The following is a 72,089-nucleotide window of genomic DNA, read 5'->3' on the forward strand; positions in this document are numbered from 1 at the left end:
CACCAACCCTTGGAGTGAAAGACAACACAGTTATTTTGACTCCAGTTGCTCTCAGTGTATCATACAATAGAGAGGGAGACACATTCATATCCAGAGTGCAGAGGCCTGCCCACCGTCTCTTGCTCCCACCCTCTCTCACCCCTGTCTAATCATGGCCCATCTTGTCTCTCCTCTCGTCCAGATTACTGAAATCAACCAGGGGGCTTGTTCAAGAGATCTCCTCTCTGGACTCATACCACTATCACCACCACCACCACACAGATGGGTCTCACTTTTTCTATATTACCTTACTGTGTATCTCTATATGAACCATCCCACAGATACATGTTGCTGTTCAAGTCAATAAATACATGTTCAAGTGTGGTAATTCATAACTGTGTAATACTTTTTGACACTTTTATAGTGGCATATTTGTTATGAGAGATGTCATCCTACGTACATCAACAGAACTTCTGATAAACTCTCGAGTTGTGACGTCTTGAGTGTATCTCCCATCAATCTCTCTCCCCGCACAATACATTAAGTAATTGAAAGCTTCATAGAAAGTAGTCAACAGGCTTCAGCTGTAAACTCCAGATAAAGATCTGTGCTCAGCTCCCCCACTCTACACCTACGGTGTCTATCTAATTGGAAAGAGGAGGCGACAGAGGCAGCATGCTTTTAATATCGCCTAAAACGTTGTTTCTTATCGAACGCTGCTCTGTTCTGTTTCTATACATCCCTCTCTTAGAGACATATAGTTGTGATTAAAGACCATCCTCAGTTCCCACGACAACCCTCCATTGTGCTTCTGAATACAGTTAAGAAATACAGCAGCATGGGAAATACAATCACTTACAGTGCTGTCTGGGTCTGAAGCATGGGGCTGCATAGGCGGCTGGTCTGGTTACATTCGGCTGTTTATTAAATAAAGAGAGACGGAGTAGAGGCCTGTTCATGATGGTTATATAAGGCCTTGGATCTCCAGAGCTCTTGTTTAAGTGCCCAGAGCTCTGGGCTGTAAAGGGCTGAGGAGCGTCTCCCTCTAATGTGTTTGTGACGTTGTCACAAACTCTCTCTCTGTCTCTGTCTCTGTCTCTGTCTCTGTCTCTCTCTCTGTCTCTCTCTCTCGGGGTGGGGGCGTTAGATTGGAGGAGCTGGAAGAAGGGCCATTGGTGAGCAGAGAGAGGATGAGAAAAAGAAGTGGCTGTCAGAGCAGAGCACTGAACCAGCCAAACCATTCCTCAGCGCTGGAAAGGAGATGGCTATTAGAGTGAATAAGTGCCAGGTCACTGCTGAACTGTGACAGGCGTGCGGGAGGGCTGAAGTGTTTACTGGCCTTTATAGTCAGGCCCACTCACAGGACGCTCCGGGGTCCTCACAGGGATGACTGTTCAAATTATAAGAGACAGATTTACTACGTGTTTACACTGGGCAAAGTTCTCACCTGGATTTTTCGGTTGGAAATATATCAAATGTGTAATTCTAAAATGATATATTAAGGCTAAGAGAAGGATTGAGACCTCAAATGGAGGTAAGACTAAAGAATGGTTTGGCTTTGTTTTTTCATTATTTTTCATCTCTGAAAACAAACTTTGGACTGGTGCAAAAGCTTAATGTTCCTATTGGTAGTTTGGAAGAGAGAGGATTTTGGACAGAGAGTGTTCTGAGAGTACTTTGAGTCTTCTTAAACTTGGCTTTCAAAGGTCTTCCGCTCAGAACGATCATTCATGGCTGAAGTAAACACATCTATTTTCTTACAGTTCTTGTCAGGGAGCTTCAGTTGGGTGCAAATTATTTTTGGGTACCAAAGATTGACAGGCAGGCTTTTATAAAGAAACACAGCGGATATATCTAGCCCTCAGAAAGGGATAGGATATTGTGCCAAAACATTGCATAAGAGACAAGGAAAGGAAAACATGTTTATTGATGTTGAAATGTTTGGGACTGATTGATATTGGTGGAATATCAAAATTGTATGTATAAGCTGGTAGTAGAATTCTAAGTGTTGTTTTCCATTAGTTTACTCCAATTAGGGGAGGGGTGGTAGGGTTAGGGGGAAATATATATATATATATATGGGGGATAGGAAATGATGCAGATAATTACATTGATGGAAGCCACAATCTATCTGTAATATTAAAGCTGATCTATCCCCTAAATATTTGTCCACCATGAAAGAACAACGGGCCTCCCACACTCATGGTTTCATATCCGAACACTGAACTGAGGTCTCTATTCATACTCCTTTAATTTGCTGCACATCACTGTTTTAATCTCTCTCTTCCCCCCCATTAGTTAACAAGTTCAAACACAGCCTCTCTCTTGGCAAAATTGCAATAGTTTTTTTGTGTCACAGCCCTTTCTTTTCTGAGTGTGCCAAAGCGTAAAGGCTTTATCGGCTTCTACGATCACATGTGTCCTAAGGCCCATTGTGTGAGGAAGATGTGCCATTTATCGTGCCCGCTGTAGCATGGCACCAAACACATTCTAATTTTCTGCCTGTGGCGATGCCAAACTAAATTAACCGCAAATACACAAAACAAGACAGTCATCAGCCGAGCCATTTTCTAAAGCAACCAGCGTTCTTGTGTTTCCTCTTTGTGGCTCTGCTCATCACTAATATGTTTTATAAATCATGGTTGTTTTCAGAATACACTCTGAGAACAGAGAAGCCAACAGCCAAACATTCAGAGTAGAAGATGGAGTGAAGTACACCAGAGATGGAGAGGAAAGAAGGAGTGAGAGAAGGACTAAAAGGAGAGCCAGGATAGAGAGAGTGAGAAGAAGAAGAGATGATGAGGGGATGTTAAGAGTGAAGGGGAAGGAGAGGTTAGAGTGGATGAGGGAATGTTAAGAGTGAAGGGGAAGGAGATGTTAGAGAGGATGAGGGGATGTTAAGAGTGAAGGGGAAGGAGAGGTTAGAGAGGATGAGGGGATGTTAAGAGTGAAGGGGAAGGAGAGGTTAGAGTGGATGAGGGAATGTTAAGAGTGAAGGGGAAGGAGATGTTAGAGAGGATGAGGGGATGTTAAGAGTGAAGGGGAAGGAGATGTTAGAGAGGATGAGGGGATGTTAAGAGTGAAGGGGAAGGAGAGGTTAGAGAGGATGAGGGGATGTTAAGAGTGAAGGGGAAGGAGATGTTAGAGAGGATGAGGGGATGTTAAGAGTGAAGGGGAAGGAGAGGTTAGAGAGGATGAGGGGATGTGAAGGGGAAGGAGAGGTTAGAGAGGATGAGGGGATGTGAAGGGGAAGGAGAGGTTAGAGAGGATGAGGGGATGTGAAGGGGAAGGAGAGGTTAGAGAGGATGAGGGGATGTTAAGAGTGAAGGGGAAGGAGAGGTTGGAGAGGATGAAGGGATGTTAAGAGTGAAGGGGAAGGAGAGGTTAGAGAGGATGAGGGGATGTTAAGAGTGAAGGGGAAGGAGAGGTTAGAGAGGATGAGGGGATGTGAAGAGTGAAGGGGAAGGAGAGGTTAGAGAGGATGAGGGGATGTGAAGGGGAAGAGAGGTTAGAGAGGATGGGGATAAATAATTGGGGAGGAGGAAAAGAGCGTGACAAAGGAGAGAATGAGTAGAAAAGAGGAGAGAGATTCAAAAGAGGGAAAACAGAAACAGCGAGTTGGGAATAAGAGATAAGGAGAGTGAAGAGAAGGAGAATGAGGAAGACATTCTAGAGTCTGAGGAGAGAGAACATGGCATTGGTGGATTAGAGGAGAGAGAGGATGAGGAGAGAGAGGGAATGAGTAGAAAACAATGGGGAGAAAAAGAGAGAAGAGAGTGGAGAATGAAACGTGTTCTAAGATGCTAGAGGCCCAGATTAGATCATTGATTCTGCTGAGGGAAACGAGTCTCATCTGAGCGATCTGAAATGTGACCAGAGAGACAGTACAACATACTAAATTAAACACGGGAAGAGGGAGGTGACAGAGAGAAGAGAGGAACTAGAGATGGAAAATGAGCAGAGAAGGAAGTAAGAAAGGATGCAGAGGAAGAGTAGGATGAGGGTGAGAGGAGGAAAATGGGGTGAGGAGAAGAGAAGTGGAATTTTTTGGGGGACAGGTTTAATTATGACATGCCAAATCTGTTCTGGAAAGAGACTCACATGGTGGTAGACCATTTGCAACCTTGACGATAACTTGATGTTGGCTGACCGTTTATGCAGTCTGGGTTTTGGTCCACGGATGGTTAATAAATCAGGTTTGGTCTCTGCCCGATTTGGACTGGTTAATGCGTTTTTAAATGAGCCTTGGTCTGGTTCGGTCTGGTGTCCAGTTTGGCCAGGGAGATCTAGCCTGGTGGATATGCCACAGTTCTGTTATGTGACCATGTCTCTCTGAGCCCAACTACAAACATCCAGACAGACAAGAGGAGATGGGCTGAACTTTCAACACTACAGCTTTTATTTAACCTCTTTGGGCTAGGGGGCAGAATTCGGAAGTTTGGATGACTAACGTGCCCAAAGTAAACTGCCTTTTACTCAGGCCCAGAAGCTAGGATATGCATATAATTGGTAGCATTGGATCGAAAACACTCTGACGTTTCTAAAACTGTTAACTTCTTATGGCTGCAGGGGCAGTATTGAGTAGCTTGGATGAAAAGGTGCACAGAGGTGCCCAGAGTAAACTGCCTGCTCCTCAGTCCCAGTTGCTAATATATGCATATTATTGTTAGTATTGGATAGAAAACACTCTGAAATTTCTAAAACTGTTTGAATTATGTCTGTGAGTATAACAGAACTCATATGGCAGGCAAAAACCTGAGAAGAAAATCCAACCAGGAAGTGGGAAATCTGAGGTTTGTAGGTTTTCAACTCATCGCCTATCGAATACACAGTAGGATATGGGTCAGTTTCCACTTCCTACGGCTTCCACTAGATGTCAAAAGTCTGTAGAACCTTGTCTGATGCTTCTACTGTGAAGTGGGGCCGAAGGAGACAGGAATGAGTAAGGTCTACCATGAGCTGACCATGCTCTGACCATGCGCGTTCACATGAGAGGGAGCTCTGTTCCATCGCACTTCTGAAGACAATGGAATTCTCCAGTTGGAACATTATTGAAGATTTATGTTAAAAACATCCTAAAGATTGATTCAATACATCGTTTGACATGTTTCTACTGACTGTTACAGAACTTTTTGACATTTCGTATGCTTTTAGTGAACGCGCTTCCTGACTTTGGATTTGTTTACCAAACACGCTAACAAAAGTAGCTATTTGCACATAAATGATGGACATTACCGAACAAAACAAACATTTCTTGTGGAAGTGGGAGTCCTGGGAGTGCATTCCTACACCTGCATTGCTTGCTGTTTGGGGTTTTAGGCTGAGTTTCTGTACAGCACTTCGAGATATTAGCTGATGTACGAAGGGCTATATAAAATAAACTTGATTTTATTTGATTCCGACGAAGATCAGCAAAGGTAAGTGTAGATTTATAATGCTATTTATGACTTTTGTTGACTCCACAATTTGGCGGGTAACTGTATGGCTTCCTTTTGTGGCTGAACGCTGTTCTCAGATTATTGAATATTGTGCTTTTGCCGTAAAGCTTTTTGAAATCTGACACAGCGGTTGCATTAAGAACAAGTTTATCTTTAATTCTATGTAAAACATGTATCTTTCATCAAAGTTTATGATGAGTATTTCTGTTATTTGATGTGGCTCTCTGCAATTTCTCCGGATATTTTGGAGGCATTTCTGAACATGGCGCCAATGTAAACTGAGGTTTTTGGATATAAATATGAACTTTATCGAACAAAACATATATGTATTGTGTAACATGAAGTCCTATGAGTGTCATCTGATGAAGATCATCAAAGGTTAGTGATTCATTTTATGTCTATTTCTGCTTTTTGTGACTCCTGTCTTTGGCTGGAAAAATGGCTGTGTTTTTCTGTGATTTTGCGGTGACCTAACATAATCATTTGTGGTGCTTTCTCTGTAAAGCCTTTTTGAAATCGGACACTGTGGTGGGATTAACAAGAAGTGTATCTTTAAAATGGTGTGAAATACTTGTATGCTTGAGGAATTTTAATTATGAAATTTCTGTTGTTTGAATTTGGCGCCCTGCACTTTCACTGACTGTTGTCATATCGATCCCGTTAACGGGATTGCAGCCATAAGAAGTTTTAAGATAATGTCTGTGAGTATAACAGAACTGATATGGCAGGCAAAAACCCGACGAGAATCCATCTGGAAAATTTTGTTTTTGAGGTCACAGGCCATTTCAATGCTTGTCTATGGGATATTCAAAGGAATTCCTCCCAGATTGCAGTTCCTATGGCTTCCACTAGATGTCAACAGTCTTTAGAAAGGGTTTCAGGCTTACTTTTTGAAAAATGAGCAATTAGTTGTAGTTTTTCAAGGTGTCCTCATTAGGACTCTAGTCTTGTGGCGCTCGTGGATGAGGGCGCGCACTTCGTTATTGATCTCCGGTATTGAACATACTACATTCCGTCTTAAATTTGATAATTTATTTACATATTAGGGTACCTGAGGATTGATTAGAAATGTTGTTTGACTTGTTTGGATGAAGTTTACTGGTAACTTTTGGTATTCCTTTGTCTGCATGTTGAACGAGTGGAACGGTGGATTAATGAATCTAACGCGCCAAATAAACAGACTTTTTTGTGATTATAAAGAAAACGACCATTTGTTGTGTAGCTGGGACCCTTGGGATTGCAAACAGAGGAAGATCTTCAAAGGTAAGTGATTTGTTTTATCGCTATTTCTGATTTTTGTGGATTTTTGTAGATTTTTTTTTTAATGCTGGTGTATGCTGGGCGCTGTCGTCAGATAATCACATGGTATGCTTTCGCCATAAAGCCTTTTTGAAATCCGACAACGCGGTTGGATTAACAAGAAGTTAAGCTTTTAAACGATGTAAGACACTTGTATTTTCATGAATGTTTAATATTACAATTTTTGTATTTTGAATTTCGCGCTCTGCAATTTCAACGGATGTTGTCGAGATGGGACGCTAGCGGAACACCTAGCCCAAAAGCTAACAGCTTTTATTTCCCCTCAAGGTGACCCAAGGACACAAAAACACCACAGAGAAAGATTCCATTCACCCCTATTAGATAGTCATGAAAAATGTTGTCTAAATGTACACAAAGTAATCCATACAAGGCTCAAGATGTAGTGACAGTGTGTTATTGGCTGAAACAGTCAAGCCAGGACAACAAAAAGCTGTGGAATTCAGAGAAAGGTGTAATTTCCTTCCTCGTATTCAGATTTGTTGAACGTGAAACAAATCTAAATACACTGCTCAAAAAAATAAAGGGAACACTTAAACAACACAATGTAACTCCAAGTCAATCACACTTCTGTGAAATCAAACTGTCCACTTAGGAAGCAACACTGATTGACAATAAATTTCACATGCTGTTGTGCAAATGGAATAGACAAAAGGTGGAAATTATAGGCAATTAGCAAGACACCCCCAATAAAGGAGTGATTCTGCAGGTGGTGACCACAGACCACTTCTCAGTTCCTATGCTTCCTGGCTGATGTTTTGGTCACTTTTGAATGCTGGCGGTGCTCTCACTCTAGTGGTAGCATGAGACGGAGTCTACAACCCACACAAGTGGCTCAGGTAGTGCAGCTCATCCAGGATGGCACATCAATGCGAGCTGTGGCAAGAAGGTTTGCTGTGTCTGTCAGCGTAGTGTCCAGAGCATGGAGGCGCTACCAGGAGACAGGCCAGTACATCAGGAGACATGGAGGAGCCGGTGGAGGGCAACAACCCAGCAGCAGGACCGCTACCTCCGCCTTTGTGCAAGGAGGAGCACTGCCAGAGCCCTGCAAAATGACCTCCAGCAGGCCACAAATGTGCATGATCATGATGCACAGGGTAGGACAGATAGAGAGATAGCATATCAGTTAGTATACTTGAATCACGCCATAATGCTAAGCTATGCTAAGCTATCTCTCTATCTGTCCTACCCTTCATAATCATTAATCCACAGCACATCTGGCCCGTCATACATAGACATATGAAAGGAGATGAGGCTCATCCAGAGGCTGGGGACCAGTTGTGTAAAGTAAGTAAAAATACTTTAAAGTACAATTTTAGTAGTTTTTTGTAGTATCTGTACTTTACTATTTATAGGCCCCCAGAGGCCCCCAGAGAGATACAGTGCTTTCGGAAAGTATTCAGACCGCTTAACTTTTTCCACATTTTGTTACGTTGAAGCCTTATTCTAAAATTAATGAAATTGTTTTTTCACTCATCAATCTACACACAATACCCCATAATGACAAAGCGAAAACAGATTTTTACACATTTTTCTAATTGATTAAAAATAGACAACAGAAAGACCTTATTTACATTAGTATTCAGACTCTTTGCTATGAGACTCGAAATTGAGCTCAAGTGCATCCTGTTTCCATTTACCATCCTTGAGATGTTCCTACAACTTGATTGGAGTCCACCTGTGGTACATTCAACTAATTGGACATGATTTGGAAAGGCACACGCCTGTCTATATAACGTCCCACAGTTGACAATGCATGTCAGAACAAAAACCAAACCATGAGGTCAAAGGAATTGTCCGTAGAGCTCCAAGACAGGATCGTGTCAAGGCGTGGGTCTGGGAAAGGCTACCAAAACATTCCCTCAGCATTGAAGGTCCCCAAGAACACAGCGGCCTCTATCATTCTTAAATTGAAGAAGTTTGGAACCACCAAGACTACTTCTAGAGCTGGCCGCCCGGCCAAACTGAGCAATTGGGAGAGAAGGGCCTTGGTCAGGGAGGTAACCAAGAATCCAATGGTCACTCAGACAGAGCTCCAGAGTTCCTCTGTGGAGATGGGAGAACCTTCCAGAAGGACAACAATCTCTACAGCACTCCACCAATCAGGCCTGTATGGTAGAGTGGCCAGACGGAAGCCACTCCTCAGTAAAAGGCACATGACAGTCCGCTTGGAGTTTGAAAAAAAGGCAGCTAAAGGACTCTCAGACCATGAGAAACAAGATTCTCTAGTCTGATGAAACCAAGATTGAACTCTTTGGCCTGAAATCCAAGCGTCACGTCTGGAGGAAACCTGGCACCATGCCTACGGTGAAGCATGGCTGTGGCAGCATCATGTTGTGGGGATGTCTTTCAGCGGTAGGAAATGGGAGACTAGTCAGGATCGAGGGAAAGATGAGCGGAGCAAAGTACAGAGAGATCCTTGATGAAAACCTGCTCCAGAGTGCTCAGGACCTCAGACTGGGGTGAAGGTTCATCTTCCAACAGGACAACGACCCTAAGCACACAGCCAAAACAAGGCAGGAGTGGCTTCAGAACAAGTCTCTGAATGTCCTTGAGTGGCCCAGCGAGAGCCTGGACTTGAACCCGATCGAACATCTCTAGAGACCTGAAAATAGCTGTGCAGCAACGCTCCCCATCCAACCTGACAGAGCTTGAGAGGTTCTGCAGCGAAGAATGGGAGAAGCTCCCCAAATACAGGTGTGCCAAGCTTGTAACGTCATACCCAAGAAGACTCAAGGCTGTAATCACTGCCAAAGTTGCTTCAACAAAGTACTGAGTAAAGGGTCTCAACACTTATGTAAATGTGATATTTCCGTTTTTTTTTAAAGAAATTTGCAAAAATCTGTTTGCGCTGTCATAATGGGGTAACGTGTGTAGATTGATGAGGGGAACGTAACGTAACAAAATGTGGGAAAAGTCAAGGGGACTGAATACATTGTGAATGCACTGTAGATGCATAAAATTAGGCTGTGTCTAGACTTGATAGTTCATGCAGCTTTTGTATTGCTGATAATGGAGTTCTGATCATGGAATTCCAAACACGTCATGCATCTACATTTACATTTAAATGTAAATGACTACTGTAGCTCTGTAGCTAGCTAGCAAGCATTGCTAAAGGGATTGCAAACGATTTAGCAAAAGTCTAACCAAACATTTTTTTATAAATGTTTTTTATTTGCTAGCTGGCTAGCATTTATGAGGCCAGCAAACATGTTCCCCACACGCTAGGAATGTATTTCCTCCAACGTTATAATGAAAAGGTGTCTCTCGATCCTAAAACACTTGTGGGAGGAGTGCTGATGACGTCGCCCACTGTTTGCACTTTCGGTATCCTGATTGCGCCAAGACTAAGGAGAAATCTGCACCCAATGCATCCCTGACCCCCTCCACAATCAGACCACAAAGCGACTTTTGTGCATCTAGACCCGTCTTTTCAATGTTAGCTTCGTATTCTGATAGCAGAAGTCGCATGTACTGTAAGTGTCAAGTGTAGACACAACTTTAGAGACCAGAGTTTCCTTGACAGGCAACCATATCCCTACCCCAATTTGTTCCTATTCCTGACCTTGATAATGTTACCTATTAAGCAGTGGCAGCTGCTGATTGGCTGAATACCCGGGACGCGAGGTGGTTGGAGTTGTCAACAAAGCAGTGTAACCGGTGTAGATTGCCTCTGCATTGTGTTTTGATTGGCGTACATACTGTATGACCAAAGGATCAGGGTTGGTGTTAATCTTTTATTCTCTGATAAAGAAACAAACATCATCCATAAATGAAATGTTGTGCTGCCCCTATGCACCAACTCCTCTCTTCCACATGGATACAGTAGACAGGACAAAAATAAGAATACCAATCGTCTTGTTTGATAATGATACAATAGTGGAGGCTCCTCAGATGAGGAAGGGGAGGACCATCCTCAGTGAATTTCATAAAAATAGTGAAACATTAAAAAAAAGTTATAATTTTTAGATAAAACTAAACTAAATATATTCACGTCACCAAATAATTGATTAAAACACACTGTTTTGCCATGAAGGTCTATAGAAGCCTCAGCAGCAGTCTGTAGGGTAGCACCATGGTGTGGGCGGAGGACAGCTAGTTTCCGTCCTCCTCTGCGTACATTGACTTCAATACAAAACCTCATGGTTCTCACCCCCTTCCAAAGACTTACACAGTAATTATGACAACTTCTGGAGGAATCCTGTGGAGAGAGAAAGACAATAGTTGAACAGTTTCCAACAAACACATTTCTTTCAAAAATAAGGAGAAGGAAGGAAGGAAGGAAGGAAGGAAGGAAGGAAGGAAGGAAGGAAGGGAGGGAGGGAGGGAGGGAGGGAGGGAGGGAGGGAGGGAGGGAGGGAGGGGGGGGGGGGGGGGGGGGAGGAGGAGGAGGAGGAGGAGGAGAAGAAGAGAGAGAGAGAGAGAGAGAGAGAGAGAGAGAGAGAGAGAGAGAGAGAGAGAGAGAGAGAGGGGTGTTGATGGTATCCTTAATGAAATGATCAAATATACAGACAACAAATTCCAATTGGCTATACTAAAACTCTTTAACATCGTCCTTAGCTCTGGCATCTTCCCCAATATTTGGAACCAAGGACTGATCACCCCAATCCACAAAAGTGGAGACAAATTTGACCCCAATAACTACCGTGGAATATGCGTCAACAGTAACCTTGGGAAAATCCTCTGCATTATCATTAACAGCAGACTCGTACATTTCCTCAATGAAAACAATGTACTGAGCAAATGTCAAATTGGCTTTTTACCAAATTACCGTACAACAGACCATGTATTCACCCTACACACCCTAATTGACAACCAAACAAACCAAAACAAAGGCAAAGTCTTCTCATGCTTTGTTGATTTCAAAAAAGCCTTCGACTCAATTTGGCATGAGGGTCTGCTATACAAATTGATGGAAAGTGGTGTTGGGGGTAAAACATACGACATTATAAAATCCATGTACACAAACAACAAGTGTGCGGTTAAAATTGGCAAAAAACACACACATTTCTTCACACAGGGTCGTGGGGTGAGACAGGGATGCAGCTTAAGCCCCACCCTCTTCAACATATATATCAACGAATTGGCGCGGGCACTAGAACAGTCTGCAGCACCCGGTCTCACCCTACTAGAATCCGAAGTCAAATGTCTACTGTTTGCTGATGATCTGGTGCTTCTGTCACCAACCAAGGAGGGCCTACAGCAGCACCTAGATCTTCTGCACAGATTCTGTCAGACCTGGGCCCTGACAGTAAATCTCAGTAAGACCAAAATAATGGTGTTCCAAAAAAGGTCCAGTCACCAGGACCACAAATTCCATCTAGACACCGTTGCCCTAGAGCACACAAAAAACTATACATACCTCGGCCTAAACATCAGCACCACAGGTAACTTCCACAAAGCTGTGAACGATCTGAGAGACAAGGCAAGAAGGGCCTTCTATGCCATCAAAAGGAACATAAATTTCAACATACCAATTAGGATCTGGCTAAAAATATTTGAATCAGTCATAGAGCCCATTGCCCTTTATGGTTGTGAGGTCTGGGGTCCGCTCACCAACCAAGATTTCACAAAATGGGACAAACACCAAATTGAGACTCTGCATGCAGAATTCTGCAAAAATATCCTCCGTGTACAACGTAGAACACCAAATAATGCATGCAGAGCAGAATTAGGCCGATACCCACTAATTATCAAAATCCAGAAAAGAGCCGTTAAATTCTACAACCACCTAAAAGGAAGCGATTCCCAAACCTTCCATAACAAAGCCATCACCTACAGAGAGATGAACCTGGAGAAGAGTCCCCTAAGCAAGCTGGTCCTAGGGCTCTGTTCACAAACACAAACACACCCCACAGAGCCCCAGGACAACAGCACAATTAGACCCAACCAAATCATGAGAAAACAAAAAGATAATTACTTGACACATTGGAAAGAATTAACAAAAAAACAGAGCAAACTAGAATGCTATTTGGCCCTAAACAGAGAGTACACAGTGGCAGAATACCTGACCACTGTGACTGACCCAAACTTAAGGAAAGCTTTGACTATGTACAGACTCAGTGAGCATAGCCTTGCTATTGAGAAAGGCCGCCGTAGGCAGACATGGCTCTCAAGAGAAGACAGGCTATGTGCACACTGCCCACAAAATGAGGTGGAAACTGAGCTGCACTTCCTAACCTCCTGCCCAATGTATGACCATATTAGAGAGACATATTTCCCTCAGATTACACAGATCCACAAAGAATTTGAAAACAAATCCAATTTTGATAAACTCCCATATCTACTGGGAGAAATTCCACAGTGTGCCATCACAGCAGCAAGATTTGTGACCTGTTGCCACAAGAAAAGGGCAACCAGTGAAGAACAAACACCATTGTAAATACAACCCATATTTATGCTTATTTATTTTAACTTGTGTGCTTTAACCATTTGTACATTGTTACAACACTGTATATATATAATATAACATTTGTAATGTCTTTATTGTTTTGAAACTTCTGTATGTGTAATGTTTACTGTTAATTTGTATTGTTTATTTCACTTTTGTATAATATCTACCTCACTTGCTTTGGCAATGTTAACACATGTTTCCCATGCCAATAAAGCCCCTTGAATTAGAGAGAGAGAGAGAGAGAGAGAGAGAGAGAGAGAGAGAGAGAGAGAGAGAGAGAGAGAGAGAGAGAGAGAGAGAGAGAGAGAGAGAGAGAGAGAGAGAGAGAGAGAGAGAGAGAGAGAGAGAGAGAGAGAGAGAGAGAGAGAGAGAGAGAGAGAGAGAGAGAGAGAGAGAGAGAGAGAGAGAGAGAGAGAGAGAGAGAGAGAGAGAGAGAGAGAGAGAGAGAGAGAGTGTGTGTGTACACATGACGTGCACTTGCGAACTAACAGTAAAACATAGTCAAAATATTACAAAAACACATGACAAAGAAATTGCCAATCCCAACGTCCCCACACTGGGACCTCTTTGATTATTGGATGCATCATCCAAAGACACATTAAATACTCCAAATGACCTTTTAATGGCATCGACTACCAAATATTCCTCCGTTTCTCTCCTGACTCATCCGACATTGCTCACCTAGCAAAACCCACAAGATGATGATTTGGAAGCAAATAAGCTATGTGTAGCAATTCTCTGGGCCTATTGCACTTCCCAAACTGCAACACAAAAACTGCCTTTTACCTTTTCTGTGTTGAGCGTCCGCCAGCTTTGTATCAGATCATGTTAATGTAGTTATCACATTACACCTGAAGAAACCCATTCAGCTGGGACCACTCTCAATATTTCTCCCATTATGTTCAGTGGTTCATTATCTGTTTAGCCCCTTGCATACCATGGAGATGGTTAGCTGCACAGCATCAGGTTTGGGATTTCTCTGTGCTGATGTCTATAGCCCCATTTATACCTGGTGCCAACACACGTCCTGTGTTCTGATCTTGTCCACATTCTGATTGTGCCCACATTTTCAGAAATGTGTCTACACATGGCATTAACATGTGTCTCATATCTGTCCATTGTGTCTGCACCGTGACCATATTTCCTGGTCCTTCCCTGTATGCGAATTATTTGACAGCTATTCTTTCATAATAATATTTAATTATTTATCTCAAAACACATATTGATTCTCATAAGTCAATGGTGTCACCTGCCAACGATTTTAGAGGGCGGGGTAATGACGATTTAAATTGTTTTACTGTTCAGATCCATCTACACACAATGCGTGCCTAACTACCTCCAGAGGTGGTCAGGAAGATCTGATCACAATCAGATGACAATGCGTCTTTGTATCATCTAAACCTGTGTAAAAATGAGGGCACAATCAGAATGTGGACAAAATCAAGACAAAGTTTGCATGTTAGCACCAAGTATAAACAGGGCTTATGTGTCAGTGATCCAGAAAACAACATTGACAGTGCTACCTCCTGTGAAGCGGTGCTGTGCTCATCTCTACTGTGCAGAGTGTTATCAGCATTGGCAGGGTCTCTGTGTTTAACACACTGATGGCGAGTAGGGTGAAAGAGGGGGGTGAGTAGGGTAAGGAGGAGGAGGGAGGGTGAGGAAGCTCCAAGTCCACTCTCTGTCCCTGTCAGGGTTCCTTACATCTCACTGTCTCCGCGGCCTCCCAACTCCATCACTGACAGGACAGCAGGGAGAACATTGGGACATCAGACTGACTGGGGTCACAAGGTGGGCATCTTAGTTCCCTGAGGCTCTATCTCTGTGTGACACACATCCTGCTTGACAGGAAGTAGGTAGGTGTTGAGGGAAGAGAGACTACACTTTGTTTTGTGTGTGAGATTAGACTCTGGATAAGAATATGACAGAATATTGGATAGATAAATGCACTTTTCAAATCTAACCAGGATCAGAGGTCAATGCTCCTTTCATTCAATAGGATGTGTGTATACTTTATAGTAACTATTATTAGTTTATTATGAACATTCAATAGGATGTGTGTACACTTTATAGTAACTATTATTAGTTTATTATGAACATTCAATAGGATGTGTGTACACTTTATAGTAACTATTATTAGTTTATTATGAACATTCAATCACTTAACATAAGCTCCTCCTAACCAGTGGTACTTTTAAAGCTAGTGTTTTAAAAGTCTCCATGCTGACTATGATATACAGTACATTTTGGAAGTATTCAGACCCCTTGACTTTTTCCACATTTTGTTACATTACATCCTTATTCTAAAATTGATTAACTTGTTTTTTCCCCCTAGCAAAAACAGGTTTTTATAAAAAAATCAAATTTATAAAAACATGAAAACTGAAATATCACATATACATAAGTATTTAGAAGTATTGGACAGTCCAACCAATTGAATTTACCACAGGTGGACTCCAAAAAAGTTCTCTCAAGGGTGATCAATGGAAACAGGATGCACTTGACCTTAATTTCGAGGCTCATTACAAAGGGTCTGAATACTTATGTAAATAAGGTATTCTGTTTTCATTTTTAATACATTTGCAAAAATGTCTAAGAACTTGTTTTCACTTTGTCATTATGTTGTATTGTGTGTAGATTGATGGGGTAAATGTTTTATATTATCCATTTTAGAAGAAGGCTGCAACGTAACTTAATGTGGAAAAAGTCAAGAGGTCTGAAATGTTTCCAAATCTTATTTTAGCTATCCCCTATGGAACTATAGCAGGATGATGGACGTCTCTCTCATTGAATTGTTTAGCTCCCATTGATCTCATGATTACCATATTAACCGAGCTGTCAGCTCTGGCATCTGGCGTCAGTGCAGGGCCGTGCACAACTTTCAGAGGGCAGGTGCTCAAAATGAAAATATTTCGAAATTCATAACACACTAACTGCCTCTGTAGTGAACATGTTATACTTTTTTAACATAGGCCTATTTATTTATGCAACAACACACTCACTCATCACAAATTGTAAGTAAGCTAGATATGGTGCTTTCTAAAGACATGATTGACATCAGGAAAAGGGGGTAGGCTGTCAGTTGATCATTGATGTTCATGAGTGATGTAAATCCGCTAGTTAGCTAGCTTGTTTAAAAAAAAACTGATTGTGATTTATCTTCAATGCTCTTAATTAATAACTTCATAGTCATCATCTTCTAACTCATCATATATCGCTAGTGGCTTGTGTGGATATTTTAGTATATGGTGGTTAGCTAGAGTTTACAGTGATTCAGCCAGGGAGAAAGAAAGAAGAGAGGTAAACACAGCCATGCAGCCTCTCTCCTTCCTCCTCTCTGTTTCTATACCTCAGCCAGCTCAATTACCTGGTAAAAACAGGCTAATGCTCCCAGAATACATGTCTGTCCAATTGTAATGTTCACACTTTCATTTTTAAACTATTGTAGGGCCTAGCTGAACATTGAACAATGATGTGGAAAGAAACACACACACACACTAGCATTTTAGTCATTTAGCAGAAGCTTTTATCCAGAGCGACTTACAAGAGCAATAAGTGCCTTGCTCAAGAAAGCGAGAGAGAAAGCAAGAGTGAGCCCACCCCACACCCTTTAGACATGTTTATTATGTCATTAAGATCCTGTGTGATGTTCCCAGCCATTATGTTCCTTCCCAGGAAGTAGTGTGAGGATCAGCGGGACAGACAGGCCACAATATACCAAAATTAAGTGCAAAATTAAAATGCGAGAAATGATTTAGAGAAACATGACTGATGTGTTTTGATAAACCTGTCAAACGTCCGCCTCTCTCTCTCGCCGGGGCGGATGAGGCGAGGAGTTGTTTGGATTGGTAGCAGCAATAACAGTTTAATGATACCAACTTATAGCATCCTGTCACGATCGTTATAATGAGTGGACCAAGATGCAGCGTGGTATGGTTCCATCCTCTTTATTTGGAATTGAAACTCAAAGAAAACAAACAAATGCAACAACAAAACGTGAAGCCGCTGTAGTGCTCACAGGCAACTAACTATACATAGTCAAGATCCCACAAAGCACAAAGGGGAAATGGCTGACTAAACATGATCCCCAATCAGATAAACAGCTGCCTCTGATTGGGAACCATACCAGGCCAACATAGAAATATAATCACCTAGATGACCCACCCTAGTCACACCCCGACCTAACCAACATAGAGAATAAAAAGCTCTCTATGGTCAGGGCGTGACACATCCAGGGCTTGGGATTTACACAGTAGTAAATCCAAAAGGCCTATAGAGAGCTAGCACCTGATTCATTAAAACATCTTTAAGGCAGCCCTATTTGATTAACATTACTGTAATTTAAAGCCAGCTTTTAGTTGGATTAAAATGCAGAAAACAATGCACGTGGTTTGCTGTAATTTTGTCAAATTGCCCTTCACTGGAGCCCAGTGTTTTGTTCTCTGAAACACAGTATGAGATAAAAGCAACAGAGTATTTCATTAAAATAATTACCTTCTCCTCCCTCAGCTAATGTTTTTCTCTCAAGCCAATGTTCCAGTCGGCACCATTTCCGCTACACTCTGGCTACTGAGCTGCTCGCTTTCAAAATAAAAAACAATGAATAATTCACTTCAAAATTCTTATAGGAACAAAACGCGTCGCCTTTCAAAAATAAAACACCATCATCCCAAGCTTGAAATTTTTATTTGTTTCAAGTAAATAACTGATAAGGATTACCTAAGAAATCAAATCCCAAAGCACTTTGAGGACGCATATAAACTTTGTTTTTAATGTGTTACCTGTTTCATTCATTTAATTGATTACAAAAGCATGGACTGCATAACATCCAAAGACAGATCTTTGATAGAAGATTGAGTGCCATTGAGTGTCAGTGTGTTCCACAGTTGCCCTTACAGGTCTCAGTTCTCTCTGAACACTCCATTAAGGTCAACTGGAGGTCAATGTAATCATTTCTGAGGTCACCCTTTATCTTTACTTCCCTGTCTGTCTCTGATTGGCTATTTAGCCTTTTCCACCACTCAGGTCACAGAGAGAGAGCAGTGACTCAGAGGTGCCATAGTCAACAACATCAGCAGCAAGCTTTCATCAGTTTATGGCCCTTCTTTTACAGGAGAAATTCAATAGCTTTGATAAACACCGGGCGGCCTTACGATCCACAGGGAGCAGAAGATGTAACGTAAGACAATAATAAACAGAGGACTCTGGGTCGTATAAACTGTACAGGGAGAGGAAGAGCTAGTACACTTATTGGATGATGCCAAATACAGTTATGGCTCCCAGGTAAGAAATGGAATTCATCGATTCTTGATACATCTTTATTTTTAGAGACCAAGGTCAATGAACTGCAGCACAACCTGCAAAGTGAGAGTGCTGTCTAATCTGGCTTGGTGAGGACAAATGACATGTCAGCCAGAGTGAATGAAAATGTGATTCAACATAGCATAATTTCATTTCTCATGCAAACTGTATACAGCAGGGGAAGGGTGATTTATCTAAATCTAGAACACGTGTCAAACTCATTCCACGGAGTTCCAAATGTCTGCGCTCCACCCTTGTGACTACTACAGTTTTTTTAATAGCATCATTTTTTATATTTGGGCTTGGGGAGGGTATCAAGTCAGGTCGAGTCATAAGGCTCAAGTCCAAGTCAAGTCACGAGTCATTGGTGTTAACGTCAAAGTCGAGTTGCAAATCATCATATTTGCGACTCGAGTCTGACTCGAGTCCAAGTCATGTGACTCGAGTCCACACCTCTGGTAACTGCTGTCCAAAACTGAACTAAGTAGATCCAAATACTTATTTTTTTTATTGTGGACAGCTGGAGATGACAAGTTCAGGGCCAGGTTTCCCAAAAGCCTCTAAATTCATTTTAGAAACATATGGTTCTAAGATTAACTTAACCTCAAGATGCTTTTGGGAAACTGGGCCCAGGCACATAATATTCTGTCTTTCTGCCTAGGAACTTCAAAATGCATTTCTCTTCTGCATAACAAATGACAGGACCTGTTTTCTAAAGAGGACCATTTGTGAAAAATATTACAGCAAAAAGTCCAACACAAAGGATCCATTGTTGAAAAATACCTTTTCTTTCAGGTTTTTATTTTTTTCAGAATTTTTATGCTGCCAAGATTATTTTCATTGCTCAAGTGCTCAGCTCGTTTGAAATACATAACTGTTCATCAAAGGAAAATGAAAGAGTGTGGTAGAATGGGGGGATAAATAGATAGAGCAAGTTATTTTCTACCCCCAATCAGTGGCTGACTGCTGTCAGTCCCAGCTAGGCTCCTGTGGAGAATCTGTCTTGTCAATAGCTGTCTGTGGTCCTCTTCGTCTTACACAAAATGTCCTATATGGACATGAGAGGCGACTGACTGATCCCTGCAGTTTGCAGTGACTAGTGTGTTTGTGTTGTGCCTACGTAAGGGTAGGTGTGTGAGAGTGTGTGCGTGTTTGTGTGTTTTTAGGAGAGAGATTCTTTATGTGTTGTCACGAACCGGCTCAAAGCCCGTAACAAAAGGGAGACAACGTGGAGATAAGGAATAACAAAACATATATTTATTAAATAAAGTAAACTAAGTACAATATACAATGGTGTGTGTAATCAGTAATGTAAGTGAGTGTTTAGCATGCATGAATGTGATAATGCAGGGTGTTGAAAGGTGCCAAAGCAAACAACCAAAAACCACCAAGATACACAACAAAATCTATGAAGGTGTCTGCATGGAGAGAGTCTCTTCCATGAATGGGGAAGTGGTGTATTTATCCTATGACACAGCGGGCCCAGGTGTTTCCCATGTAGCTGACGACCCTCCCAACTCCGCCCACCGGCATCCTAATAAGGAAACAAGAACAAAGAGAGAATACGGCAGACAGAGTGGGAGGGTCGTCACAGTGTTGGCTTAAATGTGTATTTTGAGTGTAATGTGTATGTGAATTTACAAACACACAAGTGTCTAGATCAGGGGTGTCAAACTCATTCCATGGAGGGCCGAGTGTCTGCAGGTTTTTTCTTTAATTAAGACCTAGACGACCAGGTGAGGGGTTCCTTACTAATTACTGACCTTAATTCATCAAACAATTAATTAATTAGAGGAAGGCATCCAATCAGCCAACATCAGAAAATAAGTCAAGCTGAGGTAATGTAGCTAATGTTACCTATCTAAACCAAAATCTAGCTAGCTAGCTTTCATAATATGCTGGCTAGACATTCCAAAGCATATCAATGTAATTAGCCAGCTGCTATCTGGGGATGTGATTTGTAAGTTTGCAAGCTAACGTTAGCTTCGTTAGGTTACATTAGCAAACTGTTAGCTAGCTAGGTACCTAACTACCGCAGAGGCTAACGTGACTACTTTCTGCTTTAGTTTTTGCTGGTAAGCAGGAATAAGGAGAATATAATTATGGTCAGATTTGCCAAATGGAGGGTGAGGGAGAGCTTTGTATGTGTCTGTGTGTGGAGTAAAGGTGGTCTTGACATGATGGTATAAATTAGGTAAAACAGATTTAAGTTTGCCTGCATTAAATCAATCAATCAAATGTATTTATAAAGCCTTTTTTACATCAGTCGATGTCACAAAGTGCTGTACAGAAACCAAGCCTAAAACCCCAAACAGCAAGCAATGCAGATGTAGAAACACAAAGTCCTCAGCCACTAGGAGCGCTGCCGTTTCTGGATGAGCATTTCCTCGTTTGCTTATGGCCTTATACAGCTCGTTGAGTGCGGTTTTAGTGCCAGCATCGGTTTGTGGTGTTAAATAGACAGCTACGAAAAATATAGATGAAAACTCTCTCAGTAGATAGTGTGGTCTACAGCAGCGGTCCCCAACCACATTAGCTGCACGGAAAGGATAAATATATATATATTTTTTTTTACAGATGTAATTTATTTTATTTTATATATATATATATATATATATATATATATATAATTATAGGCTATTTGTGCAGTAATTACATTGAACTTGGTGCAGTCTGTTGGTCCTTTTCTCACCACTCTAATATCTCACGCCCACAACAGTTTACAGATTTTGAACTTGAGTAATGTGCACGCCGCGAGTTCATCACGGTCTGCGTGAGCTGTGTTACCTGACAACTTTGTACTAGCTAGCTATGTTAGCTGACATGAATAAAAACAAACAAACGTCACTGGAGAGCTTCTTCAGGAAGGGGTAAGGGAGATAAAAGTCCCAACAACGATGTTGATAATGCAGAGACAGCAGAGCCAGAGACTGCAAAAAAAAAAGAAAGCCTCATTCAAATATGATGAGTCCTACATAAAATATGGCTTTATTGCGACAGGTTACTCGCATGCTCCAAGCCCCCTATGCGTAGCATGTGGAAATAGGCAATCTAACGAGGCAATGAAGCCCTCAAAACTGCTTCGGCACATCGAATCCAAGCACCCTGCACTTAACGACAAACCTGATGAATTCTTTGAACGAAGAAAACGTGAACAAGAAGAACAGAAGCAAGTCTTGAAAGCCACCGCATCAACAAATGTGGCTGCACTGAGAGTGTCATACTTAGTGGCTAGCCGTATTGCTAAGGCCAAGAAGCCTTTCACTATTAGCGGGGAGTTGATTCTACCTGCTGCTAAGGACATTTGCCGTGAACTCTTAGGAGAGGCTGCAGCTAAAAAGATAGCACAGGTTCCTCTTTCGGCTACCACCGTCACTAGGCGAATTGATGAAATAGCGGAGGACGTTGAGGCATAATTGTTAGAGGCTTAACGAGTCACTGTGGTATGCAATCCAGGTTGACGAATATACCGACGTCGACAGCAAGGCAATACTGCTTGTTTATGTGCGATATATATTTCAGGATGATGTGCATGAGGATATGTTGTGTGTGCTTCCCTGCCTACTAACACAACGGCCACAGAACTATTCAAGTCTTTGGATGACTACATGTCAGGAAAATTGGATTAGTCATTCTGTGTTGGTGTATGCACAGATGGGGCTGCTGCCATGACTGAATGGCTGTCTGGTTTCACTACCTGGGTTAAATAGGTTGCGCCTGAATGTGAGTCTACGCGCTGTCATTCACAGAGAAATGCTGGCTAGCCCAAAAATGTCACCTGAATTTAACTTCGTATTGAATGATGTTATTAAAATTATCAATCACATCAAAGCACACGCCCTTAACTTGAGTCTGTTTGGGCAGCTTTGTGAGGAAATGGACGCAGAACACAAACGCCTTCTCTTATACACAGAAGTCAGACGGCTATCCAGGGGGAGATCGCTTGCCAGAGAGTTTGAGTTACGAGAGCCACTGCAGAGATTTCTTTCAGAAAAAAAGTCACCGCTGACTGTGTCGTGAACCCCCCCCCCCCCCCCCCCCCCCGACGGCCGGTCCGGAAAAATATTGTCTATGTGAGACTGGTCCATGGTGAAAAAAAGGTTGGTGACCGCTGGTCTACAGCTTATTATGAGGTACTCTACTTCAGGCGAGCAATACCTTGAGACTTCCTTAGACTGTTAGACAAATAGACACACCCCCACCCCTCGTCTTACCGGACGTAGCTGTTCTGTCCTGCTGATGCACGGAAAGTCCAGCCAACTGTATATTATTGGTCGGTAGGATAGTCTCAAACGGAGCTCATCCAGTTTATTCTCCAGTGATTGCACGTTGGCCAATAGAACAGATGGTAGAGGCGGGTTACTCACTCGCCGACAAATTCTCACAAGGCACCCCGATCTCCGCCCCCTGTACCTCCATCTTTTCTTCACGTGAATGAAAGGGATTTGGTCTCAGAGAAATAGTACATCCTTCGCGTCGGACTCATTAAAGTTCACTAAAGTTCGAATCTCTGTGATGAGATTCGAACTTGCAACCTTTGGGTTGCCAGACGTTCGCATTATACGGTCAACCACCCACCCTAATTTCGTTTTTGCCTTAAGTAACCATCTGTCTTATGTAACCATATGAAACGTAACATATCACACTAAATGGAGTGTCTCAGATTTACGTACAGAATAATACAAAATGAGACCAGGTTGGTCACCACAACACCGCTCTCCAAACACACACCATAGGACATACATGTGGGATCACTGAAGCAATAAGACCGCTTTATAATCGATTCAGGAGTCCAGAAGTTTTTTTCATTTTTTTTTCATTTTTTTTTCATTTTTTTAAATTTTTTTTTATGGGTGGATCAGCTTAATATTGCGGAAAGAATGTTGCTTCCAATGTAATTGTCTGCATCATTTCCAATCCCCCATATTTTTTTGGGTAAATATATATATCCATACACGTATGCATACATATACACATATATACATACACATACCTATATAGACATACATACTTTTTTAAAGAGTATACCTTTATTATTATTCCCCGCAAACCCTACCACCGATCCCCCAATTGGAGTAAACTGATAAACATTTCTGTTTTTACCTTCAATTTATACATCTTATACACATTTTACAGACACAGTCTACTTTATAATAGTTCTCTCTTGTTTGTTCTTAGTCCTTCCTCTATTTCTGTTGTCCATCCAGTTTGATTTCCACTTGTAACTGTGCTATTTCACAAAAGCTCCGCACCTATACACATTTCACAGATCCCGTATGCCCTACATTGTTTATCTTGTTATTAGTCCCACCCTTCAGCTCCACTCAACTCTTCCCATCTATCTTCCAACATCATCCATTTCGGATTTTTATTTGCCATATATTTTTCAACTGTGCTGTGATGCTTCACAAAAGATTTGAATCTTCCTATTCTCATAGCTTCCACGGATTGTAAATTAAAAATAAACATTTTTGCTAAAATAATTATTATATTATTGATTGATTGACTATGGCTTTTCAAATCCCCCAGTATTGCTATCTGTAGCGTTAGTTCTACGCAAATGTTGCAATTCTTCAGCCATTCCTGGACCTGTGACCAAAAACGAGCTACATACGGACAATACCAAAATAAATGATCTAATGACTCTGCCTCCTCACAGCAGAATCTGCAGAGCTGGGAAGATTGTATCCCCCATATATATAACATTCTATTAGTTGCAAGAATTTTGTACAGTAATTTAAATTGAAAAATTCGAAGTTTTGAATCCGGCGTTGTTTTGCGTATCAATTCATAAACCATGTGCCATGGAATGGGTACATCGAAAATCTCTTCCCAACTATTTTGCAATTTATATGGCACAGCTGTCAGTTTTTTGGTCCTTAAATTAAATTGGTATATGTTTTTATTTATCACACTTTTCTTTAACCATTTATGTTCTTTAATATAGGGCCGACATACAAGTTCCTTACTTTTTTCCCCTTCTACTTGCCTCTTCCATTTTTGTGGTAATGCTGCAATTAATTGGTTGTAATTTTGGGTAGAGCAGACATTTCCATATGTCTGTGTTAGCTGCATGTGTGACATTACTCCACCATTCCTATTTATGATATCATTCACAAAAATTATACCTTTTTTAAACATTTCTTCGATAAATACAGTTTTTTTTATCAATTACTATATTTGAATTTAACCACAATATTTGTTGTACTATTTGTTCCGTCCTTTCAGGTGGATTAAACTGAAATTGCAACCAACTTTCTAAGGCTTGTTTAAAAAATAAAGATATTTTGGAGATTATTTCCTTTTCAAACAACCGAAAGTGAGCAGGTGTAATCTGAATAAAGGGAAAAAGGCCCTTCTTGAACATAGGATGAGACATTCGTACCAATCTACTAGAGAACCAGTTTGGATTTAAGTATAACTTTTGTATGACTGATGCCTTTAGTGAGAGGTCTAATGCTTTAATATTTAATAATTTCTGCCCTCCGAATTCATATTCGTTATATAAATAGGCCCTTTTAATTTTATCTGGCTTGCCGTTCCAAATAAAATTGAATATTTTTTGTTCATATAATTTAAAAAGCAGGTCACTAGGTGTAGGCAAAACCATAAGCAAATAGGTAAACTGTGATATGATTAAAGAGTTAATCAGGGTGATTTTCCCACAAATAGACAGGTATTTTCCTTTCCATGGTAGCAAGATCTTATCTATTTTTGCTAACTTTCTATAAAAATTTATTGGAGTGAGATCATTTCTTTCTTTTGGGATTTGTATACCGAGTATGTCCACATCTCCGTCAGACCATTTAATTGGTAAACTACATGGCAATGTAAAATGTGTATTTTTTAGTGATCCAATACGTAATATGGTACATTTATCATAATTTGGTTTTAATCCAGAGAGGATAGCAAATGTATCTAGATCCTCTAAGAGGCCGTGGAGAGACTCTAGTTGTGGTTTTAAAAGAAAACATGAATCATCAGCGTACAATGACACCTTAGTTTTTAGGCCCTGGATTTCTAATCCCTTAATATTAATGTTTGATCTAATTTTAACAGCTAACATTTCGATGGCAATAATAAATAGATATGCCGATAGTGGACAACCTTGTTTTACTCCTCTAGATAGTTTAAAACTTTCTGAGATGTAGCCATTATTTACTATTTTACACCTAGGGTTACTATACATAATTTTAACCCATTTTATAAGAGATTCCCCAAAATTGAAATATTCTAGGCATTTATATATAAACTCCAGTCGTACTTTATCAAAAGCCTTTTCAAAATCAGCTATGAAAACCAGGCCTGGTGTCCCCGATATTTCATAGTGTTCTAGGAGTCCAGAAGTTAATGTGATAAATATATAACATGGATGGCTTTTTGAGCGACAGGCAAGGAAGAGCCATTGCAGGTACGAAAGCTCTACCTCTCGTGATGATGAATGACTGTCGCACAGAAGACAGACGCAAGCTAGAAGAGCCCAGTGAAAGATGAATGAGACGATTGTGAAAAGCTCATACTACCCAGCTGAAATGACCCAAATGCCCGTCAACAAAATATACCTTTCTCCTTAAAGTCAGACTGAGGTTAAAATTAGAAAGAAACATTCACGTTTCATAGTATGGCAGCACCTTATACCATTGCTGTGTGACATATAGCCTATTATGTTCATTCGGTGGGTTAAGAGATCATTGATTTGTCACAGAAAACTTTTGAAATCCATCTTGTATTTAGTCTGCCTGTCAATCTCACAAGGACTGAGGACTAGAGGGTGAAAGAATGAGATAAGAAGTTAAACTATGGGCTGCTGAGCCATTGAAGTTAGTGGCTGGCTGTACCTTCCTTTCACACACAGGCAATGTGGTTCCCCTCAGGCGAATTAGTTTTCTGATTTGCTGGTCGGTCTACAGCTTGAAAGAAATGAATACTTCACCAGCAGGTAATAACTGTATAGCCTAGGCCTATCCGCTGGCCAAGTAGTTATGATTCTATGGATATATAATTTGTGAAATTGAAATTGTCATGGGATGAGAAGTCCTTAATTTAAATAGACCTACTGACCTATATATATTTGTATAAATTTGCCTGCCTCACACGAAACTACAAACCGTGCTACAGACTTTTGTTTTTCTGAGACCATCGGTCGATGACAAAGTTGTTTTGTTTCACATGACATTTAGGCTATTTAAAGATACATGACAATATTATCGTCGACTTTGAACACAGTCTGTGTTCTGTCTGAGAAATGCAACCCTGTTAGACCAGTGGTTCTCAATCCTGGTCCTGGGGACCCAAAGGGGTGCATGTTTTTGCGATAGCAGTACACACCTGATTCAAATCATCAACTCACCATCAGGCTTGGATTATTTGAATCAAGTGTGTAGTGCAGGGTAAAAACAAAAATGTGCACCCCTTTGCGTTCCTAGGACCAGGATTGCGAACCTCTGCTGTAGACACATTTAAGAAAAGGTTTTGTTCTATTTTGACCAATGATCAAAATTGAAATATAAACATGATCATCCTATAAATGTTAATGGTTGTGATATAAATGCATAAGATTCCCTTGGGCTATCGTTGAGAATAAAGGTCAATTTCAACCCTCTATCTTACCCTCCCGCCTAGGAAATATCACCAAGCCCCCGTAAACGCTGCTGGAGGGTTTGATTGGCCCATAAACTGTGTATTTGACCCAGTGGGTGTTTTCCGTCTTGAATTTGATTTAATAACATTTTACTGGAGCGCGAACAGGAAAGGATCCATCTTCACTGCGGCTCCACCACTAAATCATTTGGAAGGCGAATTAGAAGAATGGATCTGTGTTATGGATTAAATCACATAAATTAATGCAGAAATAATAAATACATGCTGATAGCTGCCAGGGACAACTGCCTAGAACAGGCAACAGAAACAAGATAAACACAAACTCTTAATTTAAGCTATTTATGGATTAAATTTCACGAAAGCATTACTATGATTTGCTCCACGCTGTCTCTCGCCCTCACAAACACACACAGCTTTTTAAATTCTAAATGTTTCTCTTGGCTCTCGTTCTCACTCACACACACTTCTGACCACTACAGTAGCGATGCTTTATGGCCCTATAACAACTGGTCTAAGGTTTTACTGTATAGCTTGGTATGGGTAAGGTATGGTCTAGGTAGGGTCACCTGGGCTGCATTCAGTATGTTTTTAAGTTCTGGAATGTTCAATTGAATGAAAGCGATGCTGTATGGAACAACCAGTTGAAAAACGGGGATGGGTTGGGTTGTGGAACACTGACAGCATGGCCACTGCCCATTTAATATACCACTCATTGCTTCAAGCCACATCTCGCCAGACCCACCAAACGGGAAGAAACATACCTCAAAGTCTGTTCAAGAACGTCCAAAAAACATTTTGGGAAAACGTGTTGTTCAATACAAACCGTTCTGCAACGTAGAAAATGTCCAAACAAACTCAACGCACCTCTGTTGTTTGTGCGTTCTGGGCACCAAGTAACCACTCAGTAAAATAACATTCTGTACCACAGAGCATTATGGGTAAACAACAACATTCCGCCCGTGGCGGCATCATGGGAGAAAGTTGGCTGCTTCAAACCTATCCAGCACTCTCAGCTCCTTTGAAGTTGGCCACAGAGAGGCGAATCTCCACATGAACTCAGTTCTTATTATGCATGCATTAGAAGTGGTCTGGAGGAAATGTTGTTTTGTTACTTACACATAAGGACCTGAATAATATTGCATTGTTGGGATATGTAAACAAATATGACTTCTAAAAAGAAGTTTGGAGGAGTCTTATTCTTCCTCTGGCAGCAGCCTCTTCCTTCAGACGGAGAGGGAGAGAGAGAGAGTGCAGGCTGGCTTTTTATTTATTTTTATTTTGCAGGAAATTACATTTTCCTATTTGCAGCAGCATTAAGGCTTATACATAACAAAAGCAACCATCATTTGTATTTGCAGGGAGCCACCATTGACTATGAAAAGACACAATTTCTCTCAGAAGGTAGCGGAGGTGACACAGCAGTAATCCCTTCTTACTGAGGAGTATAATGTAGAGAGAAGATAGGCTGAGAGCAAAAGAGGAGCAGTTTATATTTCTCTTCTTTCCTAAACTCACCCTCATGACAGTGAAATTCTCACCTTGCCACCGACTTTGTGCCTGACCCAGTTTATATTTACTGTTGTCTGGATCCGCAACTCAGGCTGGATCCTGCAGGAGCTACAAGCCTCAGTCAGTCATAAGTATTCCATTAACAGCTCTGCAGTCACCACAACAGCTTCAAGGTGCCTTTTTGAAATGTCAGCTCTGTTCATTGATTAATAAAAACAAGGGTTGAACAAAAGGTCCTTCTAAAACCCCAGCAGACAACAACAGAAATCTACAGACAATGTTCTGGACTCAACTGCCTTTTCACGACACAATTAGAAATATTACCTTCAATAAATAAATGAAAAACAACCCCAAAGCTACAAAACAAACACATCACAATGAGAAGTATTAATAGCTTTCTGAACCTGTTGGCAGCAGCTAGTAGAATTCCCTCCGGGTTCCTCGTCATTGGCCAGTTTATGACAGCCACTCAACTAAACTGGTAATTTGCATTGGATCAAATCAGTGCAGAGGTTGATATTCACTTAAGTTATTTCACCTTCTGGCATCTTCCGCACAAATCATGCCGGGTGTACAGATGATTAATGCAGTACTTCAACTAAACATATTTTCTCCACTGTCTCTATGGCAGACTGGCAGACAGCCATGCACAGCTAGGCAGCAACACTCCACACCACAGGGGGCTCTACCCTCATGTTTGCGGGTAGCAAACAGAGGTGCGCAGGCGTCCAAACTTCTGCATGAAGTCCTCCTGGGCATTTACCAGTGCCTCCTCGTCGATGTACACCGCCGCCCTCCTGGCTGTGACAAAGTACTGCACCTTCCTCTTGCTCCAGCCCAGGACGTACATGAGAAGACCGCACACGGCTGCGGTGGAGCGCCCAACGCCAGCGTTACAGTGAACGTAGACCGTGTGACCGTTCTCCAGGAGACCGTGCAGCAGGAAGACAGCCTGGGGAAGCACCCTAGTCCGGCCTGCAGGGGGCGACATACAAAGATATGTCAGAGGAGGGCTTTCTGACTATTCTTTACTAATCCTGGACATTTCCCAGATCCATACAAGGATCCATAAATGAGGGCTTCATGACTGTCTACTTCACTCCTGGAGAGACACAGTTGCAGTCCTGAACCTACCCCAGACCCCCCTCTCCTTCCTCACCTTCAGTGCTCATGTCTGGTGTTGGGATCCACACGTACGCCAGGCCACAGTCCCTGTACAGGTGCATCATGGTCTCTGGGGTCATTTCTTGCCCGGGGTCGCGGCGGCAGCCGGACGAGTTGTTGACCATATCCCCCTCCGTCTGAAAGTTCATCACTGCGGTAACACCCAGCTCTTCCTTCAGCTTGAGGGTCACATGCTCCACCTGGCGAGGGCAGCTACCCAGAAACACCCGGGGCAGGACTCTGGAAAACGAGCAGAGGGAACAGTGGGGTGAGGGAGACAAAGGGGGGGTGACAGAGTTGGCTTGATGCTCAGCCATACCCGGTGAAGGACCCTGGTAGCAGATAGGGGCACAGGAGTTGAGGGAGTGGGGTTGATTGAGTTGATGTGGTTGAGGGAGTGGGGTTGATGAGGTTGAGGGAGTGGGGTTAGGGAGTGGGGTTGATGTGGTTGAGGGAGTGGGGTTGATGGAGTGGGGTTTATGGGGTTGAATGAGTGGGGTTGATGGAGTTCAGGGAGTTGGGTTGATGGGGTTGAGGGAGTGTGGTTGAGGGAGTGGGGTTGATGGAGTGGGGTTTATGGGGTTGAATGAGTGGGGTTGATGGAGTTCAGGGAGTTGGGTTGATGGGGTTGAGGGAGTGGGGTTGACGGGGTTGAGGGAGTGGGGTTGATGGGATTGAGGGAGTGGGGTTGAGGGAGTGGGGAGTGGGGTTGAGGGAGTGGGGTTGATGAGGTTGAGGGAGTGGGGTTGATGTGATTGAGGGAGTGCGTTGAGGGAGTGGGGTTGATGGGATTGAGGGAGTGGGGTTGATGGGATTGAGGGAGTGGGGTTGAGGGAGTGGGGTTGATGAGGTTGAGGGAGTGGGGTTGATGTGATTGAGGGAGTGCGTTGAGGGAGTGGGGTTGATGGAGTGGGGTTGATTGGTTGAAGGAGTGGGGTTGAGGAGGTTGGGTTGATAAGGTTGAGGGAGTGGGGTTAGGGAGTGGGGTTGATGTGATTGAGGGAGTGCGGTTGAGGGGGTGAGGTTGATGGAGTAGATGGAGTGGGGTTGATGGAGTTGGGTTGATGGGGTTGATGTGGTTGAGGGAGTGGGGTTGATGGGGTTGAGGGAGTGTAGTATGGGGAGGTAAGAGAAGCGCAGAGGGTTGAGGGGTTGGAATGTGGAAGGTAATATGCCCAGGGGGTGAGAGAGAGCTAAAAGGCACTAGTCTGATTCCTGGGGAGAGCGGTGGTATTTTTTAGAAACTCTCCCAGACAGACCACAGGCAAGTGATCTAAAGCTGTTTTCGCTCATCAAATTTCTTTCTCCACACAAAAGATTAAAAAAATCCCCACTTCTCGGAAAAGCGATCTCTGTCCTTCATCTCATCGCTCTGTCCCTCTCCTGTCATTTTCCCCAGCTGTTTTTGTCCCCTGACCTCCTCCCTTCATTTTCTGCCCTGTCACTCTCAGCCAGACTCCATTTAGAGCTCATTAGCATGCTTAAAATCAACAGTCAGTGGGAGGAGGTGACACATAAAAGCATGGACAGCTTCACAGAGTGATGTCCTCGAGTGACACCAAAGATGGTGGATAAATGAAGATAGTTCACACAGGCCGTTAACCATTGAAAGAAAAAGTCAGTTCTGGTCTACTTAACTGGGTGTGCCTCCCATAGACACCAATGCAATAGCAGCTGGTCTGGTCTACTTAGTTCATTGACTTTTATTGAACCAGAAAAAAACAGAGTGAGGTGTCTCGCTTCCTCTTTCGTCTCTGATGACATCACAGGGATGGCTCTAGTTGAGCCAGCAGCTGGTGGCTGGTGCCCACAGACCTCTGGGTTTTAATGGAAAACCAGGGCTGTGGCACTCAAAGACAGATGCTGCTGATTTGATTAAGAGCTCAATGGAGATTATTCAGGAACTTTTGCCTCCACATTAGATTTAGAGCTGGTTGTTTTTCTAAGAAAGCCTCTCTCTACATCCGGAAACTCTATTCAGTTCTGCTAAAATCCAGTGGAATTGAGTGATTCACATCTCTCATAGAAATGGGCATATTGATTCAACACAAGGGTACAGTGTAAATGTCTCTCAAAAATCCCAAGTGTGTAGTTTTGTATTTAGTAGCATCTACAGTAGGTTTTCGTGTTCTCCTCACTGTGAATCAGCTTTAAAACATGGTTTAAAGGCTTAACTGGCCCATTTGGTACAGATGAAGGTGTGGGCTGGTGTGAGATCATATTCCTTCCCACTGGGTAAACTTGGCCAGCCCTGGCATGGCAGTAAACAGAAGATTACAACAGAAACAAACATATCTAAACTATTGAAATAGCCCAACTGTACAAACATGTTTGAATTTCATTAGCAAGACAACAGTAAAGTCATTGGGAGTCACCTCTGATCAATGCATAGCAGACATTGCTCCTGTAAAGTGCATGAACCTCTCTTTCAGATAAACAATGATACATGTATTAGAGAATGAGGTGTATATGATACCAGTGGCTACACTGATACCAGCCTGGAATTCTCATTTAAAAAGCTAATTTGCCTCCTGCAGCACAGAGGTCCTTGACAAAATCTTGTAAGGTCATGGGCCACAAATTACAAATTAAAACCAGCTGGACCTAGCCAGTGGCCACCCTCTCTCTCATTTTCATGCAAGGTGTGTGTCCAGAGCTTCAGGGGGACCAGGCTAATTTCTGCTGTGTCCTACAGCTCAGCGCAGGGTGTGTGTGTGTTACCTGAGCAAAGAGGGCAAATGTGTGTGTGCGTATTTGCTACTGTAATGGGTCTTTGTCATTTATTTCACAACACTTTTTCCTATTGCCCGTATTCAGAGGGGTTGGGTTAAATGCAGAAGACACATTTCAGTCGAATACATTCAGTTGGACAACTGACTAGGTATCCCCCTTTCCCTTTCACCCATAATTATCAAAGTCAAAGAATCACACATCCAGCACAAAAATGTACTGCTCAACTCTATTTCCAATCAGAACATTGAATGACTACATTGAATACAACCTCTCAATCTGCTGTTAGTAAATTACTTAATTTAGTCCAACGTGCCACTGAATTGTTATGACACAGCCAAATGAAATGACTCGCCATCTCTCTCACAGTTTGTGAAGAGAAGGAGGGAACAAAAATAAGAAAATAAATGATGGTGACAGTCTGGCTGTCACATTGGAAAGGATTATTATCAGTGACCTCCCCTAGGCTTTGCCCTCCTCTTTACAACAATCTATTTAAGGTCTTTAACACTTTTAATCTTTCGTTACTCTAATGGATTTGGCGAGCTATCGTTAACGAAATGAGCTATCTATGAGGTGCCCAGAGGACATAACTAAATATTGACCTCCCCATCTCTCCAACAAGTGAAAAGAGAAGGTCATGGGGTTGATGCGATACAACCACTAATGGTTTAACTTCTGAAAAGCCCTTGAATGCGTTGTCCCACTGAATTAATTGCTGAGTGCCTTACAAAACCCAGTTCCCATAGTAATTAAAATGGTGTGTGAGAGAGCAAAGCTTAAAAAGGAAGGAGGAGAGTAATCATGGCTGGCTGTCGCTGCTTGGAGATTGAAGAGGGTGAAACATCACACTCATGACATGAGGATGTGGTGGGAGGAGCCATTCACCTCAGGATAAATACAGGTAACTGACAAAATAAAGGAAACATCAACAAAGTGTCTTAATTTTTTTTTTTTTTTTTTTTTTTAACCATTATTTAACTAGGTAAGTCAGTTAAGAACAAATTCTTATTTATAATGACGGCCTACCAAAAGGCAAAAGACCTCCTACGGGGGACAGGGGCTGGGATTAAAAATTAAAAATAAATATAGGACAAAACACACATCACAACAAGAGACAACACAACACAACACTACATAAAGAGAGACCTAAGACAACAACATAGCAAGGCAGCAACACATGACAACACAGCATGGTAGCAACACAACATGACAACAACACGGTAGCAAAACAACATGGTACCAGCACAAAACATGGTAGAAACATTATTGGGCACAGACAACAGCACAAAGGGCAAGAAGGTAGAGACAACAAGGCATCACACAAAGCAGCCACAACTGTCAGTTAGTGTCCATGATTGAGTCTTTGAATGAAGAGATTGAGATAAAACTGTCCAGTTTGAGTGTTTGTTGCAGCTCGTTCCAGTCGCTAGCTGCATCGAACTGAAAAGAGGAGCGACCCAGGGATGTGTGTGCTTTTGAGGACCTTTAACAGAATGTGACTGGCAGAACGGGTGTTATATGTGGAGGATGAGAACTGCAGTAGATATCTCAGATAGGGGGGAGTGAGGCCTAAGAAGGTTTTATAAATAAGCATCAACCAGTGAGTCTTGCGACGGGTATACAGAGATGACCATCTATACAGAGATGAGGAGTATAGAGTGCAGTGATATGTCCTATAAGGAGCATTGGTGGAAAATCTTATGGCCGAGTGGTAAAGAACATCTAGCCGCTCGAGAGCACTCTTACCTGCTGATCTCCATAATCTAGCATGAGTAGGATGGTCATCTGAATCAGGGTTAGTTTGGCAGCTGGGGTGAAAGAGGAGCGATTACGATAGAGGAAACCAAGTCTAGATTTAACTTTAGCATGCAGCTTTGATATGTGCTGAGAGAAGGACAGTGCACCGTCTAGCCATACTCCCAAGTACTTGTATGAGGTGACTAACTTGAGCTCTAAACCCTCAGAGGTAGTAATCACACCTGTGGGGAGAGGGGCCTTCTTCTTACCAAACCACATGACCTTTGTTTTGGAGGTGTTCAGAACAAGGTTAAGGGTAGAGAAAGCTTGTTGGACACTAAGAAAGATTTGTTGTAGAGAGTTTAACACAAAATCTGGGGAGGAGCCAGCTGAGTATAAGACTATCATCTGCATATAAATGGATGAGAGAGCTTCCTACTGCCTGAGCTATGTTGTTGATGTAAATTGAGAAGAGCGTGGGGCCTAGGATTGAGCCTTGGGGTACTTAATAGGGTGTTGGGGCACCATAAGCTGCCAGAATAGCTTCAGTGCGCCTTGGCATAGATTCTACAAGTGTCTTGAACTCTATTGAAGGGATGCAACACCATTCTTCAACAAGAAATTCCATAATTTGGTGTTTTGTTGATGGTGGTGGAAAACGCTGTCTCAAGCATCGCTCCAGAATCTCCCATAAGTGTTCAATAGGGCTGAGATCTGGTGACTGAGACACACACACACCCTTTAAACCCCCTATGATCCTTTGAGACTCCTCTCAAAGTCACTGAGATCTCTTCTTCTAGCCATGGTAGCTAAAATAATGGGCAACTGGGCATTTTTATACATGTCCCTAAGCATGATGGGATATTAATTGCTTAATTAACTCAGGAACCACACGTGTGTGGAAGCACCTGCTTTCAATATAGTTTGTATAACTCATTTACAACGTGTTTCCTTTATTTTGGCAGTTACTGCACTGAAGTTACAGGGAGCACATTTTGGGGAACATTAAGTTAATAGTCATAAATTATTCCAAGACAAAATAATACCAAGACAAAATAAAATCTACATCTTATTGAAAGAAGCTCTTTTGCTTTGAAAGGGGCAACTTAAATTGGCAGAATGTGGAAGAGAGCTCCATTAAAAAAGCTGTCCCACTTACCAGGGAAACACACCCCCTCAGGGGAACTCATTAACTTTTACAGCATTATCAAATTATGTACACACCAGTTTTCACATCACAAAAGGCAGGCAAACAATAACTTACAACAAGCATCTCATTTCATTACTGGGGGAAGGGGTGCTGTAGTTAAACTCACTAGGATACAAGTCTGTCTCTAGTGTTTGCTTGGAGGCACAGCTATCCACTGATGCCTCAAAGAAAAGAAGGAGGAAACTGATTATTTGAATAATGCAAATAGCCAACTCTCTCTCGCACGTGGGATGGCTACAAACAACCTCAAACACTCATGAGCGTTGCAAAGGAGTCATGCCACCTGTGGGAAGACAATGGGGTCAGGTATTATGTTACCTGTTGAAATGCATGGCCTGCTGGCCGGCCACACCAAAGTAGAAGTCAGTCGTGTGCTTCATCTCGTCCGTATGACCTGTCTCCTCGATCCAGTGGCCAATAGGGTGGCAGTACACCCCGTCCACCAGGTTGCTCTGGTCGTACACACAACATCTGTCGTGGTGGGAACCGTTGCCTGGGAATAAAGCAAATAAAGCATGTTTGTATTAAAGGCAAAGATGATCTATTATATTGACAAGATAGCCAGTGACCGCTCTAACAATGGAAATACATGTCCTTAATGATTGAAGGCAGGTCGAGATCAGGTGGGACCATTCTAGCCAATGAGAGGTCAGATACCTGTGTGAACAGGCACAACTAAGTTGTTTTTCTCAAAGTTGCCAGAATACCACGTGCATCCACTTATATTAGTACATTTGTAACAGCTTAACATTACGAAACTTCTATTCGATCAAATAAACCTAATGTAATTCGACACTCTCATAGAATAGACCTCTATACAAAAACAGGCTTGTATCACGAAGACAGATTTTGGGCGGTGTAAATTCTCTTCTCACTTTAAGGTGATGTGTGCTGATAGGTACTGTAATAGCCCTTCAAGTAAGCTTATAAAAAAAGTTATTCATGAAGTTATTAGTCCTATTCACTGTTAATCCAATCATTTGCAAATAGGCCTAGAGGACTTCGAGCTAGGCTTCATGGAAACCATTCACATGTGTATCTTTATCAAGAAGATATAGCAGGTGCCGGGGGCTGATCTACTGGTAGTGCTGCAACGGTTAGATCCCCCACTCACTTTCTGAACTGTCCCTCTCATCCATCTCATATTCTAATCTATCTTTCAACAAAACTTCAAAATACCGCCCCAAAACATATTTATTTAAAGAAGATACAGCAGATGAGTGAGATTGCAGGGTATGATGGACGAGATATTGCAATTTGGTGGGCCATTGTAAGACGTTCCTTCCGTCCTGGTATTCATTAATGTGGTAATGGGACAAGCATGCTATAATCACCTTGCGCCGCCCTTTCTGTCAAAAAGTGCCAACCCCCTGAGCCTGTGCAATTCAAAGATGTGCCTTTGCCACCATCAAGTGGTTAAATGGCTTATTACAGATGAAAGAGGCAGAATAATTCATACTGAACTTGTAGTCATCTAGGCAATACCTTGGTAAAAAAAAATTACATTGGATACTTTGAAGAATTTGTTTAACACTTTTTTGGTTACTACATGATTCCATATGTGTTATTTCATAGTTTTGATATCTTCACTATTATTCTACAATGTAGAAAATAGTACAAATAAAGAAAAACCCTTGAATGAGTGGGTGTGTCCAAACTTTTGAATGGTACTGTAAATTGAATGGTACTGATTTTGATTTCAATCTTCAATAGGTCTTACACAAAGCATGCCATGACTATGAAAATTATTCTGAATCAGGGAAGGATGGAGATTTTTTTCTGTTGTAATAAACAAGCAACAATATATATATATATATATATCGAAATTTAAACAACAATAAAAGCCTTGGATTTTTCTCCAACCTTCCCTGATTCAGAATATATAATTGTCATAGTCCTGGCACACTTTATGTATTGAAGATTGAAATCCAAAATATAATTATAATTATTATTATTGTTATTACTATTATATATTTTTCCGTGTGGATTGTTCTGCATCCACTCCTGTTTCACAATATGCCATCTTCATAGTCATTGCAGGCTTGGTTTAGAGGTCTGTGCTGCCATGAGGTCGAAGGAATTGTCCGTAGAGCTCCGAGACAGGATCGTGTCGAGGCACAGATCTGGGAAAGGGCACCAATAAATGTCTCCTGCATTTTAGGTCCCCAAGAACACAGTGGTCTCTGTCATTTTTCAATGAAAAAAGTTTGGAACTACCAAGACTCTTCTTAGAGCTGACCACCCGGCCAAACTGAGCAATCGGGAGAGAAGGGCCTTGGTCAGGGAGGTGACCAAGTACCCGATGGTCAGTCTGACAGAGCTCCAGAGTTCTTCTGTGGAGAAGGGAAAACCTTCAAGGAGGAAAGCCATCTCTGCAGCACTCCACCAATCAGGCCTTTATGGTAGAGTGGCCAGATGGAAGCCGCTCTTCAGTAAAATGCACATGACAGCCCGCTTGGAGTTTGCCAAAAGGCACTCAGACAATGAGAAACAAAATTCTCTGGTCTGATGAAACCAAGATTGAACTCTTTGGCCTGAATGCCAAGCGTCACATCGGGAGGAAACCTGGCACCATCCCTATGGTGAAGCATGGTGCTAGCAACATTATGCTTTGGGGATGTTCTTCAGCGGCAGGGACTGGGAGACTAGTCAGGATTGAGGGCAGGATGAACGGAGCAAAGTACAGAGAGATCCTCGATTAAAACTTGCTCCAGAGTGCTCAGAACCTCAGACTGGGGAGAAAGTTCACCTACAGGACAACAACCCGAAGCACACAGCCAAGACAACGCATGAGTGGCTTCGGGACAAGTCTCTGAATGTCCTTGACTGGCCCAGCCAGAGCCCGGACTTGAACCTGATGAAATATCTCTGGAGAAACATGAAAATAGCTGTGGAGCGACGCTCCCCGTCCAACCTGGCAGCGCTTTAGAGGATCTGCAGCGACAAATGGGAGAAACTCCCCTATATCCGGTTGTGCCAAGCTTGTAGCGTCATACCCAAGACACAAGGTTGTAATTGCTGCCAAAGGTGCTTCAACAAAGTACTGAGTAAAGGGTCTGAATATTTATGTAAATGTGATACGTTTTTTATGTTTAATACATTTGCAAAAAATTCAAAAAAACTATTTTTGCTTTGTCATTATAGGGTATTGTGTATAGATTGTTTTTTCCCTCATCAATTTAATCAATTTTAGAATAAGGCTGTAACATAACAAAATGTGGAGCAAGTCAAGGGGTCTGAATACTCTCGGAATGCGCTGTATATTAGGCTGTTTGCATTACTGGGCTATATCAGCCAATATACTAGATGTAGTTTGAAGAGAGCAGAGTTGGAGAGACTTGCACTCTCTTGAGCTATTTTTATAGCCTACCTTTTAGTAGTGGAACAAATTTCAGACAGAGAAATATGGGTGATCAATATTTATTTTCAGGCAATGTAGTAAACTATAGCCTAGTCATATTTAGGGAGTACATTTTCTTGGAAAGACAACTGCCCCTTGCATCTGCACCCATGTATAGGCTATAGCCTACTCTATTTAATTGAGACCACATGCACACCTGATCTGGCAGGTATGGCTACTGAACAAGAAGCAGCAAGAATGACGACAGCGACACTTGCTATGTTTTGCATATAGGATATAGCCTACCTTTTAGGAGGACAATTTGCAGGCAGAGACAAATAGGTAATCAATAGTTATTGAAAATGAAAAAGCATTGTACCATTTCCTTTTTGATTGCACTTCAACTCACGTTGGTTGAGCGCCCACCACTTCTTTCTATTGTCAATATGTATTTACATATTTAAATATTGTAGTTAATTTCATATTTAAGTTAATTGCCACGTGATTGCCTGCCCATGTAGGTAGCCTATTCTATTTCAATGAGACCACACATAGGCACACTTGAACTCGCACCCCCAATTCGGAACCGAGGTAAAGACAGTTTCAAGTTGGATATTCGAAGGATATTCACGTTTTCAAACCACTTGAGCCACAGTCTCCAAATAAGTGTCATGATGTTGGAATAATTGCGCACAACATTGCACAGGTCTTATTTTCATGATTTGGACATTCATTCGCTTTCCAAAGCTAATAAACACGTGGAAATGTGAGCAGCATTTTGTATTCCTAGATGAAAGTACAAACTTGTTTTACATTCAAATTTCAATAGCTTCCTTGGTCATGTGACCTAATGACTTCAAACAAGGTTCAGAATGTCCACTGACTTACCCTTCTATATTGCACACCCTTTAGTTTGTCCATTTTCATCTCACAAGATTTTACATGTATTTTTCAAAATGTAAAATTTCAATAGCTCCTTGGTCATGTGACCTACCTCAAACAAGGTTCAGAATGTCCACTGACTATACCTTCATATCGCACACTCTGATGTTTGTCTACTTTCATCTCATGCTGTTAGACTTAAATCTGTAAGCTTTGCAGGCCTTCATTTTACATGGGTGTTAAACATTTTTTTTTTTAAAGTTAACAAACGTTCCAGCCTCGCAATAACTATCTTTCACATGGACACTGAAAAGATCCGCGAATGGCTGTATGTGGTATGGATCAAGGACAGGAGAGGTGTTCGAACAGAGGTGCTTAAAGGAAGGCGCACAGGTAGGCCTCATGAAAAACACTGTTTCATATGCTCTTTTTAATCACAGTAATAGGCAGTGGTTTGTCAGTCAGAGTGAGCTTGATAAGGTGAAATAATGCTTTTCATAGCATCACTTTCATATACTGTACATTAGGACAAATCCTTCTACGTTGAGTATTAGAACGCAGTTTACATAACCTGATAATGACTTGATATTTGAGTGCATTCACAACAAGCCACCTGCAGACCACTTACAAAATGCAATAGTGCATTTGAGGGTTCGTTTTTCTGATAAATAGTTATTTGATGCATGGCCTACTATTTCTAACTGGAAAAATAAATTCCTACGTCTTTTGTGAGTAAAATCCTTTTTCCAAAATTTATTTAGGTACATTTTTGTGAAGAGGTATGAGGGTTGTGATATGGGTCATTTAATAGTAAAATCATTTAAGGGATCAATACATTTCTATATTGCTTCCCCAGTATCTGCATGAACCACCAGGCCAAGTGTTTTTGGTTGAAAGAGAAAGAGGAGGAATCTTAAGACGCTGCATTCAAATTCAGGTCTTAGTTATTCCATTGTACTGGATCTAATACCTTTTACATACATTCATAAGTGTAATAATTTTTTAGGACATACTGTGAAAAACTCTCTTGGTTGCTGGCTCTGTCACTTTCAGACATGCGCAGAGCAGACTGAAAAGGGAAGGGTAGCTCTTGACTTGAACCACAGGGGTTCTCTGTAAAGAGAGAGTAATCCAAAAGGCACAGACACACCCCTTGACTTTCAATTGGCACCCTTGACCTGTATGTATTCTCTCCTGATTGGCTCTGTTGTGCACAGTCTGGCAGTCTGACTAAAGTGCCAGAGGTATGAGGAGAGACATCCTCCTTTGTATTTATGGGAACAAATATTTCCTAACACTTTGGATCCTATTCTTGGACAGTTAGAAGACACAATGCATCAATGCAAAAATAAATAAATAATACTAATTACTGTCCATGAGTAACCTCAACCTTGTGGGTCTGTGGGCCAATAAAGTGCCAACTCAATTCTACCACTGACTAGTCTCTCATGCCCCTATGAACGGGGACACATGGCAATAGTTTTTAATCTAAACCAGCCCTTTTTTACTGGAGTACACTAACCCCTAATTGGGGCTCTTTTCTTGACACACAGTAGCAGTTGACCAGATAAGTGGTCAAGAAGATCAAAAAGTAGATTTTTGTAAGGGTGTATTACATCCTGTGCTGGCCCCATTGTCATATCCATTCTGGATTCTGAGTGGTAAAATCATAGCTGAAAAATGCCTCTATGTATGTGTATACATTTTCCGACAAGACAGAATTGCCAAAGGAGTGGAGTTGCAATCTACTGCAGAGACAGCCTGCAGAGTTCTGTCATACTATCCAGGTCTGTGCCCAAACAGTTTGAGCTTCTACTTTTAAAAATCCACCTTTCCAGAAATAAGTCTCTCACTGTTGCCGCTTGTTATAGACCCCCCTCAGCCCCCAGCTGCGCCCTGGACACCATTAGTGAATTACTTGCCCCCCATTTATCTTCAGAGTTTGTGTTGAGTTAGGTGACCTAAACTGGGATATGCTTAACACCCCGATCGTCCTACAATCTAAGCTAGATGCCCTCAATCTCACCCAAATTATCATGGAACCTACCAGGTACAACCCCAAATCCGTAAACTCGGGCACCCTCATAGATATCATCCTGACCAACCTGTCCTCTAAATACACCTTTGCTGTCTTCAACCAGAATCTCAGCAACCACTGCCTCATTGCCTGCATCCGTAATGGGTCCGCGGTCAAACGACCACCCCTCATCACAGTCAAACGCTCCCTAAAACACTTCAGCGAGCAGGCCTTTCTAATCGACCTGGCCCGGGTATCCTGGAAAGATATCGACCTCATTCCGTCAGTAGAGGATGCCTGGTTATTCTTTAAAAGTGCTTTCCTCACAATCTTAAATAATCATGCCCCATTCAAAAAATGTAGAACCAGGAACAGATATAGCCCTTGGTTCCCTCCAGACCTGACTGCCCTCGACCAGCTCAAAAACATCCTGTGCCTTACTGCATTAGCATCGAATAGCCCCCGCGCTATGCAACTTTTCAGGGAAGTTAGGAACCAAAATACACAGGCAGTTAGGAAAGCAAAGGCTAGCTTTTTCAAACAGAAATTTGCATCCTGTAGCACAAACTCCAAAAAGTTCTGGGACACTGTAAATTCCATGGAGAATAAGAGCACCACCTCCCAGCTGACCACTGCACTGAGACTAGGAAACACTGTCACCAACGATAAATCTACGATTATCGAGAATTTCAATAAGCATTTTTCTACGGCTGGCCTTGCTTTCCACCTGGCCACCCCTACCCGGTCAACAGCTCTGCACCCCCCACAGCAACTTGCCAAGCCTCCCCATTTCTCCTTCACCCAAATCCAGATAGCTGATGTTCTGAAAGAGCTGCAAAATCTGGACCCCTACAAATCAGCTGGTCTAGAGATCTGTACTCTCTCTTTCTAAAATTATCCGTCGCAATTGTTGCAACCCCTATTACTAGCCTGTTCAACCTCTTTCGTATCGTCTGAGATCCCCAAAGATTGGAAAGCTGCCGCGGAGTGTCTGCCCCTTTTCAAAGGGGGACACACTCTAGACCCAAACTGTTACAGACCTATATCTATCCTACCCTGCCTTTCTAAGGTCTTCGAAAGCCAAGTTAACAAACAGATCACCGACCATTTCGAATCCCACAATACATTCTCCGTTATGCAATCTGGTTTCCGAGCTGGTCATGGGTGCACCTCAGCCACGCTCAAGGTCCTAAACAATATTATAATCACCATCGACAAAAGACAATACTGTGGAGCCGTATTCATCGACCTGGCCAAGGCTTTCGACTCTGTCAATCACCGCATTCTTATCGGCAGACTCAACAACCTTGGTTTCTCAAATGACTGCCTCGCCTTTTTCACCAACTACTTCTCAGATAGAGTTCAGTGTGTCAAATCGGAGGGCCTGTTGTCCGGACCTCTGGCAGTCTATGGGGGTGCCACAGGGTTCAATTCTCAGGCCGACTCTTTTCTCTGTATACATCAATGATATCGCTCTTGCGACTGGTGATTCTCTGATCCACCTCTACGCAGATGACACCATTCTGTATACTTCTGGCCCTTCTTTGGACACTATGTTAACTAACCTCCAGATGAGCTACAATGCCATATATCTCTCCTTTCGTGGCCTCCAACTGCTCTTAAATGCAAGTAAAACTAAATGCATGCTCTTCAACTGATCGCTGCCCGCACCTGCCCGCCCGACTAGCATCACTACTCTGGATGGTTCTGACTTAGAATATGTGGACAACTACAAATACCTAGGTGTCTGGTTAGACTGTAAACTCTCCTTCCAGACTCATATTAAGCATCTCCAAATCGAGAATCGGCTTTTTATTTCGCAACAAAGCATCCTTCACTCATGCTGCCAAACATACCCTCATAAAACTGATCCTCGACTTCGGCGATGTCATTTACAAAATAGCCTCCAACACTCTACTCAGCAAATTGGATGCAGTCTATCACAGTGCCATCCGTTTCGTCACCAAAGGCCCATATACTACCCACCACTGCGACCTGCATGCTCTCGTTGGCTGGCCCTCACTTCATATTCGTCGCCAAACCCACTGGCTCCAGGTCATCTATATGTCCTTGCTAGGTAAAGCCCCGCCTTATCTCAGCTCACTGGTCACCATAGCAGCACCCACCCGTAGCACACGCTCCAGCAGGTATATTTCACTGGTCACCCCCAAAGCCAATTCCTCTTTTGGCCGCCTTTCCTTCCAGTTCTCTGTTCTCCAATGACTGAAACGAATTGCAAAAATCACTGAAGCTGGAGACTCATATCTCCCTCACTATCTTTAAGCATCAGCTATCAGAGCAGCTTACAGATACTTGCACCTGTACATAGCCCATCTGTAAATAGCCCATCCAACTACCTCATCCCCATATTGTTATTTATTTTGCTCCTTTGCACCCCAGTATCTCTAATTGCACATTCATCTTCTGCACATCTATCACTCCAGTGTTTATTTGCGAAATTGTAATTATTTCGCAACTACGGCCTATTTATTGGATCACTTCCCTAATCTTACTTCATTTGCACACACTGTATATAGACTTTTCTATTGTGTTATTGACTGTACGTTTGTTTATTCAATGTGTAACTCTGTTGTTGTTTGTGTCCCACCTCTTGGCTTTATCTTGGCCAGGTCGCAGTTGTAAATGAGAACTTGTTCTCAACTGGCTTACCTGGTTAAATAAAGGTAAAATAAAAAAATACTATATGTGGGAATGTCTTATGTCCATCCTACATGTAGTGTTGGTACATGGAATATTCCTCAACTGCATATATCATAAATTGCTATTGCAAATAGAAGTATTATGTTCAACAACTGACATTTTCAGATATTATTTTGACAAACACTTTGGTGCTTACAATTCATTCTCTGTTGTCATAGATTTGGTGGGCACTGTCATCTGTGATCTTTGTGATGTGACTTTCTTTAAGCAAGTACTGATGAAACTGTCACTTCATATTTTTTTCTTAAAGTCTACAAACGCTCTACATTTATTCACTCTGTGATAGGGTTGGATCCTATATGCTACTTTTATTATTGTCCTGTAAATGGGTCAGGGCCTATAATTTAGGCTGTGTGTAGAATGGGGCATAAAGGAAATTACCTCTACTACTAAATTACTACTAGATTATAGTGATAAGGAAAACAGCATACAAATTTGGCCTGTGTATTCATTTGCCTATAACTAATCAGAATTCCATTATGTTTACATAAAAAAAAAAAAGAATACTTCAAAATGAGAAGATCCTGCCATGGAAGACGACTGGGTGGACATAAAGTGGAAAGGAGGGGAAATAACACACCTTCAGCTGCAGGGTCTTTGTAATGCAGGTTTGATAGTTATCTTTTCAATAATGAATGGGTTAGCTGTTATGTGACAATTAGGTCAAAAACTCTATTTCATTGTTTGGTGTAGAAGGCCAAGGAAGTTGCACAGAACTTCCAACATCCCCTCCCAAATTGATATGGAACCTTCAAAAACACATGGAGCAACTGCGAAAAGAAATGGCTGAGGATATACTAAAAATGTCTGGTATGTAATGACATTTAATTCAAAGTAAATGTAAATTCTTTATTTTTATGCAGTTGTGTGGGACAGCCATATGTTCAGTTCATGCCTATGATTTCAGAGTTCAACAGAGCCAACAACTGCTTCATTAGTGCCACTGATAAAGAACCTGGATGTGGCCCAAAGACTGACTGGATTAGTAACTTTATTTAACATGTTTATAATCTTTTGACAACAGTGACGACATGTAAGACATTTTATGATATAACACAATGGATGGCTGATTCGTCATTCGTCATACTGCATTGATATTATTTCTAACGCGTTACGCTTTGTTTTGTTTTAGATTGAATGTTTTGCATGCCAACTGTGGTTCCATGTGATGTGCCTAGGAATGAAGACAAGAGTTCAACAGAGTAAAGAACACAAACTGGAAGTTCAGTCTTTGTTGTTGAAAATGTATGCTATAGTCTATCCACACTGAAGAGGCTCTGAAATGTACATCAACCAGGGATAAAGAGAAAGTTAACACGGTGAAATGTTTCATACTTATTTGAAGTTAAGTGTCTGGTGACATGTTGGAAGAGACAAAATCTACAATTTCTGTTTAATTTGTCAATATTACATTTTTATTCATTTATTTACTGGCCACCATTACTGTGGTTACATGTTCAGTATATGTATTGACCAGCAAACCCACTGCAGCCTACCTCACTAGCTCACTCTCCATCCCTGCTTTGGACAATTAATAACATGACACTCGTACTTTGCCCTTTTCCTTTATGGTTGATATTAACGACGAAAGGAGATATTATCTGTTTCTCTCCTATTGTGTAGCCCTGTTAAATACGGTGGAAAAATAAAAAACAGGGAAAATAAGTACTTAGAACTACCAATTATTATAGATAAATATTAAAGAAAAGGGTAAACACAACACTGAACCCCCTAATTGTCAAACTAATATTAATGTACAACAATATAGAAGATACATGACTAGAGGTTATGCAATATGGCTGTATATCCACTGCATGCTTCTTAGGTGTGTAATTGACATGACCAAGGAGCTATTGAAATTTTACGTTTTGAAAAATACATGTAAAATCTTGTGAGATGAAAATTGACAAACTAAAGGGCGTGCAATATAGAAGGGCAGTCAGTGGACATTTTGAACCTTGGTTGAAGTCATTAGGTCACATGACCAAGGAGCTATTTAAATTTTGCATTTTGAAAAATGTATTTAAAATCTTGTGAGATGAAAATTGACAAACTAAAGGGTGTCCAATGTGTAGGTCCACTGAGTGGACATTCTGAACCTTTTTTGAAGTCACTAGATCACATGACCAAGGAGCTATTAAAATGTTACATTTTGAAAAATTCATGTAAAATCTTGTGAGATGAAAATTGACAAACTAAAGGGTGTGCAATATAGAATGGTAGTCAGTGGACATTATGAACCTTGTTTGAAGTCACTAGATCATATGACCAATGAGGTATTGAAATTCAAAAATGGAAATAATAAAAAATTGTGCGAGATGTAAATCGACAAAAAAGTGTGTGCAATGTGTGTCTATGCCATCGGGTTAGCTAGAACCAGTTTGGAAAGTTTTAGGAGTAATGGTTAAAGAGCTATTGAAATTTGACAAATTTGATTTGTCACTATGTTGACGGTCCCTAACTGCTGTTGGTGGATGTAAGGAAAACTACAGGCGAATATCCGTCGAATATCCAACCTGAAACTGCCTTAACCTCGGTCCATTAGGAGGAAAGAGGCTACTGAAGTTGAAGCAGCGAATTCTGATTGTGTGTGAATTATGCGACAAATATGTACTTTTAATACAATGGTTTAGGCTGACGCATACAAAGCAGAAAGTCAACAGTTTCCAAATAATCTGAGGGACAACTAAAATGTTTTCATCCCCACATCGCAGGTATCTCGCAGCCGACTGAGCTACAATGATATCCGCAGGTATGCTACCCTCTAGCTTAGTCCAATAGCTATTGACGAGAGAGAACCGAATATTCAGCAAATATCCAGTATAAAACAAAATTTACCTCGGTCTAGGTAAATGGCATGGAAATAGTTCAGCATTGAGCATGGCCTATGTAAGAAATTGTATTAGATATTGGTAACTTGTTTTAACAACTTCTCAACATTAGCTATATTTGACACAACATGCACACAACCCCTCTTTCTCTTGGACATATGCTGGTCTCATTAGACGACAACCATCGACACACACACAACTCCCCTCCCCCATGACAATCACAGACACACACAACTCAAGGTTGGAGCACAAGACAAAGGACTGTGGGAAGAGCCAATGGAATGTCGACATCAGACCCGGACAGGACAACCCACGACCCAGATCGACCAATCGGAAGGCCAGACGACAAGATCAACCTACTTTGCTAGTTGCCTATATAATCTGAATGTACTGTTTAGAGCGGCCTCTTTTCCTGACGATTCCATACGAATCAGACAGAAGGAGCCGTGCTGCACGCTTTGCCTAATATTTTTACACTTGAATAAACCTGCCTTATTATACAATTATCCACCTCGTCCTATGTCTCCACTTGTTCTCCTGTCTCCAGTAAACGTTTTATCAACACCTACAGTAGCCTAAGTAATTCGATTATCAAAAACAGTTGTTGGCTATAAACCGAATCACTGACTAAATTTTAACTATTCATTTTATAATACCTTCCCAGATGAAATTGCCCCCCACTCGTTTGATGAACTTCAACCACAGGCTCTCTTGGCACGGTTCTGCCAGATGCACGTCGGCGATCCAGAGGCAAGGTTCGCGCATGGACAAAACCACCTGCGTCCGTTTCATCAGAACCGCATTGTTTGGGTCCCAGTGACCCATCTCCGGACGGGACCCTAACACAAACACCTCTACGTCCGGGCACTCCGGAGTGAGAATGACGCCGAACCTGTATAACATCCCCCTAAACTAAAAGGTCTCTACGAGATACAATATTGTCGCGGTTTAGTAGCCTACTGGTAAATTACTAGGCTAAATCGCGGCGCTTTCATAGCTCACTCCCTTTGCGATAAAGGCTGCACAGCAATGCCATCGCGTACAATAGTTTCCAACGTGTAGGCTATCTTTACTTGACATTACCACTGCGTTGAATTTTGGGCAGACTATCATATTCATTTGCCCTAAAAATAAACCTAGGTTGGAAAAAAAACAGCTGGGACTACCTACAGTGGCTGGGTGAGGACAATTTTCCTTGGTGCGCTGTGTCATGTAAAGTTGCATGCACCGCATACAGAACCAATCAGTCGATATAATCGATAACTATTATCAGAAATCACGAGATATGAATCAGACAGTGGGGCGCCGCTTGACACACTAGTTGGTCAGAAGGTTCAAATCAACGTTTCATATCGTACTTTCCGAGTAAACAAAAACAAAAAAACACTGCTGTTTTACACCCCCGTATATGTTGGTGGCGGTAATGATCATTTTTATTGTGCTGCAACTAAAACGTGTAACTAAAACTAGAAGATATTCTACATGATTTACAAAGCTAATGTAATGATTTTAAAAATACATGTTTACCTCTGGATAGCCCGCAAATATGACCAATAGCAGGGGAGAATATTTATTGAGTGCAATTCGATCTGAATATATAATCAATTTAAAAGGATTTGCAATTTTGCATTAGCAGTCTTTTCGGCTTACCATGGCACGGTGTCATTTACCGTTTTCGGTGCTAAACTGCGTCTAAATAATTTTGCTGCGTCTCCTGTCTGTCTCATGAATCACCATACTTTTACCGATGTGAGCACTAGTTCACTTTCTTGCATGGATTTAAACTCTCCAGCCAATGCTTACACCATTCATATAACCAGGAACCAATATCCAAAGAGGGTACTTAGAAAGACAAATTTCATATGATATGCCTACATTTAAAATGCATATGGGGGATAGTATGGGCAGAGCAAGATGTGATTGGGCCTACAATAACCCCAAAAGGTTGAGAACCGCTGGACTAGGCAGGTATTAGATTGTACATTATAGCAATTCCAACTATAATCATCCATGAGCCAAGATGCCCAATATATTCCTGTCCCATGCTTGTTGAAGCCAAAAGATGGCATCACCTGTCTGGGAGCCATTTCAGACTACTTAATGTCCATGCGAAGCACAACTTCCTACCCATAACTGCCTTTTAGATTCCCTATAAGAAAATAATTGCATTTAAGCAAAGTAACTCCACTAGTCATGCATTATGATACAGTTGATAAATATGTGTCATATGTAATCAGATCATTTAAATGTAATTAATATTATATCTTAATTTAGAATGAATCAAACTTAGTTGTTATTGTCTTGTTTTTCTTTACAGATGCCATCTTTTAGAAGAAAAAGAGCCACGCTGGTTTACAGAGACCTGACTAGAGGCGTGATAGCAAGTACACCCCTGCCATCAACTTGGATCGGTGAGAAAGTTGCTCTGTTCAGTTCTGTTCAACTTAATTTAACCAGGATAGTCCACTCAGTAACAATTGTCACTACTCTCTAGTCTAGGGAGTACTGGGAGAACAGAGCTGGTTCCTTCTGCAGCAGAAGTGCCCAGCTGCAGTGATGCACCTCCTCCATCAGAAAAATACATTAAAGGAAGGCAGCAATGTTGAGGGAGCTACTGTACATGCCTGCAGTGGAGCTGGAATGTCCTCCACCCAACTCCATTGTGTGTGTAGTTTTGGCGGAGGCTGAGCTACTGTATGGCCCTTGAGGATTGTGGCTCAGATAAATATTTCTGTGAGAACACACAGCACTCTTAACATTCTCCACTAGTTGGAGTTATGAATGGTAATGCATGTCAACAAACCTGTCAACTTCTTGCTTCCCAGTCAAAAATGTTGATCATGTACATACAGTTCAGTTTCTATAAAAGTTAGGGAAATGTGACAAAATCTGTTGTGCCAAGAACATAGTTGGTTTTGGGGGTTTCTAACAACTTCTGCAATGAAATATCCCCTTGATAGTGTAGTTTCAAATCTGCAGCTATTGTAGTCTGTTCTACAACAACTTTGTGTGTCTGTCTGTCTTAGTCAGGGCTTTTCATCCCATGTGTCCCGGTGGGCCTACGATGGGAGTGGGGGAGACAAGATGACCATGACTGTCACAGCCAGTACAACCGTCTTCTGACTGTTGTTGACGTTAGAGGTAGGCCTTATATCAAAATTGTAAACTAAGACATGTCATGACGTTGCCCTCTTTGGGTACAGCGAGCACTATTCCCCCCTCCCTCTGCACCAGCCCTTTTCTATGCACCATCCCCCTACCTCTGTCTCCCACACCCAGGCTGCTGTGGTCAGAAGAGGTCGCAAATTCCTAGGGAAGATCCTGCCTCATGGCCAGTGTCACGTTCCTGACCTTATTTCCTTTATTTTGTCTTTGTTTAGTATGGTCAGGAAGTGAGCTGGGTGGGCATTCTATGTTATGTGTTTCTATGTTGGGTTCATGTTCAATTAGCCTGATATGGTTCTCAATCAGGGGCAGGTGTTTTACGTTTCCTCTGATTGAGAACCATATTTAGGTAGGCTGTTCACACTGTTTGTTTGTGGGTGATTGTTCCTGTGTCAGTGTTTGTGCCACACGGGACTGTTTTTTTTCGTTTCGTTATTTCATTCGTGTGTTCCTTCCTGTTCGTGCGTTCATGTTATATGTTCTCAAGTTCAGGTCTGTTAACGTCGTTTATTGTTTTGTAGTTTATCAAGTGTTTTTTCGTGTTCGTCTTTCTTTAATAAATCATTATGTATTCAACCCACGCTGCGTTTTGGTCCGATCCATGCTCCTCTTCAGACGAGGAGGAAAACGAACGTTACAGCCAGACAGTATAGAGAGAGTAAGTTTTCATAGAGAGAACAAAGGAATTTCTTCCACCTCACAGAACTGGAGGTCCGAACAGTATTTATGTTCTGGAGAATGTATAAAAGGTCGGTGAAGAATCCAGCTACGAACTGGTCCGTTTGGTACAATTTTGTGAAACTCATGAGACAATACGGCTACATTACCATAACGCTGTTTATACAATACATCTAATTGTTGTATAAAATGAATGAGTGAGGATGGAACTGTTTGTGAAATTGTGTAATGTGATTTTGGACTGTTTAATGAAGGAAACTCCAATTCCCTTTGGAGTTTAACTAAATCAGAGGACCACCCATGATCACAGTTATGGTCTGGCGTCATGGGACAGGCCCTTTTCTGCTCTTCCCAAATAAAACCCCCATCCGGGTTTTCTATCACCAGACCAGCTTACCTCGATAACGAGAGGGCCAAGGTTTCGAGGGGGCTAAGGGTTGAGACGAGACCAGTACCTCTATCATAGAGGTAAATAAGGTTTATGTAGATTTCTGAATCTGTTAACCATCCCATGTGGTTAAACTCTTAGACTATCGATACCGACAGAATAAGAACAAGTCTTTGATATTAATTACTAGTCTGCAGCTAGGAATTCGGTATCATTGAACGCGAAGACCGACAACCGCTGAAACATCTATTCTATAACGACATGAATGAATGTCACTCTGAACTATCCATTCTAACCACGACAGAGAGAGGGCGGACAAACTCTCCAACAGAAACAAACTTTTCAACAGAGATCCCGACGACACACTGAGCATAAATATATATATTGATTGCAATTATTCCCGAATGAGTGAGCGTTCATGTGCAAAGGATTAGCATTTCAATTGTTATAATTATCAACTTTGTAGTGTCTCTTATCTTTGGCGCCCTTATCAGTCCCTCTGTCTAACAAGCCGCCATGCCGGTTTAGCCCACTAGGGCACATGCCCCTATCATTTCTTTGTAACCATATCTACTTTGTTTGTGTTATGCATTTCTGTGAGTACTTAGTTAGCAAATAAATTATTTTAAGACAATTGATGACTCATAGTGAAGACTGGGTTCGTGCAGATAACCAACAATTTACGACGTTTTGAATGAGACTAACGTGAGGTAAAGAATAATTCATTAATCAGAAGACTAAGTGATCAGATATTAAAATACCTGAAAGTTATATTAGGAAAATTATAACTTTGTAATCGGAATATTTTCCTTGGTGCCCCGACTTCCTAGTTAATTACAGTTACATGATTAAGTAGTTTAATCACGTAATAATAATTACAGAGCATTTTTGATAAAGATTCATCTTCAGTTTAATGATGCCAAAGACAACAGACATCTGGCTCCTTTAACATCTTGCAAACTGTATCAGAGCATCAAGTGTAGCAGCACCATGCTCAGAGACAGTTTCTCCCTCCAAGCCATAAGACTGTTGATGAAAACTGAACTGAATCTTTGCTGCTTTGGCACCTACTGCACTGTACTTAATATCCAGTAGTTATCTGCTTCATGAAGCTGGTTGAGAGAATGCCAAGAGTGTGCAAAGCTGTCATCAAGGCAAAAGGTGGCTACTTTGAAGAATCTCCAATATAAAATATATTTAGATTTGTTTAACACTTTTTTTGGTTACTACATGATTCCATATGTGTTATTTCATAGTTTTGATGTCTTCACTATTATTCTACAATGTAGAAAATAGTACAAATAAAGAGAAACCCTTCAATGAGTAGGTTTGTTCAAACTTTTGACTGGTACTGTATCTTAATTCAGTGTTATACACTGCTCAAAAAAATAAAGGGAACACTTAAACAACACAATGTAACTCCAAGTCAATCACACTTCTGTGAAATCAAACTGTCCACTTAGGAAGCAACACTGATTGACAATCAATTTCACATGCTGTTGTGCAAATGGAATAGACAAAAGGTGGAAATTATAGGCAATTAGTAAGAGACCCCCAAAAAAGGAATGGTTCTGCAGGTGGTGACCACAGACCACTTCTCAGTTCCTATGCTTCCTGGCTGATGTTTTGGTCACTTTTGAGCAGCAGTAGTACGGATTCGACGAGCCAAACCCAATGAATATACTGTAGTTGGTCACGAATGTTTGATCTTGAACAAAACTTACAAAATAAATCAACATGAGTCAATCAAAATTGTACAGCCAGGAGTACAAAAAAGAGTGGGAGTCTGTACCTGGACAAATCATATTTTTTGCCGAGATGGCCAGTCACTTTGAGTAACATTATTGTGTATTCTACGTAATGACGCAGTTTTACGTTATCACGTAATGACATCACAACGTTATTTAGCAACTTTTAGCAACAAATCAGCCTGCCTCTAGCAACTTACCCTGAAAATGAGTTGGCAACACTGGGCAGGAACACCACCGGTATGTGGTTAGTTGAAATGTTCAACACTAGCCTTGCGTGGCCATCCTTCCAAATCTTGTCTCATTGAATTGTGTTGGAAGTCTGGAGAAATCCAGTATAGGATTCTGGGTTTGAATGAGAGTGTAGGTTTTTGTTCAAACCTTTATCTAGCGCACCTAACTAACTGGTTGATAAACTGAATCACGTTAGTTGCTACTGGGTTTGGAGCAAAAACCTACAGGATGGTAGTTCTCCAGGAACAGAGTTGGTCAGCCCTGCAATAGTGATTTGGGATTTGTAAAAAATAAAACTAGAGGCCAATAAATCATCAAATAATCAGAACGATTTATGCTAATATGTTATGTTACATTTTCAAGCGTTGTAATACACGCATAAATTAAGAAGCAATCTGCAACGCGCCCGCAGCCTAGCAATGAATGCACCCATGTTGAACTGCAACGCGCTGGAGGGCTAGCAATGTCAGTCAAGATAGCCAGCTGGGCCACGAGTTGCCGGACCTCATTCAGAGGTGACATGTTTTTATTAATTTAGGAGCTGCAAATGCAATGCTCACTTATTAATGTATTGTAACGACCCGGTATTGTGTTCTGTGTTTGTGGGTGTGGGTGTGTTATGGTTCTCATGGCTACTAGCAGGGGTTAAATATGTCAGGACAGATGGAAAGGTTGGGGGGGTATGATGGGTAATCCCGCGGGGTTTGGAAATGCATAAATAGGGATTACTGTCTCATCTCTCTCTCTTCTGTTCGGGGCCTTGATCTGTTCCTATGAGAGTGACCCTTAACTCAACATGGTATAATTGTGTACGTTCGGCATTTAGCGGCGTGGGCTGTGGCCTGAACAATAGCCCAGTTTAGGAATAAACCTGTGTTCTGACCTGCACACCTAGAGTCCGTCTCTTTTCTCTTTATGACCCAGCCGGGTCATTACATTGGCGTCAGAAGTGCTTTCGAACTACGGGATCGAGACTAGGCGAGTTAGCTGTTCAGTATAGGCCGGGTTGGCTTTAGCGTGACTCGCATCTACGGTCATGATGCTTGGGGCGAGGCGGAAAATTAAGGAAGAGGCGGACAAAGTGTCCGTTGTGGGCTCGGGGGTACCCGGTCGGGAGGGTCGGGCGGCGACTGCCGTAGAAGAGCTGGAGAGCCACATGGCGGGAGTTAAATTGTCAGTCAGCAAGATGGCAGAACTGGCGGGTTTTCCTTCACACCGCTCGAGAGCAGACGTCACGGCGACGGGGATATATCGACGTCACCGGGTGTGGAAATGGCTGGGCCTGCTTATGTAAACAGAGATGGCAGCGGCCTATTGCCATTAGCCACGGTAGCGGCTAAACTACCAAAGTTCAATGGACAAGGTAAATGGGAAGTTTTTTTCACTCAATTCGAGTTGTTGTCTAGAGCCGGGAGGTGGTCTGACGAGACGAAAGCGTTACAGCTTGCCCTGAGCCTGGCAGAGGAGGCGTCGGAATGCCTGTTAACGCTAGCCCCGGACGAGAGGGGCGACTACGGTGCGCTAGTGGAGGCATTGGGGGGCCGTTTCGGCAGCGACGCGCAGCCCAACATGCTGCGGATTGAACTGAGTAACAAAAAGAGACTTCAGGGGGAATCATTAAAGGCGTTGGCAAGTGGTATTCTGAGCCTGACCAGGCGGGCTTATGCAACTATGCCGATTGGGGTGCAAGACGAGCTTGCACGGGACAGTTTTATTAGAGCGCTCTCTTCCACCGAACTGGGTAAGCATGTTCAGATGGCGGACCCACCATCTCTGCGGGCTGCAGTGGAGATAGCCAGGAAGAGGGAGCTGATCTGGGGTGAGGGAGTGAGAGTGGAAGTCGCCAGTCAACCAGAGGTGAGAGCAGCGGTGGCTGGGGTGCCAGGGGTCACAAAACCAGAGTGGGTTGACGAGTTGGGCGGGCTAGTCAAGACTGCTTCGCTTGTCATGGAGAGGGGCTCCAGGCAACGTCGCAGTGTCAGCTCAACTCCTATTGTCTGCTGGGGTTGTGGCCAGCCTGGCCACATTCAGCGGGAGTGTGGCAGATTCTCCCGTCACCAGGGAAACGACAGCGGGTTCTCGCGCAGGGGGCAGCGCGGGCCCACCCCCCCGCCCCCGAACCCACTGTAAGAAAAAGAGGTACCCAGCAGCGCAGACAAGAGGGTGGGGACCTGCTCCCCCAGGGTGTAGCTGCCGCCGTGTTTCCTAGTCCGGTAGTTGTGGTGGGACGTACCACCGTTGGGGACTTCTGCAATGTCATCGTCAAGGTAGAGGGGGTGGAATGTTTGGCCCTGGTCGACACGGGCTCTACAGTAACCCTGGTGAGACCAGACATACTACCTGTTGGGGTGCGGGTGGAGCCGACCCTTGTCCAGCTACGGACTGTCACGGGGGAGCTAGCCCCCATGTTAGGGAAGTGTCAGCTATCTGTGACTGTGGGGGGGAGAACTGTGGGGTGTCCGGTGTGGGTAGCAGCGGTGCAGGACCCCTGTATACTGGCAATGGACTTTTTGAAAAACTGTGGGGCTCAGTTGGACTTAGCGTCGGGCACTTTGAGGCTGTCGGGGGGGCCCACAGTGGGAATGTCGCCTTCGGGAGGGCCAGCAGGGGGCAGGGCTGTCCCTCCGTCTTCCTCCAAGCTTGCAGAAACTCCACCGGTCATCCCGGCTGCTCCCTTGGTCGTTGTGCCATCCCAGCAGCTGTCTCCGGCGGCGACGGCCTTCACTCCCCATCATGGTGCAAGCACAGGCAGCCCAGTAGCCCAAAACACACTGGCTCCTTCACCCCATCAGCCCGACGGGGGGAAGGAGGAAGCTATCGACGCCGTCGAGGCTGTGTGGCTGAAGAACTGTCAGGGTCTGGATGAGAGACAACAGAGACAGTTAAAGCAGCTGCTGTTGGACTTTAAAGATAGCTTCGCTTGGGGGGAAGATGAGGTAGGACAAACGCACCTAGTTCAGCACGAAATAGACACTGGGGACGCCCGACCCATTAAAATTCGGCCCCGTCGTATTCCCCTTGCCAGGAGGGAAGCAGCAGACACAGCTATTGTTGACATGTTGCGGGCTGATTTCATTGAGCCATCAGATAGCCCATGGTCCGCGCCGGTCGTCATGGTGCCTAAGAAAGGGGGTAAACTTAGGTTTTGTGTTGACTACAGGGGCCTAAATTCTGTCACCACTAAAGACTCTTATCCCCTACCGAGGATTGATGAGTCGCTAGACCACGTGAGAGGGTCCTCGTGGTTCTCCTCCCTTGATCTGCGCAGTGGCTACTGGCAGGTGCCCCTCTCGCCAGGGGCACATGAAAAAACGGCCTTCTCCCAGATAGGGGCCATTGGCAGTTCAAGGTGCTGTGCTTCGGGCTCTGTAATGCTCCTGCCACCTTTGAGAGGCTCATGGACAGAGTGCTGGCGGGGGTTCCGAGAGACGAGTGTGTTGTGTACCTAGACGACATATTGGTGCACGGCACATTGTTTGAGGGGGCACTGGGGGCAATTAGGCGAGTGTTGGAGAGGATCTCGGGGGCGGGGCTAAAATTACATCCGGGAAAGTGCCATTTCATGCAAAGGGAGGTGGCGTTCCTGGGGCATCAGCTGGGTGGTGAGGGCATCAGCACGATGCCAGACAAAGTAGAAGCTGTGAGGGGGTGGCCAGTTCCAGGGGGGAAAAAGAGGTTAAGAGCTTCCTGGGGCTGGCATCCTACTATCGTAGGTTTGTGAAGGGGTTTGCGGGGGTAGCGGCTCCTTTGAACCACCTTCTCAAGGAGGACACTGTTTTTCAGTGGACCGAAGAGCACCAGCGGGCGTTTGAGGCCCTCAAACGTGCCCTGATGGAGGCCCCTGTCCTGGCCTCACCAGACCCGAACCGTCCGTTCATCCTGGACACCGACGCAAGCAATGAGGGTTTGGGGGCTGTGCTGGCTCAGCGTGGTCCTGATGGGGAACACGTAGTAGCTTATTACAGCAGAACTTTTGATAAGGCTGAAAAACGCTACTGCGTGACAAGGAGAGAGCTTTTGGCTGTCGTGGCAGCAGTACGCCATTTCAAGTACTACCTGGGGGGCCTGCCGTTTGTGGTCCGGACGGATCACTCCGCCCTGCAGTGGCTTCTCTCCTTCAAGGAGCCAGAGGGTCAGATTGCCCGCTGGCTGGAGGAGCTGCAACCCTACGACTTCCAGGTGGAGCACAGAGCCGGCCTTCGCCACAGCAATGCAGACGCCTTGTCCCGCCGCCCGTGTGCTGAGGATGGCTGTGGGTACTGCGCCAAACGGGTGGAGCGAGAGAGAGAACTGTGCAGGGAGGAGGGAGTCACCGCCACGGTGAGTCAGCTGAGTGTGACAGAGTGCCGGGAGCTTGAGGCTGTGGACGTTGGGGAGTGGAGGCGTCGCCAGGAGGAGGATGCAGAGCTGCGCCCTGTGCTGCGGTGGGTGGAAGAGAGAAGACGACCGCCGTGGGGGGAAGTAGCCCCTCTATCACCAGTCACCAAAGGACTGTGGGCTAAATTCACAGTCCTTAGAGTGGCTGAGGGAGTGCTCCAGAGGGGGTGGAAAAAGCCAGCGACTGGAGAAATTACGTGGCAGGTAGTGGTGCCCAAAAGGCTGCAGGGGAGCGTGTTACAGCAGCTTCATGGGGGAGTAGGCGCAGGGCATTTTGGGGTCTCCAAAACGTTAAAGCGCGTGCGTAAAGGCTTCTATTGGGCCAGGCACAGGAGGGATGTTGAGGACTTTTGTAGGCAGTGCGACGAGTGTGCTGCTAAAAAAGGACCTCCAGGTCAGTCACACGCCCTCCTACAACAATTCCCAGTAGGGGAGCCCATGGAGAGACTGGGGGTAGACATAGTAGGGCCGTTTCCAACCACAGACAGCGGTAACAGGTGGATTCTAACCGCTATGGACTACTTCACCAAGTGGCCGGAGGCTTACGCTCTCCCAGACCAGGAGGCAGAGACAGTAGCTGATGCGTTGGTGGGGGGAATAATCAGTCGGTTTGGGGTGCCACAGTCTATTCACAGCGACCAGGGGAGAAACTTCGAGTCACGGGTGTTCTCAGAGTTGTGTAGACGGTTAGGCGCGGAGAAGACGCGCACTACTCCGCTTCACCCCCAGAGTGATGGGCTGGTGGAAAGATTTAACAGAACATTAGCACAGCAGCTGGCCATCGTTACCTCAAAACACCAGAGAGATTGGGACACCCACTTACCGTTTATTCTTATGGCGTGTAGGTCGGCTGTTCAAGAATCGATTGCGTGCTCCCCAGCACTACTAATGTTAGGTCGTGAGTTGCGCACCCCAGCCGAACTGACGTTTGGCCACCCTCCTGATAATGACGACGGGGTTTTGCCTGGCCCGAACTATGTGTGTTGTCTGCAGAACCGGTTAGAAGCGGCTCACACCTTCGCAAGAGAGCAACTCGAGAACGCAGGGGTGCGCCAAAAGCGCCACTACGACTCGCGCGCTAGGGGGAGGCACTTTGGAGCGGGAGAATGTGTGTGGCTTCACAACCCCACGCGCAAGAAGGGGCGGTGCCCAAAGCTGGACAGTGCATGGGTGGGGTCATGTCTGGTGATAGAGAGAGTGGGGGAGGTGACGTACCGGGTGGAGGTCCCCCCACGGAGCAGGAAGGTGGTGGTCCGCCGGGATCGATTGGCACCCTACAGAGGGAGGAAAACGGTAGGGAATGGGAGTGAGGTCTCTGATGTGAGCCCACGGGAACAGTCTAACGAGGAGACTCTAGCGCAACCTGAGCCTGGGGAGGGGGCTGCTTCTTCGGAGGGCGCTGGAAATGACATTGGGACAGAGGAGTGTTCTGGGGGTTCACCGGTGAGAGTCACGGGGAGGCCCAAGAGACTGATGCGACCTCCGGGTCGTTTTAAGGATTTTGTTGTGTAACCCTAGGGGCTAGGGTTTAGAAAGGGGGGGGCTATGTAACGACCCGGTATTGTGTTCTGTGTTTGTGGGTGTGTTATGGTTCTCATGGCTACTAGCAGGGGTTAAATATGTCAGGACAGATGGAAAGGTTGGGGGGGTATGATGGGTAATCCCGCGGGGTTTGGAAATGCATAAATAGGGATTACTGTCTCATCTCTCTCTCTTCTGTTCGGGGCCTTGATCTGTTCCTATGAGAGTGACCCTTAACTCGACATGGTATAATTGTGTACGTTCGGCATTTAGCGGCGTGGGCTGTGGCCTGAACAATAGCCCAGTTTAGGAATAAACCTGTGTTCTGACCTGCACACCTAGAGTCCGTCTCTTTTCTCTTTATGACCCAGCCGGGTCATTACAGTATTACCATTTTGCTTCCATTGGCGGCCAAGCTGGAAATATGATCTCGCGTTATTGTGTCAGTCAATACAGTACATCTACACCACGTTATGAAACGTTGATTTGAACCTGGCGTGATTTCTGATAATAGTTCTAGATTATATCGAATGATTGCAATTGTATGGGGTGCAAGCTCAGCCATCCACACAACGGTCGCGGGTGCAATTAATTATTGAACTGGGAACATTTTCACGCTGTGAGAAAAGTTACAACATGACGTCATAATCACAACACAGTCATTTGGATGGGAACTATTTCACACTGGGAATATTTTTGCAAGATACAACAGGCACACCTGGGTGTGAACTGCAACACTGCTGTGTTTTTTCACTCGTAACAGTTTCCTATGTGTATCAAGAATGTTCCACCACCCAAAGGACACCCAGCCAACTTGACACAACTGTGGGAAGCATTGGAGTCAACATGGACCAGCATCCCTGTGGAACTCTTGACACCTTGCAGAGTCCATGCCCCAACTAATTGATTCTGTTCTGAGGGCAAAAGGGGGTGCAACTCAATATTAGGAAGGTGTTCCTAATGTTTTGTACACTTAGTGTGTATATATATAAAATCATTAACCTTCTTGTATTACATTAGCTTCCATTTTCAATAGGCTACAGTCCTTAAAGGTATAGTTCACCCAAATTACAAAAATGACACTTTGGTTTCCTTACCCTGTAAGCAGTTATGACAGTAATCCATGCTTTGTTTTAGTTTCCCTGAAACTGTTTGTGGCACAAATTTAATTCAAGTCATGGGACCGATGTTAGCATTTTTTACACATGTCTAAATCATCCAAAAGTATCTCAAATGAATTGTGAAGCTCAACAAAGTCACTGTTTTGAACATGATGTATGAAAAATGCTCATTTCGGTCCCATGACTTGAATGGGATTTGTGCCATTAGCATGTGGAAACACGTACTGCCAAGGACACTAAACTAGAGCATGGATATCTGTCATAACTTGTCCATAGACTGCTAACAGGGTAAGGAAACCTATCCCTAAGGACCGTAGCCTACTGTAGTGTGCTTGTCCTCTTGCTCAGTTATGCTCCGGGGCCTCCCACTCCTCTTTCTATTCTGGTTAGAGCCCGTTTGCAATTCAGTTTCTTGGCAATTTCTCGCATGGAATAGCCTTCATTTCTCAGAACAAGAATAGACTGACGAGTTTCAGAAGAAAGGTCTTTGTTTCTGGCCATTTTGAGCCTGTAATCGAACCCACAAATGCTGATGCTCCAAATACTCAACTAGTCTAAAGAAGGCCAGTTTTATTGCTTATTTAATCAGGACAACAGTTTTCAGCTGTGCTAAGATAATTGCAAAAGGGTTTTCTAATGATCAATTAGCCTTCTAAAATTATAAACTTGGATTAGCTAACACAACGTGCCTTTGGAACACAGGAGTGATGGTTGCTGATAATGGCCTCTACGCCTATGTAGATATTCCATATAAAATCTGCCGTTTCCAGCTACACTAGTCATTTACAACATTAAACATTTCTAATGTAATTGTTTCATGATGCTTGCACAAGCCCCTGTTCAGGATTTACCCACCAGCATTAAGTGACAACAGCAGGCTAGTAAAGGAAACTGAACACTATTATTTAAAGCATTCTCTTAACACAACTCACTTGCCCAGACAAGAAGAAGTTGTTTCTGCAAGACCTAAAACCCTTGGAAATACTGGAATAGGGGAAGGACACATCCCCAAAGGAATTTGGCTGTACCCATCATTACATGCTGTATTGGTGATGAGCTCAATACGCATTGTTTTTCTGTTCTGGTCTTGGTGATATGCTACATTCTGGATTTAAAAATAGATGGATTGTTGATTGTTTGTACATTATCAATATTTGCACACAAAATCCGCTGGTTCTAACCGAGGAACATGTTAGACCAATGCGGTCCGCTGGTTCTAACTGAGGAACCTGTTAGACCAAGGCGATCCGCTGGTTATAACCGAGGAACCTGTTAGACCAAGGCGATCCGCTGGTTATAACCGAGGAACCTGTTAGACCAAGGTGAGGGGGCAGCCCTTAAAATACAGTACAGGTAACCGGTGAGACAAAGTCCATACAGAGAGCGAGAGAGAGACTCCATAATCTCCATTCGTTGATAAGGTATGTTGACTTTAAAATATTGCATATTGCTAAAAGCTTGTATGTAGAACCATACCATAGGCCAGTGGTTCTCAGACTTCTCCTGAGGACCCACAGCCGTCCCATGTATTTGATCTACTCCAGAGCTAACACATCTGATTAAAATTGTCAACTTATTATCAAGTCCTTGACTAAGGGAATCAGGTGAGCTAGTTCAGGGCTACAATAAAATTGTGAAACGTCTGGGGGTTCCGAGAACGTCTTCATTTGGATATTATCTAGAAAACAATGCTTGTGGTATACTCTATAACAAAAATCACAAATTCCAGTATCTCAGAAAATATTGTAATGATTATATTGTTTGGCAAAAAGTGTTTATTGCATTGAACAATAGAACCCCTTTGTCTGTGTTAAGTATTTTTTGGCCTTTTCCAGTTTTCCCGTTGGCTCACCATGGTTGAATACAAAGTAAAGGTGACTACAGGGGACGGTCTATTCTCTGGCTCATCTGACTACATTTATGTCACACTGATTGGAACAGAGGGGGAAAGTGAGCGCACTAACCTTGACAACTATGGCCTAGATTTCATGACTGGGATGGTAAGTTACACCTTCTTTAATGCCAAGAGTGTGCAAAGCTGTCATCAAGGCAAAAGGTGGCTACTTTGAAGAATCTCAAATATAAAATATATTTTGATTTCTTTAATACTTTCTTGGTAACTACATGATTCCATATGTGTTATTTCATAGTTTTGTTGTCTTCAGTATTATTCTACAATGTAGAAAATAGTAAAAATAAAGAGAAACCTTTGAATGAGTAGGTGTGTCCAAAGTTTGACTGGTACTGTATATACAGTGCATTCTGAAAGTATTCAGACCCCGTCACGTTTTCCACATTTTATTACGTTACAGCCTTATTCGAAAATTGATTTTTTTAAATGATGATTAAGTGAAAATGATGATGAAGCGAAATTTTTTGCAAATACCTTATTTACATAAGTATTCAGACACTTTACTTAATACTTTGTTGAAGCACCTTTGTCAGCGATTACAGCCTCGAGTCTTATTGGGTATGATGCTACAAGCTTGGCACACCTGTATTTGGGGAGTTTCTCCCCTTCTTTTCTGCAAATCCTCTCAAGCTGGGGCAGCAGGTTAGAGTGTTGGACTAGTAACTGAAAGGTTGCAAGATCAAATCCCCAAGCTGACAAGCTAAAAATCTGTCGTTCTGCCCCTGAACAAGGCAGTTAACCCACTGTTCCTAGGCTGTCATTGAAAATAAGAATTTGTTCTTAACTGACTTGCCTAGTTAAATAAAGGTAAAATAAAAATACATTTTAAAAAACTCTGTCAGGTTGGATGGGTAGCGTCGCTGCACAGCTATTTTAAGGTCTCTCCAGAGATGTTCGATCGGGTTCAAGTCCGGGCTCTGGCTGGGCAACTCAAGGACATTCAGAGACTTGTCCCGAAGCCACTCATGCGTTTTCTTGGCTGTGTCCTTAGGGTCGTTGTCCTGTTGGAAGGTGAACCATCGCCCCAGTCTAAGGTCCTGAGCGCTCTGGAGTAGAGGTCGACCGATTAATTAGGGCAGATTTCAAGTTTTCATAACAATCGGTAATCTGCATTTTTTGGATGCAGATTATGGCCGATTACGTTGCACTCCACGAGGAGACCACCTGTTACGGGAGTGCAGCAAGGAGCCAAGATAAGTTGCTAGCTAGCATTAAACTTATCTTATAAAAACAATCAATCTTAAAATAATCACTTGTTAACTACACATGGTTGATGGTATTACTAGATTAACTAGCTTGTCCTGCGTTGCAAATAATCAATGCGGTGCCTGTTAATTTATCATCGAAATCATAGCCTACTTTGCCAAACGAGTGACGATTTAACAAGCGCATTCGCGAAAAAAGCGCAGTCACCGTTGCACAGTTGGAATATCTACATAGGCGTACAGAGGCCCATTATCAGCAACCATCACTCCTGTGTTCCAATGGCACGTTGTGTTAGCTAATCGAAGTTGGTCATTTTAAAAGGCTAATTGATCATTAGAAAACCCTTTTGCAATTATGTTAGCACAGCTGAAAACTGTTGTGCTGATTAAATGAGCAATAAAAGGGTAGTGGATGTAAATAAGTTTTTTCTGCAAACATTTCTTAAAACCTGTTTTTGCTTTGTCATTATGGGGTATTGTGTGTAGATTGATGAGCAAGATGTTGTATTTAATCCATTTTAGAATAAGGCTGTAACGCAACAAAATGTGTAAAAGTCATGGGGTCTGAATACTTTCCGAATGCACTGTATATATATTTACATATTTTGTTTTTTTTATCGATACAGTGGATAAATGATTGAGATGAGGAGAGAATGGAAAATAGAATGGAACATAGAATGGAACATAGAATCAAATCAAATTTATTTATATAGCCCTTCTTACATCAGCTGATATTTCAAAGTGCTGTACAGAAACCCAGCCTAAAACCCCAAACAGCAAGCAATGCAGGTGTAGAAGCACGGTGGCTAGGAAAAACTCCCTAGAAAGGCCAAAACCTAGGAAGAAACCTAGAGAGGAACCAGGCTATGAGGGTTGGCCAGTCCTCTTCTGGCTGTGCTGGGTGGAGATTATAACAGAACATGGCCAAGATATTCAAATGTTCAGAAATGACCAGCATGGTCAAATAATAATAATCACAGTAGTTGTCGAAGGTGCAACAGGTCAGCACCTCAGGAGTAAATGTCAGTTGGCTTTTCATAGCCGATCATTGAGAGTATTTCTACCGCTCCTGCTGTCTCAAGAGAGTTGAAAACAGCAGGTCTGAGACAGGTAGCACGTCCGGTGAATAGGTCAGGGTTCCATAGCCGCAGGCAGAACAGTTGAAACTGGAGCAGCAGCACGGCCAGGTGGACTGGGGACAGCAAGGAGTCATCATGCTAGGTAGTCCTGAGGCATGGTCCTAAAGCTCAGGTCCTCCGAGAGAGAAAGAAAGAAAGAAATAAAAAGAGAAAGATAGAATTAGAGAGAGCCTACTTAAATTCACACAGGACACCGGATAAGACAGGATAAATACTCCAGATATAACAGACTGAAACATAGAATGGAACATATAATGGAAAGAATGGAACATAGAATGGAAAGAATGGAACATAGAATGGAAAGTTGTGCAGTCTGTGTTTCAACCTATGCCTCCAGGAGCAATGTGTTGTTTTGGGGCGGCAGCGCTACTGTCAGCACCGGGCACATTCTAGGGATATTTACATGTGAATAGATATTTTGAAGTGATCTTATCTTGAGGTGCTATGGCTTATCTTTGAGGACCAGCAGAACCAGTTTACACTGCTCACTGGTTTCCCTTTTAAGAACATTCGTTTGTCCAGATTGTTAAAAAATACACCTAAAATCCTTTCTGTCAACTTACCTGTATATGTTCTTATCTGTACATTACCCCCTAAACATTCCATTTAATGTTTAGGGGATAATCATAATGAATGTGATCTTGCTCTTCAGCCCAAGCATGTAGCTAGCTATTCAACACCCTGTACTTCTCCATTCTCTACAGACAGGGACCTACACTGTGACCAACCCCTCGTCTCTGGGGCGCCTCCTCCTGGTCAAGCTGGAGAAAGAGCAGTACCTGTTCCTGCCGGAAAATGAGTTGTTCTGCTCCAAGGTTGTCGTGACGACGCCCGAGGGTGACGTAATCCTTTTCCCTTGTTACAGATGGGTGTCCAGAGGGGAAGTTGTGGAGCTGAGAGGAGGAAAAGGTGTGTCCTGATTCACATTTGTTCTGAGGATACTCAGATAATGTTATTTATAATCCTGCTGCTACTATAAGTGTGTAATACATCTTGTCCTCTCCTCTTCACAGCCAGGAAGATTTTTGAGGATGAGCTCCCTCTACTGGTGGACCATCGTAAAAAGGAGCTGGAGCTTCACAAGAAACTGTTCCAGTGAGTGTTTTTACCAGTTGTTTTTTGTAGGACTGTCTACAGCTCAACACACAGCAGACAACAGTCAGTCAACTTGTCTGTACAACACTTTTAGATTGATTGTGTGTGTGTCTTCTTGTCTCACCATTAGGTGGCTTGTGTATGCCGAGGGAGTCACCCACATCAATAACGCCACTGAAGTCTCAGCCCTCCCTTCTGAAGTTCAATTTTCTTTCTCCAAAATGTCAGAGTTTATCTACACCAAAGCTGCAGCGTAAGTTCAAAGCAGACGGCACACCTAAAGCAGTTTAAATTCCCACAACAGTACCAGTGTAACATACTGTATGTTCGACAGAGGAGGCTGGTGAGGGGAGGACAGCTCATAATAATGGCTGAAATGTAGTGAATGGAATGTATCAAACACATGGAAACCAGGTGTTTGATGTGTTTGATTCATTCCATTCCAGCCATTACTATGAGCCTGTCCTTTGATTTTAAGTGCCACCGCTGATGCTCATCCAGATGCACAGAACCTTTCCTATGACTGTGAGGGAATAAGCATGGCCTATAACCTGTCTCTTCCCATCTTCCCCTACCAGTATAGCTGAGCTCAAACTGAAATGCCTGGTGAACTCCACCGAGCAGTGGAAAGACCTGGAGATGATGAAAACTGTTTTCTGGAAAAATAGAACACCCATTTCAGGTAAGAGACCTGATCCATTGAATTGTATATCAACTATAAGGGTCATTTTGAGATATCAGTAAAAAGTAACTCCTACAAAAATTAGGGATAAAAAAAAAACTCCTCCCTTCTAGAATATGTTTCTGAGCACTGGAAGGAGGATGACTTTTTCGGGTCCCAGTTTCTGATTGGATCCAACCCCAATGTGATCCAGCGCTGCACAACGCTTCCCCTCAACTTCCCTGTCACAGATGAGATGGTACAGCCCTTCCTGAAGGACGGGAGTTCCCTGGCGATGGAGATGCAGGTATGAATTATGAACAGTTAGATTGTAAGTTCTCTTGCAACTCTGAAGTGGGATGTGATGTTCCCTAAGGTTCAGTGCTTGGATCCCTTCTGTTCACTTTATACATGCTACCCTTTTGTAACATCATCCGTGAACATCCGTTCTTTTTTTTCTTTGTCCTGTTATAGCATGAGCTACTGCTTAACTACCCACAGGGAACAGACGTCAGTTCAACTTCTACCTTTGATTTACATTTGGTTGAGTTGTCAACTAATGTGAAATCAACAAACAATTTCACCATGTCATTGGATTTAAGTTGCAAGTTGGGTGAAAAAATACAAAAATAGCCTATGTTGATGACTTTTCACGTTGGTTCAGTGTCATCCCACTGAATATTTTTGTTGAAACAACATTTATTCAACCAGTTTTTGGCCAGTGGGTACTTTAAATTCTATGTTCCCACAAAGTCTTTACCTCTGTTTTCTTTCCTCCCTACAGGAAGGAAACATATTCCTTTGCGACTACAAGAGGCTTGAGGGTGTGCCAACCCGGGTGGTCAATGGTAAACCATTGCCCCTCACGGCTGCCCTCTGCCTGTTCTACAAGAACCCAGAGGACAAACTGCTGCCTATCGCCATCCAGGTACAGTACACATACCTGGAAACAGGGGCAGAAGTTACAATGTTGCAAATGCTTAGTAAATATGTTCCTCAGAAGTGATGATTACTTCTGACCTCTGGGTTTCTCTGTTTTGGTCCTGTATGGCTCAGTTGGTAGAGCATGGCGCTTGCACCGCTAGGGTTGTGGGTTCAATTCCCAGGGCCACCCATACGTGAAATGTATGCACACATGACTGTAAGTCACTTTGGATAAAAGTGTCTGCTAAATGGCATATATTATCTCACAGCTGGAGCAGCAGCCCTCTCAGCAGAACCCTATATTTCTGCCTAGCGACTCGAAGCACGACTGGCTGCTAGCCAAGATCTTTGTGAGGAACGCAGATTTCTCCGAGTACCAGATCAGCTACCATCTACTGGGCACTCATTTACTGGCAGAGGCCTTCACTATGGCAACCTTCCGGAGCCTTCCTATCATACACCCTCTCCACAAGGTATGACAACCTGACACAGACTGGGGTCCCACCAAACAATGAAGAGCAAAAAAATGCACGTTATAATCCCTGAGCTGTAAATTCAGTCATGAAACAAATTGTTCACCTTCTCTTTGCTTATTTTTCTTTTGTTCTTTCTATTTCTCCTCTGTTTCTGCATAGTTGCTGATACCCCACTTCCGTTACACCCTGCAGATCAACCTTTTTGCGCGAAAAAGACTGCTTAGTCCTGATGGACCCTTAGCAAATGTACGTACCTTAAATGCATTGATTCAGCCGATACAATTCCATGTTTACCACTTGGCGTGCTGTATTGACGTAAACTTTTCCTTTCTTTAGGGTGCTATGGGACAGGAGGGGTTGAGGGAACTCATGAAAAGGGCACAATCAGAAATCACCTACAGCTCCCTCTGTCTGCCGGAGAACATTGTTGCACGAGGACTGGAGTCCATCCCCAACTTCTACTACAGGGAGGACGGCCTGAAGCTGTGGAAGATCATCAACAGGTTGCACTATTTATTTGAATAACCCCTAATGGCAAAGTTTTAATAACACTTCTCTATTATTCTAAATAACACAACAGTATGGGCTGAAGCTTGATATCAATACTGTTAGTAGCTAGCTTGGTTTACTGAACATGCCATTAAAAATGTGTTGTGATGTGAAGCTTTGTCCAGGGGATGGTGGAGCACTTCTACTCCTCTGACAGTGAAGTGTCCAGGGACTCTGAGCTTCAGGACTGGATCAACGAGATCTTCATCCATGGGTTCCTTGGAAACAACAAGTCAGGTACTTTACTTATGAAGTATCAGTCAATAAAACCAAGAAAGCTACACTGTTGTGACGTGTTGTATTACCTATCCTTCTCATCCACTGATGTTGCCTCCACAGGAATCCCTAAGCGATTTGACAAAGTGGAGGAAGTTGTCAAATTCATTACCATGATTATCTTCACTGTGTCAGCTCAACATTGTGCCCTCAATATGGGGCAGGTAAGTTAAGGAAGAGAGCAATTAAAGTAGCCACCTACACACTATAGTGTGAATTTAGGCTATAATCACATAGTTCATGTTTTGTTTTAATATAGCTTTGTTACTTAAACTCAAAGTTACTTATTTTGCCTTCTGACCATTGGTTTATACAAGGATGTCTCTCTTTCCTAGTTTGACTACGGTGGTTGGGTACCCAACAACCCCCTGTTACTGCGCAAAGCTCCTCCCACCATGAAGGGGAGATCTAGCATGAAAACCATTTTGGAAGTACTGCCAAACATCAGCACTACTGTCAACAACATGGCTTCCGCATGGCTGCTCAGCAAGAGATACTCAGACATAGTGAGTTTGTCCCCTAATTGTTTCATCTTGTAAGTCAAGATCCGCTATGTTTTTAGAGTCATGTCTTTAGTATGGTGCAGTCACTGTTGCTTTTGACAAACCCATTCATAAATACGAGTCTGATTTGTTCACTTCTTCTAATCTAAAATATACGTCACTTAAATCATGTTTGTTCTGTCTTCCTTAGATTCCCCTTGGTACATACCCAGATCAACACTTTGATGAGGCTGTCCCAATGCAGATTATTAAGCAGTTCCAAGCAAAGTTGTCCTACCTCAGTCGATCAATCATTAAGAGGAATGCCACACTTACACTACCCTATAACTACCTGAACCCTGCCGAGATGGAGAATAGTGTATCCATATGATTGAGCTTATGCCCATATCATTGCAACCTGCTGGGCAAATTGAATGTACAACTGCACTGAACAGGGTATTCAAATGATTACTGTTTACTTAAACAAATTATTAACATATTGTACTGTTGGGTTCTGAGAAAATGAAATATACTTATTCATGTCACTGAGGGAGAGAGGTTAATGTATAACGTAAACATTATATCAGGTATCCTATTGAAATATTGAGTGCAGGGAAGCGATCACATGTGGCAGGCATTGATAAGGGGAGAGAGCCATGGATTAGTGATGAAGGGGGGTCGAGGTCAGGTCAGGTCACTTTAAGGGAGAAATACAAGTTTATCACATAGTGTCCTGCCTAACAGTAAAAATACAATGTTTGTACAGATGTGTAGGAGGAGACTCAGCCCAGGAGGAAGGGTTAAATATCAGTGCTTGTGTGAAAATGTTTTTGTCTAATGCAGCTGTATTGATCCTCTGGGAAGAATTAAACTTGGTTAAGCTTTCATAGTGTCCATATAGTTTTTTACTCTGAGAATTAGAATGTAACAGTACAAATTTTATTGAAGAAGGCACTGGTTGCTATACCCATTAAATGTTTGGGAGCATAGAGTATGCGACTTTCTTTCTTTTTACGAATTGGATTCGTAACATATCATACGAATTGTACAAAACATAACATATCATAAAAAATGTATGGCGTAGTAAACAATTTGATGACGGAGTACACGAAAAATGGGACCTGTTTTGTCTTGTGAGCACCTCTTTCAAAACTACTGGCTGAAATTATACAAAGGCTCTGGAGCATCACTTCAATCATCAATGATAGCCAAAATGGATAACCAAATTGAAGATCTAGAAGGCAGCTGAAGTCACTGAGTACCACAGAGTCCTGGATTAAAGTCGCAAGAAGTGGCTACCAACTTTAGAAAATGGAACTTTGCAATTAATTGTCTTTATAAAGAATGCATTAATAAAGTGGATTACAAATGGAATTTGTCCTCTTTGTATCTCATTCCATACTGAGTAGCATTGTATTGTTGATCAGAATGCAGCACATATTTGAGATGAATGATGATTAAGGCCCAAGGACATTGAAGATATGGAAAGTTTTGATAGATAATCCTCATGCTATAATTTGCCCTGTCCACTTGCATGGAACCATACTCCTGTTTGATTCAGACACACCCCCTTAAAATAGTCAAATGAATGTTCAGAGAGAGAGCAAAAGAGAAACATAATGCACCTGCACTTGTCTACATTCACTAAAGAGTGGTATATTTTCTAGTACATTTTTGCCTATCTCAGGTTTGTTTGTTTTTGCCGTTGACTCACCATGGCAATACTAGTACAACACCAGTACAAAATAGATCTGAATACTGGTGACTTTCTGCACTCTTCTACCTCTGACAGTATATATGCCACACTGATCGGAACGGACTGGACAAGTGAGCGCACAAACTTGGCCAACTCTGTCCTAGATTTCATGACTGGAAAGGTGAGTTATGAGCTTTGCGTACCTCACGTTGCTTGACAGTGACATATTGTCTTTTTTTGTCTGTCTTTTTTGCATATTTTTTTTAAACCCTGCAGTGAAACAAATATAAAAGCGAATTAATAACTGAGTTGTTGCAGTTAAGAATTGCAAATATGTGTAATAACCCTTTACTGAAAGTATAGACGACTGATTGTGGTAGAGGCACCATAGAGATGGCAGACCTTCCTAAAATATCACTTTCAAGGCTGCTTTTAAAAGTGTGATTTCACCTAAAACAAAACTGGCAACTTCAAACAATATACAGGATTATACATAATGTTGATAGGAAGATGTTCACAGAATTGGTAAAATAATTTATGTTCATTCATTAGAGGTAGACTGCAGTATGTATGTCAAATATTGATACGGTGAGACATTTGGGTATCTTAAGCACATGTGGGACATTTGCATCAGCCATTTTCTCGGACCGTGACTGGAAATGAAGATTGTCATGCAAGTGAGTTGGAGTGTTTTTCATATTCACTCACCATCATTTTAGTGTCTCGAGGATGATGGCATTCTATACTAGTAGTGACATGTACAATGTGACAGGCCTCAAGGAGGATAGTCTCCTAAAACATTTTTATAGTATTTTTAAAAGGTGCCACCTTGACAGCCACAAAAGTGAACTTTTTTACTCATGTGGATTTTTACACTCTTTGGCTCTGCTGTAAAATAATGGCATGTGGGACAAACAGGCTTTTGGGCAAAATACAAAATATTTTGGTCAAAATGACTTGCCTGATGTAGGCTTAAACTGCCACGTCTCCATTCTCTACAGACAGGGACCTACACTGTGACCACCCCCTCAACTCTGGGGCGCCTCCTCCTGGTTAAGCTGGAGAAAGAGCAGTACCTGTTCCTGCCAGAAAACAAGTGGTTCTGCTCCAAGGTTGTCGTGACGACACCTGAGCATGATGTCATCTACTTCCCCTGTTACAAATGGGTGTCCAGAGGGGAGGTTGTGGAGCTGAGAGGAGGAAAAGGTGTGGGAATAAAATACCCTAGTCAATGTTATTTATCATATAACTTCTGCATAGCTGTATAA

At 42.7% G+C, this 72,089-nt stretch overlaps 3 protein-coding genes across 3 annotated transcripts in view; 2 read left to right on the plus strand and 1 right to left on the minus strand.

Annotated features, from left to right (window-relative positions):
• Positions 1-28,286: 28,286 nt before the first annotated feature.
• Positions 28,287-48,301, minus strand: epm2a (EPM2A glucan phosphatase, laforin). The gene is made up of 4 exons (XM_038962769.1): positions 47,831-48,301; positions 35,702-35,876; positions 29,699-29,943; positions 28,287-29,514 (listed from the first exon to the last, which is right to left on the minus strand). Exons 1-4 carry the CDS (start codon positions 48,075-48,077, stop codon positions 29,231-29,233), a joined length of 951 nt encoding a protein of 316 aa, XP_038818697.1. The 5' UTR covers positions 48,078-48,301; the 3' UTR covers positions 28,287-29,230.
• A 13,958-nt stretch (positions 48,302-62,259) lies between these two features.
• LOC120019324 (hydroperoxide isomerase ALOXE3-like) lies at positions 62,260-69,516 on the plus strand. Its single transcript, XM_038962621.1, has 14 exons — positions 62,260-62,406; positions 65,367-65,499; positions 65,676-65,757; positions 65,888-66,010; positions 66,336-66,439; positions 66,553-66,725; positions 67,203-67,346; positions 67,612-67,815; positions 67,978-68,064; positions 68,155-68,321; positions 68,483-68,604; positions 68,707-68,807; positions 68,979-69,149; positions 69,337-69,516. The coding sequence occupies exons 1-14, from the start codon at positions 62,260-62,262 to the stop codon at positions 69,514-69,516; spliced, it is 1,938 nt and encodes a 645-aa protein (XP_038818549.1).
• Positions 69,517-71,480: 1,964 nt separating this feature from the next.
• Positions 71,481-72,089, plus strand: part of LOC120019325 (hydroperoxide isomerase ALOXE3-like) — an 8,314-nt gene continuing 7,705 nt past the window's right edge. Inside the window, exons 1-2 of the mRNA XM_038962622.1 lie at positions 71,481-71,498; positions 71,823-72,027. Coding sequence (XP_038818550.1) covers positions 71,481-71,498; positions 71,823-72,027 — 223 coding nt within the window. The remainder of the gene's footprint in view (positions 71,499-71,822; positions 72,028-72,089) is intronic.

Source organism: Salvelinus namaycush, chromosome 24 (genome assembly GCF_016432855.1).
Source record: "Salvelinus namaycush isolate Seneca chromosome 24, SaNama_1.0, whole genome shotgun sequence".
In the NCBI taxonomy this organism is placed as follows: domain Eukaryota; kingdom Metazoa; phylum Chordata; class Actinopteri; order Salmoniformes; family Salmonidae; genus Salvelinus; species Salvelinus namaycush.

What these genes read in the sequence shown, in the direction of transcription:
- epm2a (XM_038962769.1), bottom strand. Translation starts at nt 48,077, where the DNA reads ATGTTATACAGGTTCGGCGTCATTCTCACTCCGGAGTGCCCGGACGTA. An exon ending in GGGCAATTTCATCTGGGAAG is followed by an intron (nt 35,877 to 47,830) that starts GTATTATAAAAT and finishes CTTTATTCCCAG; the next exon opens with GCAACGGTTCCCACCACGAC. An exon ending in ACCAGACATGAGCACTGAAG is followed by an intron (nt 29,515 to 29,698) that starts GTGAGGAAGGAG and finishes CGCCCCCTGCAG; the next exon opens with GCCGGACTAGGGTGCTTCCC.
- LOC120019324 (XM_038962621.1), top strand. Translation starts at nt 62,260, where the DNA reads ATGGTTGAATACAAAGTAAAGGTGACTACAGGGGACGGTCTATTCTCT. An exon ending in CTTCACAAGAAACTGTTCCA is followed by an intron (nt 65,758 to 65,887) that starts GTGAGTGTTTTT and finishes TCTCACCATTAG; the next exon opens with GTGGCTTGTGTATGCCGAGG. An exon ending in TCATACACCCTCTCCACAAG is followed by an intron (nt 67,816 to 67,977) that starts GTATGACAACCT and finishes GTTTCTGCATAG; the next exon opens with TTGCTGATACCCCACTTCCG.